Here is a 72,089-nt window from a genome sequence, read left to right as displayed (position 1 = left end):
GATTGACTTATTCCAAAATATAAAAATATGAGAAAGGGGTGTCATTTGAAGTGGGTGCCACCCATAATGGTAGATTTTGTAATTTTGTTGCGTGGGGATATCCCCACACCCCTTCTTACATCCCACATTCCTCTCAATTTTCGGTCGTCAGATCAAGTAAATTAAAGAAGATCAAATGACATAAATCAACATGGGTGGCCAATTAGTACTACGGTCTAGTGGTATTCCTTTTCACTTGTAAGTGATAGGTCTTAGGTTTGATTCTTGCGAAAGGTGAATTTGAACCACATTATTGGACACTTGTTTGTAATTCCCAAAAGTAATAATTTCCCTGCTTTGTTCACTACTTTTATAACGACCCGTCCCCAATTATCAAGGCTTTTATAATTTTATAGCGTGAATTTACAAAAATACCCTTATGTTCAAAAATTCATACAAGCTTCGTTTTAACTCCGAATTTGATTCCGATCTCACCTATGTGTTCGCATCGACGAATGCTACGGGAATAAAATATAAGAAAAATTCTAACATGTGTCCGGACAAAAGTCAACACTTATGTTGTTAGGGTTATTTTCGTAATTTTAATTAATCACAATGTAAATTTTTTATACGGGTCGTTACAACCTACCCCCTATTAAGAAAAATTTCGTCCTCGAAATTTCATTACCTTAGATATTTTATTTTTGTAAATTCACACTATAAAATTATAAAAACCTTAATAATTATGGACAGATCGTTGCAACTTCCCTCACAACTCAGCAATTAGAATATGTCTATCATTGAATGAACTACTTGAGTTGTGGGCAAGAGTTTAGTATCTAAGGACATTGTGACTGAAATAATTCGTCCAAAATTTTTTCCACTTAAGGAGACCAACATCATATCTATCGTTTGACTATATTCAGTAGAATTTCCAGATTCATGCATTCAAGGATAAAGAATTTTCGGAGCAACCATATACCTGAATTTGGAGCCTCCACCCTTATCCTGAATACCCTTGCAGTCGTCACGATTGAGAACAACAAATCAACCTGAGTACCACATTTTATAAAACGGATTGTAAGTAAGAAAAGTCGTGCCATCAAGAAACCTAAAGGGCTTTATGTCTCCAAATCACCAGTTTCAAATATGGAGAGGGTTAACTTTCTTTCATTTTTTCTGTTCTTGTTCATACAAGCTTCCAAATGATGCAATCCCAAATTACGAGCATAATCCCCCCCATCAATGATCATGGAATGATCAAAACCCACTTCATAGTTGACCACCTTGGAATACTCAGAACCCAAAACACAATCTTTATTCTTGGACTTTGAACTTAAAAGCATAATTATTTGTTGAGTGCAACAATTCGAACACGTGGCCCATGTGAACACCAACATTTCTCTCGGAATTAACATCTGTTTTACATCAAGAATGAAACTCACGTTGAAACGGACCGGAAAATCTATAACAATTCCATCAGAGAGAGAAAAACCAGAAGACTTGAATCTTTCGTTCATAGAATTAACCATTTTGTACCCATGATCTGTGAAATTTGACTTTTGCACATTTGATACAAGCAATTCAGAAGCCAGACTGCAAGTAGAATCAAGAAGTGGCCTTGTTGCTAGTAGTAATGATTGAAAGCCAAGAATTGGTACAGAGGCTTGGCGTTGCTTGTCGTCGTGGTGTTTGTTGCGAACCTTCTTGAATTTCTTCAATTTGGGTCGCAAACCAGGGCGACTCTTGCACTTGTATCTCTGATGAAACTGAGAGAAGAACTGATCTGCTCTCTTTCGGACTTGAATCTTTTCCTTGTGGAAGGATTGAAGCTTGAGACCGACTATATTTCATAAGAGAGATAGGAGATATCATTTTAATGAACGGTTGACGCACCAATGTAGCTGCAGAAGATTCACAACTATATTTCGCCATAAGCAACTGCAAATTGAAGAAGAATTAAATCATGGGTATTGAATTCGTTTCAGATTTTGTCCTAAGAAGTCTTGAATTCATCGAACTTGGTTTTCAGATTGGAAACTCTAGATTCCATGGTCTTGCGTGACATTTGTCACGTTCTACAACGGAGGAGGATTTTAGCTAATACAATGTTAGAACCTAGCTCCACATCTTCAATGGTTGTACAGAGAGAAGGTATAACACAACCACAAGATTTTAGCTGAAGTTAGAACCTAGCTCCACATCTTCAATGATTGCACAGAGAGAATGTATAACACAACAACAATATAATTCATTAACTGTTTTGCCTTCCTTTACAAGCTACTATTTATCTTCTAACAACCCATCTTCAAACAACCAACTAATAACGAGCTTTGTAAACTTGTCACTATCTTATTGTGCCATCTGTTATGGTATCCTAACACGTGTGTGTGAGAGGTGTAAAATGGTGTCGCACCATCTTTTTTTTTTCATTTTTTGAACAAACGATATTATCTGTGAGAAGTGTAAAATGGTATGACAACATCTTTTTTTTTTTTTTTTTTTTTTGAACAACCGATATTATCTACATTAAAAGAGATGGGGTAGGCTTAGCCTCACAATGAGCTAGCAATAATGTGGTTCAAAGTCGTCTTTGGCAAAAATCAAACCTAAGATCTCTCACTTACAAGTAAAGATGAATACCACTAGACCATAGTACTGAGTGGTAGCACCATCCTTTTCGTTTATCTTAAATGCATTTAAGTATCACAATATATGACTAAACTATTTATAACTAATATAAATATTATTGATGTATTGTTAATATTATAATTTTGGGTAAATTACACAAAACTACCTCAACTGTTGGTCTCACGACAATTTCATACCTAATCTTTTTAAAATGATAATGTCATACCTCATCTTACGAATTTGTGCCAATGTAATACCTGCGTCAGTTTTTTTGTTAAGTGCTGACGTGGCTACATATGAGATCCACTCACTAATCCAACTGGATTAAAAAATTATTAAATATATTTTTAATAATTAAAAAAATAATTTTTTTATATTAAATCTCTCTCTCTCTCGTCCCTTCCACCCTCCCCTCCCTATCTCTCTCTTTTCTCCCCCATCTTCATCTTCTTCCCCCTACCTGCAACTTAGAAAAAAAAAAAAAAAAAAAGGCCCCAAACTTCCCCTTCCCCTTTCCCCTTCCCCTCATCCTCTCTGCTCTTCTCCCCCATCTTCATCTTCTTCCCAATTTGTCTTCTCCCCGCACCCACCCTCTTCCCTCCTCTACACACCCCACTCCTTAAATCCACACCCATTCCCCCCATTTTCTCCACCCCTAGGTTCTCCACCGGTGAAATCGGCTTTTGTCGGGGTAGACGGGATTTGAGTTTTTTTTTCTTCTGGGTTGTAGGTAGTGGGTGTGGAGGGTTTAGGGAAGATTGGAGGGGGGAAGAAAGGGGTGGGTTGCAGGGAAGGGGGGGTCAAGGAAGATGAAGATGGTTTTTCTTTTTTGTTTTTTGTTTTTTGTTTTTGTTTTTTTTTTTTTTTTGTGGGTTGCAGGTTGGCTCAGGTGGGGGAGAAGATGAGGTGGGGAGGGGGAAGACAAATTGGTCTTTTTTTTTTTTTCTTTTCTTTTCTGGGTTGCAGGGAAGAAGATGAAGATGGGGGAGAAGAGAGAGAAAGAGGGGAGGGGGAAGAGGGATGAATTGAGCTTTTGTTTTGTTTTGTTTTTTTACTTTTCTTTATTATTTTAATATTTAAAAAATATTAAATGATTTTTTTTTAGTTTTTTTAATTTTTTTAATAGAAAGTGGGTTCTGGATTAAGCTACGTCAGCACTTAACTGATAAATTTAAGGCCAAACTAACGGAAGGTATAACATTGGACCAAATTCGTAACATGAGGTAAGACATTGTCATTTTAAAAAGATGAGGTATGAAAGTGTCGTGAGATTAATAATTGAGGTAGTTTTGTGTAATTTACCCTATAATTTTTATTGATTTTATACAAAATCACTCTAAAAATAATGAACAAAATATATCCAAAACTAAAAATAAAATATAAAAAATACATAATTTGAGTATACAGCTATAAAACATTTCAATATTTTAGAATTGAATTGTTATTAACACTTCAAAAATCTTATTCTACACTCTAAATTTTCTATATTAAGAAAGAAAATTACAGTTGTGTGGACTAAGAATGTGATTTTTAAAATGGTAATAATACTTTGATTTCGGAAAGTAATTCTTATAGGACCCTAAACAGGCTAAAGCTGAACTGAATCTGGAGCTCAGTCTCTCAGTTACCAGAGTTCACCGGTTGTTATGCCATCTTACAATCCCCGCCAATTTTTCTCTCTCACCCTCTTCCTCTTCAAACCAAACCCTAACCTCCATCTTCTATATCGCTCGCGGCGATTCTTCTCCAACCAATCATGGCTCTCCGTACGCGGCAATCCCATCATCAAGTGGCCCGCACCACCCGACGTACCCTGCTCCCTCCCGCACCCAAACCCCGCTCCAAACACAAACCCTAACCCTAGCTCCGGCCCCAGTTTTTCACCGATGGACTTCTCCATCATCGCTAACTTGCTCACCGACCCAACCATTTCCCCCGGTTCATCGCTCCAGAGCGCATTGGACCGGACCGGAATCGAGCCGGGTCCGGGTCTGGTACAAGCTGTGTTCGACCACTTCGATTCGTCGCCCAAATTGCTGCACACTCTGTTTCTTTGGGCGGAGAAGCAGCCCGGGTTTCGATCCTCCGCGAAGCTCTTCGGGTCCATGATCAATGTGCTGGCAAAGTCGAGGGAGTTCGACTCCGCCTGGTCTCTGATTCTCAATCGGGTCGGAGGAGATGAGGAGCCCGGTTTGGTTTCGGCTGATACGTTTGTGATCATGATTAGACGGTATACTCGCGCAGGTACATTGCTATGTGATTTTATACTTGTACTTAATTGAATTATGTAATTTAAATTTTGAGTTTAGTTATTGAATTTACTCGTTCAATTGGACATGGGAAATTTTGAAATGGATTGTATTTGGTAAAGATTTAGTTCAATTTTTTATTTTACGTGTTGGTAATCTCTGCGTAATTTTGGCCCCGCACAATGTGAAACAGATTAAAAATATGAACTTGCACCTGCTGGTTAAGTGGGGTAGCCTGAAGTTACTGAATCATATTTGTGTTTACGGCATTGATGCAGGCATGCGTAATTTAAAATCATATTTTGTGTTTATGGCATTGATATCGGGATAAGTTCATTTGATTTTAAATCCATCATCTTTTTCTCTGTGGTGGTACATTTATGCAGGCATGCCCGAATCTGCAATTCGGACTTTTGAGTTTGCGAGTAATTTAGACTCATTTCTCAACTCTGAAGCAGAAATGAGTTTGTTTGAAGTATTATTGGATTCCCTTTCTAAGGAAGGCCTCATTAGGGTGGCTTCAGAATACTTCGATAGGAAAAGGAAGTTGCATCCGAATTGGATTCCATCAGTTCGTGTTTATAATATACTGCTGAATGGATGGTTCCGATCAAGGAAGCTGAAACAGGCAGAGCGGCTTTGGGTGGAAATGAGGAGGGAGAATGTGAAACCTAGTGTTGTAACGTATGGTACACTTGTGGAAGGATACTGCCGGATGCGTCGCGCTGAAATTGCAATTGAGTTGGTGAGCGAGATGAGGAGGGAAGGAGTTGAGCCCAATGCTATTGTGTATAATCCAATAATTGATGCGTTGGGGGAAGCTGGGAGGTTAAAAGAGGCGCTGGGGATGATGGAGCGCTTTTTGGTCCTGGAATCAGGCCCCACTATTTCAACATACAATTCTCTGGTAAAGGGCTATTGCAAGGCTGGAGACCTTGTAGGGGCTAGTAAGATCCTTAAGATGATGATAAGTCGGGGTACTGCCCCTACTCCAACAACCTATAACTACTTCTTTAGGTACTTTTCAAAGCATGGGAAAATTGAGGATGGAATGAACCTTTATACCAAAATGATTGAATCTGGATATACCCCAGATCGGCTTACTTTCCAACTTTTGTTGAAGATGTTGTGCGAGGAGGAGAGATTGGATTTGGCAATTCAAGTTAGCAAGGAAATGAGATCTAGGGGATTGGATATGGATTTAGCTACGAGCACCATGTTGATTCATTTGCTTTGCAATATGCATAAACTCAAAGAGGCTTTTGAAGAGTTTGAGGACATGATACGGAGGGGTTTAGTTCCTCAGTATATTACTTTCCAAAGAATGGATGATGTGTTGAGGAAACAAGGAATGAATCAAATGGCTCGGAAGCTGTGCAAAATGATGTCTTCTGTTCCCCATTCAACAAACTTGCCGGATACATATGTCAGAGATGCAGATGCATCTCGCGCAAGGAGAAAGTCTATAGTTCAGAAGGCCGAAGCAATGTCTGATTTGTTAAAAACTTGTTCAGATCCAAGAGAACTTGTCAAGTTTAGAAGATCGCCTGAAAATCTTGTATCAATAGCGAACCAGTTGATAGAGGATATTAAGAGAAAAGCTAACATCCAGTGATATTGACTTTCTTTTCTTTGGTACTAGACATGAAGTTTTGGATTCTGTTGGCATTCTTCGCGAGGAAGGTGAGTTAACTGCAGGTGCAGTAGAAAGGCAGTTTGAGAGTTATTTCAGGCAGAAGTAACAAAACAATCTTTATTCATGTGCCGATTGGTAAAACTTTGATATTTATATGGGAAAACCTGTGGGGCAGCTACTTTTGGAGGATTCCTTTCATGAATTGAGATTGTTAGTAATGTTAAACTTCTTGCAATTTAGATGTGAGTTCTGAATCCTAATGGGCTTCTGTTATGAAGTCAAGTGGTTTGAATACAGGTTCACTACACGTACAAGCTAAATTGTACGGGTGCAAGTAAAAGAGAGACCGAAACATAAGTTGAATGTGTGTTCAAGCTTTGGTGGGATAAAATTTCCAGATGTATCTAAGAAGTGAAGTGGACTAGTGGCGAGGGGGCAACCAACAATGCTTCTTTTGTTAAAGTTAGTGGAAGCTGGATTTTGGAGTCTTTTGGGTTCCGGCATAGCCCGAAAGGATGGTGAGGTCAGTGTTTCTGGTAATTATGCGGCAGTCAACCACTGAAACACACACTGTATGCAGGTAAATGTCCAACTGTTGACATTTTAATCAAGAATATATTATTTTCGGTGTAATCAAGTCAAACTGCTTTAGTTGGATTATGCTAAACCTAAATTAAGAATATAGTATTTTTAACACATTGGTAAACATGTTATTTTTAACTTGCAGTGGCTAATAACGTAACTTGAAGGATGGGGTGCGACATATAATAGTACAACTGATATATTTCTTAGACTTTTTCTTTGAACCAGGCCTTGTTTGCATGTGCATTGGATTTTTTCATTTAGAGTTTGTCGAAGGGCTTCAAAGAACACACATTAACGGGGTATGGGTTGAATTGAAGACAAGTTGAAGTTTTTTCTCGTATTTGTAAGTGGAAATTGAAGAAGCTGAAGAACCCTAAAAACGTAGCTACCTGCCGTTCTATGTTTTTGTGGGAGTGTTGTATTTTACTGGCAGCTTTTCTTTACAATTTCTTTTGTTATGGACAAGGCATTTTCATCATTTGATAAGTTTGGTGTTTAGAGGATTGTACAGTGTATACTAGATGCTAGATGAAGTCTTAGCCCGGAATATATCACCACCACGGTGTCTCGTGCCATGTAAGTTGCTCTCCTCATCCCAAAGAAATTTGGATGACTAGGTGATTTTCAATTCGAATAATTTTCTGTATGGACGATCTTTAAGTGAAGATTAAGAAGTTGAACGGTTTTTATTATGAAATTTTTATAGTGAATATATATGTTATTCAAAAACATGGTGGAACGCAAGTTTTAGTATTGTGAACAGGAAAGTGATTTTCATACATCCTTTTTAGCAACTCACACTTCTTTATTAATGCCCATCGGGTGAATAAATCAAACTAAATCAATGGCCAAGATTAAACAGTGTAACAAGCTAAAATGGTATGTGAAAATCACTTTTCTTGCAAAAAATTTAGGATGCTACGATGTATAAGAGGGAGTTTTTGAGAGTATTTGTCGTTAGATCTGTCATTAGACTTTGATTAAAAATCTAACAGGGAAAATTTTTGGCATATAGATACACCGAAGCATAATAGATAGTCTCAAGAGGATTGTACATTTGTGTTACATGTTAGATAATGTATCATCCCTGTGGAAGTTGGGGTCAAGTTGGATGAATCTCACAGTGGTTTTTGCACTTATTTTGATCGTGCTAGTCAATCATGCTTGAAGAGACCCTGTATGAACAATTGGATTGGATAATGTATGTCTGAGGACCAAATTTACGGACAAGTCTCAAGAGATCTGATCTGATTTGGATTGTCAAGCGATTTGTTTTCAGCCAACCCCAACATACTAAATGAGTGCGTCCAATGACAAAACACTGACTAGCACCTCTTTTCCTAATAACAATAAAGATAAACGTATGATGCAACGACTATTTTAGTGTGACAATAACAGCTCCGTGCCCTTATTTTCGAGACACGATTGTATTTCTTCTTGACTCTCTGTTGTATGCATAGCAGCATCGAAGCCAACGAGCAAAACTTTGCCATTGCCATCACAAACGACTGAGAGAGAGAGTTAAACTACTAAATGCATGTGGAATTCAACGATGTTTGAACAACTCGATTGAGTCAGTTAAAATTTAATCATACAAATCTAATCATTTAATACGTTAATGCATTTCATATATAGGAGTTTTGTAAAATTTTATGGAGATAATTTGAAAGATGGATCTTTTGAATGATGGAGTTGGGGTGGAGGGTTCGGCACGGTGCCCTAAGTCGGAAAACGACGGCATCGGGCTTTTTGGTTTGATAGGCCTACAGTCAACAAAATAATTGAGATATTCTTCCCCCACTCCACTCGTCGTGTTTTGCTTTTTTTCCACCACATTTTAGACCAAACCAATTCCATTCTCTCTCTCTCTCTCTCTCTCTCTCTCTCTCTCCCTCCTCATCTTTTTGTGTTTTGATTGAATAATGACATCAGGTTCACCCAAAAAATAATAGTTATATTAAACTCAAATATAGTTTAGAGCAGAAAAGATGAGTTTTGATATATCTTTTTGTAAAATACACATTATACTTCCTAATATGATTGAGACATGCATTGTTTTTTAATGAACACTACTTAGCTGCATCTCAATGCGAATCTCTTTATCCATTTAGTTGTAATTTTTTATGGATGTGCTATCCACACACCTTATTTTACTTCTCACACACTTCTTGATAATTTCTGTTTGTTGATCTTCTTCAATTTATCCAATCCGACTGCAGAAAATTCAAAAAGTGTGTGAGAAGTAAAATGGGGTGTGTGGATATCACATCCCATTTTTTATGTTACACATTTTATAATCGGTATTATTAGCACTTGGCGAAATTATTTTTCTATGATTTACTTGCATTTTTATTAATGATTAATTCTAAAAATATTTTTTTTCAATCATTTTAAAAGTACTTCTCAAACGAGCCATTAGATATCATTTAATCATTCGTACGTACCTAATAAATCGATTGTTCATTTATTTGGTACATGTGGACACGCACCAGTGTAGAGGCGGAAATCATCTAAAAGGCAGTCAAACACCGGTCTCGACTCAATTGAGGTTTCTCTAATTTTGTTCTATTGTGCGCATATTCATATATTTTATTATTTATAGAAATTTAACACCTAGGTGCCCTTGGGGTCTAAACCTATGTGTTTTACTTTTTTAATGAATAATCTTGTCTTCTTTTGTAGCATCACATATCTTAGTGGTTTTACCATTCGATTTCATTTCATGAGTGATACAATGCACAAAATGGTGTGAATTATGAAGTAGTATTCTCTTTCTTTTTTTCTCTCTTTCTCTCTCTTCCTATTTGAAGGGTCACGAATAAATCACGTCAACATCTTACATTAATTTTTTTTTTTTATAGAGAGAAACAAAATAAAAAGTGTGAGAGGAGAGGAGAGGAAAGAAGGGGAGGAGAAAGGATTATATGCATGTCAAACCATTTTAGGATTTATAGGTTCACATTTTTATCCAAGAGCTAAAACCTAGTTTTCATCAATTTTTCTTCTTCCAATGCGTAGAAACAAAAAATTGATAACAAACCAAACAAATCCCAAATACATATTTATGTTACCTTAAGGACAACTCATATACCTATATTGATATAACTTTTAAATCTAAATGGTAGATAATATGTAATTACTCTTAAAATACTCTAAATTTCGACAAAAATAAAACTACGCTAATTTACAAAGGGAAAATTTAAACTTTAGTACAAGAAGACGAACACATGCCATAACAAACATGAATTGAACTTTCAAAGTTATAAAACATCAAAGAGTATATGGGTTTTTTTTGTTTTTTTTTTTTTTTGGTTGAAGAAGATATGTTGTTAAATGTAAGAACATAAATTTATGAAAAACAGAAGGATGCTTCGTGAAAAAGCTCGAGTGGGAATGAGCCACGTTAGTGCATACACACAGAAACACAGCCTCTCTCCGCACCTATCCATCTTAGCTCTCCATTGCTTCTTTCGTCAGACTTGATAATTTCTTATACGACGTGTTAACACGACACAAAAATAACGAGTTTCAGGTCAACACAATAACTAATCGGATCGTTATATGGTCATTCATTAAAAACCCGTTATTGATGAGTTTACACATGGATAACCCGTTGAGAAAAAGTTAATTTGATAATTTTAAACTACTAAAAAAAAATCTTACTAGTTAGTACATAAATAGCTATAGTACTTAATCTCACACATAAGTGTGATTAAAAATTTCCAAAGCACGTTAAAAATACAAAAGCCAGTCAAAATTTTCATAATAATACATTTAAAAGTGTGAAGAATATGAAAAAAAATATGTAAACACTCGTGATCGCATCTTTAACGCTTTGACGATGGTTACATCGTCATTCGAATTTATAAAACCCTACAAACCCTCATGAATAGTGTTTTTAGAGGGAATTCAAAATAAATAAAAAGTTATAATAATTAATGTACAAGTTGAAAAAATGAGAAAGAATATATAAAACTCGTGATTGCATCGTCTGCGCTTAGACAATGGTCGTCTGCGCTTAGACAATGGTCACATTGTTGATCTTTAAAACCCTCCAAACCCTCATGAATAGTTTTTTTGTTTGAGTGCAAAACTAATAAAAACTAATAATAATTAATGTATAAGTATGAAAAATGTAAAAAAAAATTAAAAAATAATATACAATCACACATAATGACAAGCTTTACAACTTCCGTAAAGGGCTTAACCTTGAAATCTGACACCATAATCCACAAACCTTAGATTTATATTTAACCGTTAATTGTCGTTTAATCTCTATTCTTCTCACCAGATTTCGTTTTTCAAATCTTCTTTTATGAAAATATGATCTTTTAGCGGATGTAGAAATATAACAGTTCAGATTGTTGATATCATGTTCCCATGTTTACAGTTAACTAAAATATGAGTCAATGTTATATAGTTTCTAGAGACTTTATAAACTTCGAAGAATAGTTTCACTAATCGTAAAAATCTGAATGTAATACCAATTATCCGAACCATTCATCTTTCAGCATGCGCTAAAAAATTATCTTTTAAATAAAGAAAATTCAAAAAAACAAAATTCATTGAAAAGAATGGAGCGTAAACGTAAAGGACAATCTACAGTTAATTTTAAATCTATGGTTTATGAGACTATAGTGGTGAATTTCGAAGTTGAACTTTTCATAAAAGTTGTAAAGCTTGTTATTACGAGCGTTTGTATATTTTTCACATTTCTACATTAATTAAAAAACTATTAAAATAAGATACTACACTAATAGCTATAGGATTTACTAGCAATGAATACCCGCACGATGCTGTGGGATTGAAAGAAGAATGCAATATCTTGACATAAAAGTAACTACAAAGGAAATTAACAGTTTGCACCATTGAATCGAACTAAAAACATAGTTATGCCACTAAATCTCTCCTCTCAAAATTACAAATCATTGTTTACATGGTTCGCTGTAAATAGTAGAATTCAACTAAATACTTTCAATAAGAACAACTGAAGACATCTAAATGGTAATATTGTTAATTACCAGTCAATATCCTCGCATTTATTATCAAATGCAGATGCATCATCATACCATCTATGCTGTTGCATATCATCATCACCAGCAAGTTGATCTCCTCCTAGAAGCAAAACCCCCCAAATCACTAAAACAAAATTTGCACAAAAAACCCATTTGGAAAATTTTCAATTCTAAAGACAAAATATTCAAACCAAAAAATGACCAACATGAAATCGGCCAAAAAACTCATCAAGAATCCAACCTTTTCTAGGATTAAGATTTTCTTTGAATGTGCACTAGATTTGTGGTTTTTAGAAGATGTTCTGTCACGCCCCGATCTTGACATTCATTCAGGATCAACACGTGACATCACCAAATACTCGTACCTCTAACTTACCCCACCTACGGAATATGGCAAAGCACAACTCGAGAATTGAATCGCATAGTAATTTTTCGTTTACTTTATGGCTGCATCTAATCTCCCCGTTAGATTGCCTATATACCCTAAACAGGGATCAAGTCATTCGTAGTTAGTCATTCGTCAAACTCTAATCTTTCCGTAAAATACTTCTAGCAGAAATCATAGAGTACCACCCTACACATCAACCACACGCCAAACAACAATTATCACCTTATCATGCACGCAGGTATGCAAACCCACACCTATGCTTTCCAACTCATCCATCATATTAATCACAATGTTTCACATAATACCACAATTCTTAGTATGCAACATCTCAAAGAACAATCAACGAAACACAATGTTATTCTCTAGTTATATTGGTCAACGAATCTATCATAATAATAACAATCATATCCAACGTCATTCTACAATCACTCCAATTAATCAGTCCCATGAAACACATATGCACAATATTAACATTTAACTACGTTAATCAATCATCAAAGATCACATATCATTTCACGAAATTAATAAAGGAATTCAACATAATTGCCTGCATGGATTCCAAGTAATAACATGGTAAATCCAATTTATAAACACTATGTCAACTGTGAACAATTTCTATTCACTTGAATCTAGGACCAGACTAACTTTATGGGAGTGAGTGAGAGTAAGGAGTCCGAACCACTCAACAGAATCCAACCACATCGGGTTTCGAACGACTCAACACAACCAAAATAACAAGCAGTTTTTGGTAATCTACCCAGACTTATTGCATATAAAATCAGTGCCTACATCATGGAAATGGTGCACCGGGCAAATCAGAACTTGGATAAGTTGCGAAGCTTGAGTGAGTGACAATAATACAAGTATGTGATAATCAATAAAAAGAAAGACCATCGATCATAGTTTTTAAACCTCAAATATAAGTTCGTAATTATGAAAACATAGTCAAGTCTCTAAAAACTCCGAAGGAGTCACCTAGACATCCAATGGCTTTTCCTTTTCAAACCACAAAGGTCTTCAAAAACTATCATTCATAAATATACTAAAATCTAGGGCTAGAATGACGCAGTTCGGCCGAAGCCTACATAAGTAACCAAACAGGAAGTGGCCCCCTATCGCTGATTAACCTAGCAAAACCACCCCTGCAGTAACCAATTAGGCAGTGATCTCCTATCGCGGATTAACCAAGTAGAGTCACTCATACGCATATGTTAGGCAGTGATCACTTATTGCGGATTAACCAAGCATGATGACCCTTAAGTATGTATGGCCATAAGGATTGCCCATTGCGGATTAACCAAGCACGATCCATAAATAATATGGTCCCCCATCACAGATTAACCAAGCAGGACCACTAGTGACCCTCCATCACGGATTAACCAAGCAAGGTCAAGATAACCAAGTAGGTAGTGACCCCCCCTCCATCGTGGATTAACCAAGTAGAGTCACACCTACAAAACTGTTAGACAGTCATCACCTATCGCGGATTAACCAAGCATGATCATTTCTAAGTATAAATGGCCATAAGGATTGCCCATTGTGGATTAACTAAGTGCGATCCATAAATATTATGATCCCCTATCACGGATTAACCAAGCAGGACTATCCATGTATCATTGCTACATGGTGCAGACTCGGTGTCACCTATCCCCATGACACTAAGGTAACGGTCCCCTACTAGCCCTCAGTTTAACAAACTGTTCAATAGGCTATTCAAATCACTTTTTCCACAAATATTTCCCATCCATGAATCAAATCACATTTAATAAAAATAGATCGATGGCCAATTATAAAAATCACATTTTTACAGAAAACACTTTTATAAAACCAAGTCCTATCCACAAAGGATACTAATATAAGAAAAACAAGGTAATAACCATATCACATATATTAAAGTCACTCACCGAGACAAGTCCACAAAGCCTCACTGAGTCTTTAGTAATATTAAATTTAGTAATTCAAATGGTTCAAGACCTATTAACCAAAGGTCAACTTTTAGTCAAAGGTGGGGTCCACACCCTATTAATTTAATTCGAAAGATCTGCACACAATATTTCTGACCCGTAACTTCCTAGGGTCACATTATGCTCCTAGAATAACATACTAAAATCTCGTCGCGATCTGACGGTCGGATCTCCGCCAATCTCAAATTCAAGTGGTAGTCAACAATTAGTTTTACAAACTTAAAAATCCATTTTAGGAAGATCCGTACGTCGGATTCCTGGTCCGTTAGTTCCTACTATCCCTAAATATTATGTACTATTATATATTTAAGTTTGGTGCTGATCCAATGGTCGGATCGTCAATTCATATAATAACGCCGTAGCAGCCAACTAGGTGGTCAACTAAGAAACTATATTACAACATCAGAATTTCACTAAACAAATGTCAAATATGGAAAAATTAGCCTAGGATGGTGCGGGGGGTCTCAGCCCACGCTCTGTTGCCACGCAGCGGCTGGCTGTCCCAAGTCACCGAAAAATTCAACTATTTCTAAAATTTCTCAAAATTTATATAAATGAAGATCTTAATGAGTAGAGCAAACTTGATACATTTGGCCAAGTCTAATTTGGCTGGAAAAGGCTCCAAATGCACTTAAACCCGTCAGAAACCCTAGAATAGGTGAGCTTCAATTTTCCTTCCTTGGTGCTTTGACGCCCTTACAACTAGTTGGGTCTTGTTCCTGGGTCCAAGGGGAGTTGATTAAGGGTGGTGGAACTCCCTGGAACGACAGAATTGCAGTCGAAACCCTACGGGTGACCCGTACGGTTTTACACAGTTTTGGGCTTAAAAATCCCCAAATTTGGGTGGAGATAGTAGAGGGGAGGTTGTGGAAGAGGTTGTAAATGTTGGATGGTGATGGTTCGACGGAAAAAATGATGAAAATCGTTGGAATTGGTTGGGTGGGGTGTGCTGGTGCACGGGTCGTCGGGAAGAAAAACTTTCTTTCTTTTTTTTCTTTTTTTCTTTTTTTTCTTTTTCTCTTCTTCCTCATTTCTAATTGGATGCTCACTTTCCCCTAAATTCTGATTGCTTGGTTCCTTCCCTTTAGCTTGAATGGCCTCTTTCCCATAAGGTGGGAGTTTATATTCCTTTAAATCTATAGTTTAGTGAAACGACTTCAAATATCCGTAACTATACCGTTATAATTTGAACTCGCAAACGGTTATCGCCTATGCGTTCATGGCTTCAAGATCTATTTGAAAACATTACTTGTAACCTCAAAAGGTCAACGAAGATTAATTACGAAAATTCAAACCCAATAGCTAAACGATTTAATTCCTAAAATTAACGGAATTAAAAATAACTAATGGAAATAACGTAAACGTGAAATATGAAATTTAAATAACGAGATACATAATGAATAATGAAATTCCAGGAATGGGATTTCACATGTTCTTTTTAGTAGTTTTTGAGAGAACTGAGCAGTGGTTCAACTAAAGATTGCAATTCGAAATGGAGGTTGTTTTGAGGGAAATGGAAGGTGAGGTTTCTGTTTTTGTCATGGCCATCTCAATAGTTTGTGCAAAAGATGTAAGTCCTACAATAAGAAACAAAAAAGACACAGATTAACCCTTACAATGGCTAAAGGCCGTAGTACCTGCGAGTCAAAAGATGGGGAACAATGTCTCCATATCGTGTCAATACTTCTTCGAATCCATTACAATGTTGCTCGTCCTTATAGAAGTTGAAGACATCCTGATCATGTGTAGATGCTACAAAAATATACATGAAAGTTGTCATTCACTTGATCCAAATGGTAGTTCAACATAGACATAATGCAGAAGACAAAGCAGAAGGAAACAAATATTGTAGCGACATAAGTTCAATAATTGCAGCAAGCAAACAAACTCACTTTCAAAATCCAAATCAGAAAATGAAACACATTGAATTAACTATGAAGAAAATTTATTCACTGAATTAGAATCAAACTAATGAAATTGAATTGAACAAAACCCTTACTCAAATTTATTGAATGATGTGTATGAAATGTAAAGAGAGTGTTACTCACGGAAAATATTAAGCACACATCCATATGCTCCATCTTCTCTTCTCTGTCTCAAATCAAGTTCCTTTTTATACAGATTCTCAACAAATCAGACCTAAAAGCTCTCTTTTTTTACATAGACCAATCTCATCCATCAAAATTTTCATTAAAAATTTTTGCACAGCCCATGAAAATTAATCATTGACTCACTAAGAAGAATATGGACAAGGATAGGGGGGATGCAGGGTGGGTGAGATTAGAAGGAATAGACACGGATCAAAAATTATAAATTAAAAAAAATAATAATATATATATGAAGAGATCGTTTAACAACTACTGACAAAGGAGGGGAAGGGGTTAGGAGCATGTGACCTTTCCTTGGCATAAATTTGTACATGCAAGTTTAATTCCAATGAAACAAATATGTGAGTAAAGCAAAAGACATCAAGGCTCCATGTACTGTTTTACAATCATCTCAAGCTGCTGACACAAAGCCTAAGAAATCTCATTCAAAAAGATTTTCATATAAATACAACACCTCACCCAAACAATAATTGAGGTTGTGGTATTTGAATCAAGTAGCCAGATGCTTTGCAAGGTCTTCTTCAATACCATCTCATTTTCCCTTTCCATTTTCCCTTTATGATACAATAAATAAAATTAAGGACCTTTTTTTAGAGATTAGGAGAGAACAAATAGATATAATGGGACGTAAGAAAGCACCAACTTGTCAAAAATAATTTATTATTTTCAATTTGATTTAACTTTTCAAATGAAGCAAACACCCAAGATAACCAAGCAATTCAAACAATCCCTACACAATTGACAAAGACGGTTTGAAAAGGAAAAAAAAATCTATATTTAATCATACATACAGTTGAAAGCATGGTTAAGATGTATTCTATGTCAAAAAACCCTTACTTTAAAAATCTAAATCCAAAAAAGGGTCGCGAGGGTATCTAATAGCAATTAACCAGTTTGTTATAGTTCAGTAGAATACAAAAGGAAAATCCTTCTCTAGCCAAATAGGGCAACTACATTTGTATTAAATTCACAACAACAAATAAGTAAAATTGAGCAAAATTTACCTCCATCAAGCAAAATTTAGCATCTTCCATCTTCACCATAGCAGGTGGACTCATCTAAATCTTAGCTGAACCAAACCAAAATCAAGATTACCAAAGTTAATTCTAACCTTTAATTTCTATAAAATCATACCTCAAAAGGTAAAACAAAACGAAATTGAAGGATTTTACATGGATTTGTGCATGCAAGAATTTGAATTTCCGAAAAAACCCACTCCAAAAAAGAAAGAAAATTTCCAAAACATGAAACCCTAAAAACTAAAAACCCACAAATCTGCCCTCCCTGAGGAACCATCCGAGATTCAAATCGAAGAAATCACATAGAAGGGATTGGAGATTATCACATACCAAATTGGAAGAAGCAATCTTCGGGTGAGAAACTCGTGATCTGACAATCATATCTATGGATGCAAATTTCCGCCTTCTCCTTCTTGGACAAAATTGCACCTACAAAACAATTAACAAATTAGGTCAAGGCCAAGAGCCTCACGCGCCCATAATGAATAATTGGGGGGGGGGGGGGGGGGGGAAGAGGACCAACCACTTGGATGGTTTTGGAGAAAATGAGGGTATTTATATAGGGGTGTTGTCGGCCCCTTTGGGAGGAGGAGGATTGACCACTTGGATGGTTTTTTGGGTGAGAGTCATGATTTGTTAGCTAATTAATATAATTAGAAATGAATGATTTGGGGGTTACCTTGTGGAGAAGTTGATGAGGATGGATGAAATAGGTTTTGAATAAATACCTATTTTGGGTACTTTTGACTTGATTGAGGGATGATTGCCCACTGCTTGCGCGTAGAAATCCCGGTATGCCTTGAGGGTAATCTTTTCGTTTTTACCCAAAAATCCATATGCCTCCATATTTTTCTTGATTATTTTTGGCTCCACAAATGCCCCATGCTTGCTGGGCTGCTCGCAGGAAAGGGCAGCATGTGCAAAGATCTCCAGCTTTGATGCAAATTCTCACTTAGACTTGGATTTAGATTCTTCTAGGAAAGGGAAATAAGTCGCCTCCAAAGCCTATTTAAGCCTACCTTAAGTAAGGTATTAAATCAACTTCAGAGGGCAATTATTTGTCGTTACAAGAAAGAGAGAAAACTAGAGGATATTTGTTCCTCCTCCTCTAGCACTCTTCTTTACTTGCCCGTGCAAAGAATCGTCTTTCGTTGATTTCTTTGTCTTCTCCGCGTCGCACAGATGTCAGAAAAACTTAATTCTCATTGTCTTTTTCTTGGATGGTGCTACCGCGGGGCAGTCGTCGGGGTGGTACGGCACATCGGCTGGTAGAGGCCAAGAGTAGGCTTGGCATGAGCCAATGAGGTGGTGTGGCAGGGGTCGTTACTTGTGCTGCTCGGTTTGACTGAAGCCAAAGACTAGCTTGATATGGGCCGAGGAAGTGGCGTGGCATGGGCCACGATTTAGGCTGCCTCGTCTAGGCTGCTTGCCAAAAATAAGGAAACTTCTTGAGTTTGATTTCTCAGTTGCCGTAGATGGAGTAGTCAAGGATAGAACTGCCAAGATTGGAGCTGTTAAAGATGAAGTGTCAGATAAGCGAACAGTTGAGTGCAAAGTGGCCGTTGCCCCCTGACCATTTGATGCCTAGTTTATCTTTAACCATTCGATCTTTTGAACAATGTGGCCTTTTGCACTGAAGAGCTTACCCAGATGAGTGTCAGGGAATTAGTTTACCCTCTCGTACTGAAGAGCAATTAGTTTACCTTCTTGCATTGGAAAACAATTAGTCTACCCTCTCGCATTAGAGAGCTTACCCATATGGGTGTCGAGGAATTGGTTTACCTTCTCACAATGGAGAGCAATTAGTTTACCCTCTTGCACTGGAGAGCAATTAGTTTAACCTCTAGCACTGGAGAGTAGAGTGATGTGGTAGAAACTAACACACACATTAAACCCTGTATATTATGCAATCGTAGTACGAGTAAGTAGGGATCGTTCTATTCTGGGGATTAGAAGGGATGTTAATCAATACAAATTAAACTTATAAAACTAAAAACTAAGTTAAGTTAACAACTTACCAATGAGGGGGAGAGATTTTGGACGAATTTAACTAAAACAAAATTAATTGGCAGTAAGTAAATTAAGTTGTGAATGAAATATGGATGAAAGGATAGCTAAAGGATTCTTCTCCACAAATGAATCATATGCATACAAATCGATTTCGAGTTATTCTTTCTATAAACCATGAATGACAATGCCTCAAATTAATTGTGAACATCACTAATTAACTCTCAGATTTTCCTAAGTTCATTGAATTGGACTCAGCGACGCAACCAAATTATTTTTCTCAAGTTCCCTAACTATGAAAAGCATGATAGAGATACGTCTAAAAGATCATTAAGTTCTGTGAAAATCATAAGCATTGACAAGACATTTGTAACTATCAAAAACATGATACTCCTGCCCATAATTTACTTAACTCAATCATGACTAGTGACTTTTACTACTTGCAAATATAAGTTCATAACGATTAGGTGAAATTCCTTTCATTCTAGCATCAAATCCTTGCATGCAAACTAAGTGTGCACCCTTAATAAACAAACAAGAATAAGTTCTCTATAAAGCAGATAAGTAAATCGCATTCATGTTTTATGAAACAATAACTGGATGTAATCAATTTATATAAAACATATGATCATGGCTTCAAATTCATCTCTAGCTAAAAAGAAACTTAGTTACACATGTTCATCATAACTGAAAAACAGTCTAAAATAAACATTGAAACTTAAAACAAGGGTAGAAAGAACTCTGAAAATTCCAGCAACTTCAATGGATGAATTGTAGGCGCGACACTCTCTAAATCACTACAGGAATTTCATATATATATATATATAGGGGAGACGGCTGAGTCCAAGTGGGAAAAGGTTTTGACATTTTAAATTATTTTAGGACTCTAAAAATCAGGTAGAGAGTGTTGGAATGTGATTAGGATTCCTCCTTGCAGCTGGAGATAAAATAAGATAAGATTGAATAAGATAAGATAAGATAGGATATGATAAGATAAGATAGGATAGGATAAGATAATGTTCTTCTCCAACTAGGATTCCTCTTTCTTGTGTAATTCCTTGCCATCCAAGCCTCAACTTTAATTTCTCCAGATTTTAGCACTTATCTAACACCATTTAAACACCAAAAACGTCCAGCCCATATGCTATCCAATCCAACTCCAAAACTGCTCCAAATTGCTCCATTTGGCTATTTATTGTTACCTTAAATTACCAACTGGACCTATAATAACTTAAATTACCAAAATAAATGGAAATTAACTAAGTAAATGCAAAGAAATAAGATAACAAAGTCGCATAAATATGCTCCTATCACAGACCCATATGGGTGTCGGGGAATTGGTTTACCCTCTCGCACTAGAGATCAATTAGTTTAACCTTTCACACCGGAGAGCAAACCCATATAGGTGTCGGGGAATTGATTTACCCTCTTGCACTTGAAAGTTTTCCCATATGGGTGTTGGGGAATTGGTTTACCCTCTCGCCCTGGAGAGCAATTAGTTTATCCTCTCGCATTAGAGAGCTTAACCAGATGGGTGTTGGGGGATTGGCTTACATTCTCGCACTGAAGAGCATGGAAGTCGTTGTTATGAGTGCATCTGAGGAAAACTGGATTGCTGGACAACTGAAATAATCTTCAGCCTGGGAGGTCTTGTTTGGCGAACAGCTTGTGGAACACATGTAAGGGTGTAAACGTAGTGAGTTATTCTTAGAATTATTGCGCCATCATTAGGTGTTTCATCGTGTGCCCTTTTGAGGCTTGGTTGGCGCGAGCCACATGGCAAGATCGGCACGACTAGGAGCCGTGGAGCAAGATTGGCACAGTTATGAGCCATGATGATAGATTAATGGCTGTCGGGAGCTGTGGAGCAGGTAGACACGTCTATGAAAGCAGAGTTGGGGCTGGCTTGGGCTAGGTTGTGCACAAAAGGAGGAATTGGACCACTAGGTCCATGATGCTCGACTACTGATTATGTGCTATTTTAGAATCGAATCGTCTGGAGTGTTGAGAACAAGGCCTACCCCTGGTTCTTGGTAGTTGGGCTGGTGTGTGATTCTAGTACTTATTTGCCCCAGGCGCACCATTAGGCTGAGCTGCTACCTTTGTCGGAACATAAGTAATCTTTGTATTCGACAATCTATGTAGGATTGTCTTGTCTGCTTGATCTTGTCATTGAAAGATGACCCGCTTATGTTGGTCATGTCTCATCGGAATGCCTTGTCAGTAATTTCATTGTGCTGGAAATCGCGTAATCGCTCGGTCGAGAGCCTCCCCACTTCTTATTGAATTTGCTTTTGTTGGGGGTGGCGGAGCTCTTGGCCGCCCCCGGTCATGACCTGTTAGTCTAGGCTGCAATTCCATGTGTTCAACTCGTCTATATTGCAGATGTGGTACATGTGGTATGCTCATAGCAAGCGAGCGGGTAACTCGCAAGTTGCTGGTTGAACTTAAGCCGGATTGAGTGACTGTTTCTCTTCATCCCCTGTGCTGTCTACTCCGATGTGAGGTGGATGGTGCACGTTGCAAGCCTTGCCACGAATGAGCTTCGCTTAAAAGGTTACTTATGTTGATTATCGGAGTGTGGCCGCAATTGTGATTGTATGTTCGTCTATGGGCCTAACTGAAAGTGCATTCTCCCCCCCCCCCCCCCCCGTGCTAAGACGAAAGTATACGCTATCTCGGGGGCCCAGTCGGGAGTGTACTCCTTCAGAATGCTCGGTTCGTGACTAGTCAAGTGGCTGTTTGTTAGGACGCTGCTAGAGAGGTTCATCGTTTGCTCTTGTCCTACTTTGGGACACCTCTTCTGGGGGCGTTGCATCTCGGTGCATTGCAAGAGTTAATTCACCAAGGTTATTTGTTGTGCGAAGGTGCTTATCAACTCTATTACTTGTTGAGACAAGTGTTGTTTGCCATTTTGATTGGAAGAGCTTGGACGAAATACATTTCCTTAAGTAATGGAAGTGTAATGGACTCCGGGCACAAGATTTGAGTTGGGATGTCAAATCTGTGTAGAAATATGGTGAAAATACCCCCAATTCAATCTTCGGTCCAGAAATCTAAAGGTGGGATGGTTAAACTTATCTTGGACTAGTTAGGATTGCTTGGTGGGACACCAAAGTAGGTTGGGACTCAGATTGGACAGTGAGAGCGGGTCAGATCGCCAATGCGAGTTGGGCAGCTGGCGTGGATAGCCCCACGTGCGATGTGAGTGAGCACTGGCCTTAGGTCCGTGAGCGCTAGGCTGCTTGGGATTATGCTGCTGAGGTAGTGGCTTGGGCTGGCTCGCGTTGGGGTTGGCTCGGCTGCCTTGCAGTGTGGGCTGTAGATTGGACTGTGTGCCAACTGGATGAGGTTTGGGCCTGTGCTGTTGGGGTAGTGGCGTAGGCCGGCTCGTGATTGGCATGGCTTGGCTGCCTTGCAGTATGGGTTTCAAATTGGGTCGTGCGCCAAATAGACAAGGTTTAGGCCTGTACTGCTCGGGCAGCAGCTTGGGCTGCTTCTAGCACCTGGCTTGCAGTTGCAAAATGGCGTGGGCCTAGACTTGTGGTTACCTTGCTGCTTGCTGCCATATAGTTGGCCCACTTTCCATTTCCACAGTGGTCTCCGTGGCTGCCATGGTGGTGGTAAAGTTAATCCTTTTGCCATCGCTTTGAGCCTCATGGATCGTCGTGATAGGGCTATGTCTCGTCCTCTATCATTTGATCCGGATCTTTGAACGTAGGAAGTTTTGTTCGTCGTGGTTTTTGAATTTCTCGTCATTGAATTTTTTTCCTCACCTCTATTCAAAGAATTAAAAAATTCTAGGAATAAGAAAATATGAAAAATTTCCGAACGAATGAGAAAAGAGAATCTTTGAATGTGAGAGTCTTCTTCGAGCTTGTGAATCAAGCTCTCCATGAAAGCACCAATTTGTGGATGGAAATTTCCACTTTCTCCTTTTTGGACAAACTTGCACCTACAAAAGAATTAACACCTTAGGTCAAGGCCAAGAGCGTCACGCTCCCATGATGAATGAGGGGGCTTTGGCAGAAGAACCTCCGATGCCAAAGTTAGAATTTTAGGGAAAAGTGTTTGGAGAATTTAGAGAATTTAGCAAGAGTGTAGAACTTAGGTTTTGGAGAACATGAGGGTGTTTATATAGGGGTGTGGCCGGCCTCTTTGGGAGGAGGAGGATTGGCCACTTGGATGGTTTTTTTGGGTGAGATTCATGATTTGTTAGTTAATTAATAAATTAATTAGGTAATAAATCAATTAATTAGCTAATTAATATAATTAGAAAGGAATGATTTGGGGGGTTACCTTGTGGAGAAGATTTGATGATGATGGATGAAATAGTTTTTGAATAGATACCTAATTTGGGCACTTTTGACTTGATTGAGAGATGATTGCCCATTGCTTTCCCGTAGAAATCTTGGTGTGCCTCGAGGGTAATCTTGTCTTTTTCACCCAAAAATCCGTGTGTCACCTCCATATTTTTCTTGATTATTTTTGGCTCCACAGTATCCGTCTCATCTTCCTCGGCTCATGATTTGAATGCTTCGATTTCTGAGCTTCTTCTCCTTCTCTAGATTTTAGGGTTCCTTCGAAGTGGTGTATCAGACTTCTAAGCTTCTTCTTCTATCATCGTGATTTTGCAAGCCGCAAGCTCTCTCTCTCCCTTCTTCTCTGCAAGCCGAAGGCTCTTTGTCGTAACTTATCCCCTCACCAAATCCCACACAGCCGTTGATACCACCGTATGCAAACCCCATCTGATAGTTGGCCCAACACATGCATAAGAGGCACCCAAACCCTACGGACAAATTTACGATCCTATGTTTTAATAATTACCTTCCAATCCAGATGGCTTTGTGGTAAATAACATGAAATTGAGTGGCAAAAGTTTGACTGTAACTAAGTTACAGTCAAATCCCTCCTCAACTTTAGAATAGATAATATGATTATTTTTGATAAGACTGATATCTGATAAGGTTCCACAACCTTTTAAAAAAAAACTCCCTTCATTTTCCGTATCCTTGAACATATGATATTTTAAAGTAATTTACTAATGATTTTTCATTTAGGCTATTATTTTGAACTATGTAATACTTGAAAGACAAATGTGTTACTATATTTTGAAGTAATGTATAAATGACAATGTGGTATGTACATACTAATTTAGTATTATGTTTTTCATTTGATTACTTATTGGTTTAAAATATATATTCTTTAATGGGTCGAGTTATATTATCTGATAATATTAACGGGTCAATTTTAGATTATGTTATATTATCCGTTTATTTTAACGAGTGTTATACGACACGACCTGTTACGGTATCAGGTATGTCACGAAAACAACATGAACACGAGAAACACGACATGAATACCAGGTATTTCTCTCCCTATGATATGTTGCTAAATTTATTTTTTAACTAAATAATTTTCTTGCTTCAAGAGAGTTGGTAAACTTATTTTTCACCTGTAGGAGTTACACTACGCTCTTTAGGTTTGGAGAATTTCTAACCAAGTCTTTAAACATTCTTTTTTATTGTGTTTTTGTCTCACTATCTACATCAATTAATTAAAAAAAGGCGAATGGCTTGTTTCATATTAGATAGTACATAATACAATATTAAAATCTATAGAGTCTGCTGGTAAACAAAATTGTGTAGTAACAAATTTTACTTTTTAAATTGTCATTGAATCAACCAACTTGTATTTAAAGAGATATTTAAAAATGGTTAATTTTAGTGTACTACCTTGAAATTTCGTTTTCAACATTTTGTACATCAAGTTTTTTTCATCCCGATTTAGTACCTAAAGTTATAATTTTTGAATAATTTTGTACTTCTGTGAGTTTGACTGTTAACTTTTCTGTTAACCGATGATGTGGTGCTAATGTAGATATTGACTGGACGTCACGCTATTGTAAAAATCTCCGTCTAGTGCTGCCCAGGCGATTGACCACCACCTCAATTAGTCCCTAGGTGTGTGAAAATTAAGAAAGTGCACCTAGACCCGCTTAGGCGTCCGCCTAGTCTGCCAAACCCGCCTAGGTCACTATTCTCATTTAGACAGAAAATCGTTAACTTTCATTTTGTATTTTATTTTGTCAATAAAATGTAAGACACTTGTTAGATACTTGGATGAACACTCAATATATACTTCTTTCCCATATTTTCATTATGTTCTAGTACTTTATAATTTATATGTCAGTTTATTTGGTAATTGATGTATAACAATACAATTATGTGTTTTTTTGGTATAAATGGCCACTTATTTACACAATATATAATAAATTTATTTAAATCCAGCTAGGCCCTGCCTAGGCCCCGTTTAGCCATCTAGGCCTTAGACCCCAACACATTGCCCGACTAGTGCCTATCGCCTTTTAGAACCTTATTTAGCCCCACGTGGACATTAAAAAAAATTAATTTAAAAAATTAAAAATTTTAAAAACTAAAAATTTGAAAACTAAAAAACTAAACCCCAAAAGCTCAAGCTTGCTACAAACATTCAAGCAGCTCAAACTGTGGAGCTTAAAATAATCTCAAAAATTCTAGAGGCAACGTGTGGATTTTGCTCAAGAAAGACGAGATTGCTCTCATTAAATGGGTAGGCTAGCTCCTTAAATACTCCTATGCGTAGCTCAATACCCGTAAAGGTCCATGCAACTGAATGCAATTGCCCACAACTCACATGCCATTGGCAAGGAAAAGTCAAAGTATTAAATATAAGGATTAATTTATTCAAGTAAGCAATTCATATTTAAATCAATTAGGGATATTTATTTCTTTATCTCAAGATATTATTTCCTATTTAATATCTTGAGAATATTCTCTTCATAAACATTGGCCAATAGGATGTTGCCATGTGTAGGGTAAAACCCTACACCATGGCCGGCCTTCTCCCCATATATGGTAAATTACATAATACCCCCTCAAGTTTGAGGTATATTACAACCTTATACAACTTTTTAAAAACATTTCACTTTCATACCTCACGTACTATTTTATTTCAAAATAATACCTCCGTTAGATTTTTCATCAATTGGTCTGTTAAATGCTGACGTGGCTGCCACATTTGTGCTGATGTGGCTGCCGTGTGGCAAAAAAATAATTTTTTTATACATTAAACATATTATAATATTAACCCTATTAAAAAAAATAAAAAAAACTAGAAAAACCCAAACCCAGAAATCCTTCCTCGTAACCCCACATCTCACCCCCATCCCCTTACCCATCTCTTCCTTCCCGTCCGTCCGTCCCCTTCACCCTTCCATCCATCCTCTTTACCCGAGCACCCCTCAACGCGGGTCCCACCTAGACCTCTCTCTCTTTTCGAGCCTTCCAACCTCGACCTCTTCTGCCTCGCCTCCCCTAACCTTCTGCCATGTTTCTCGAGTCCGACGACTCCTCGATGGGCCAACTACCCAACCCTTTCTCCTCGTCCCTTTCGCTGGGCAGATATGGGACTTCAACATTTTGAATTTCTGGGTTTTTAATTCTAATACCCAAAATCTTAGTTGTAGAAGCAGAAGAATTTCCAGATACAGAAGCACCTAATTTCAAACCCTAATCCTCAAATTGGTCATCTACACAAATTAATTTTAGACCCTAATCCCCAAATTGCTGCTCTACTGAAATCAATTTGAAACCTTAATACCTGGAGAATTAAGCATGTTGCAGATGGTCTGAGAGACCATGGCAGCCTTTTTGTGGATCACGAACTCGAATCACATCCAAAACTACGAGGTCCGATTCCTCCCCGAGTTCTTTGACTCTCGCGCAAATTGGACGGATTTTCGAGTGGAACTGTTCACCATGGCCTATAGCAACTCCACGACCAAGTTGCTTAGGGAGGCTAAGATGGACGCATAATAAAAGAGAAAGAAAGATAGGAGGCTGAGTTGGCGACAACGTCATTGTCAAATCCAGCAAATGAGGGATTGGTGTTCAAGAAAATCACGGCCAACAACTTGAAAAATCGTATGCCTTTGCCTCCCGTCAATGACAAAGAAGAGAGCCAGCTCCGATTAGGGTGTTGGTGGTTGTGGCTTTTTGTAAATGGGAGTTGCAGATAGGTGAGGGGGAAGGAAGGGGATCTCGGTTCGGGTTTTTCTAGTTTTTTTTTTTTTTTTTTTTTTAATAGGGTTAATATTATAATATTTTTAATGTATAAAAATTTTTTTTTGCCACGTGGCATCCACATCAGCACAAATGTGGCAGCCACGTCAGCATTTAACAGACCAATGACCTAACCACATACTCTTTTTAGAGAAACTAACTTAGGCATCGGAGATCCATTGACCTAACTCCCACCTCATGGGCGTGTGAGGTTTAGGTATTTGATTAAAGGTGTAATTGTTTGCAGGTGCATTTTAGTCAAAGCAAAGAGACATGAGAAATTTGCATCGACACAAACTATCCTTCACGTCATTCTTCCCGAGCCCAACATGTCGAATCAAAGATGCAGACGCCTCATGCATGGAGATTCGCAATTGCTCAAATCCTCATTCATAGCATCCCTCAAATCTTTCAAATCCTCATCCATAGCCTTCTTAAATCTTTCTCCATACCCACCGCCTCATCGGCCACCTATACCACCACTACTATGTCCACCAGAGCCACCATTAAAACTGTAACCTTCTTTGCTGCCTCCGCGAGCTGGTATACCCTCTGGCTACCACTGCTACCCTAAACAGGACCCTCTGCTAGGCCAGTTATGTAAAAAACTATGGTTCGGCCACCGAAATCCTCCTTGATGGTGTACTCAATATTCTTGCCTTCTTCAAGAGTGCGGAAACCTTCGGATTGGATCAAGGATTAGATGAACAGATGTTCTCCGCTGTCGTTAGGGGTAATGAAAGGTTCGATCCGACATGCTTGAGTTGCTTGAATGTCTGCAGCAAGCTTGATATTTTAGGTTTAGTTTTTTAGTTTTTTTAATTTTTTTAGCTTTCATGTTGCAGTCATATTTAGAATAAGAATGTGATTATATAAATCTTAATGTATCTAGGATATCTTGGAATATTCCCTTTAGTAGTTAGTATCCTATTAGAGTAAGGATTTAACATATCCTACTACTATAAATAAAGGCATAATGGGGTGATACAACACACACCTCATAATTAAATCTGTTTTCTTTCTCTTGCCGCTGGCCCCTCTCCCTCTCTAGTCCTAAATACAATTCAGTCAAATAGGCCTACAACACGTTATCAACACACTTTTGCCAGAAGCTAAGGAACTGAAGGATCGTAGGAGGAGGTTTTCTTCAACAAAATTCAAAGGCTTTTATTTGTTTTTGGCCAATCAGGTACGCTTAAAATAAAGTAAGATATTTAAAACGTCCATGAAGCATGAAAACATTCCCCATAATGCATGAACCCCATATATTTATATTTTCCTTTTGCTATATTGTATATGATTCATATATTTATCAATATATATACACACACACACGTTTCATGCATTACTCAATTCTTTTGCTATGTGAAATTTGTGAGTCAAAGCATATAAATAATTTAGAAGGAATTTAGGGTTTTTCAAACCTTAGAGATGTCGAAAAAAAAAATCTAGGAATTTAATGCGGCATGGCCGCAGCTCGTCGCCGCACCATCACTAGCACCACCGTAGAGCACCGCGCTGGTTTGCAGCCCAACCGCGTTGAGCATGCCACCAGGACAACATCGTTGCGACGTTTGGACCATGGCAGTAGCCCTTTAAGCTTTACTGCGCCTACACGGACATGCCAGGCCTTCAGACTGGTACGGTTACACAAGCCTGCAGCTCAACCTAACTCATAAGAAGGCTTGTAGCTCTTCTTAGACCCATTTATGTGTCCCCGACCCAACTTGCCAGCAGCCTTATGCTGCTGGGCTTTGTCTCATGCCACAAGCCCGCCCGCAGCAAGCCCGTGTTGCTTGTTCGGCTTCGCCATCCCTTGGCTTATTTGCTCGTAGCTTATGATGTTGGGCTTGACCTGCACCGACCCAAACCCAGCCTCGGCTAGGCTTCCCCGCACCAACCCGCAAGCCAGCCTTAGGATGGGCTTGCCTCGTGCCTCGGTTTTAGGCCCAAACCAGCAACACCTGTTGTTGGGATTACCCAGATCACACGGCCCAGAGGCCTGCTGTAACATCCCACATCGCCCAAGGGAGTGGATCCTCTAAACCTTATATGTATATTCCCATCTCTACCTAGCACGAGGCCTTTTGGGAACTCACTGGCTTTGGGTTCCGTATGAACTTCGAAGTTAAGCGAGTTCGCGCGAGAGCAATCCTAGGGTGGGTGACCCACTGGGAAGTTGCTCGTGAGTTCCTAGAAACAAAACCGTGAGGGCGAGGTTGGGCCCCAAAGAGGACAATATCGTGCTACAGTGGAGTCGAGTCTGGGATGTGGTGGGGGCCCGGGCAGGGATGTGACACCTGCAATCCTTCTCGTGGCCCAATAGCATGTAGTTGTGTTGCATAGCCCATCTTCACATCGCAGCAAGCCCACTTTTGGCTGGGCCACGTTATTTTTTTGACCTAATGCCAATATTTGGCATCCCAGTGTTATAAATCATGCCTAAATGTTTTTTTTTTTGGGTACTTTGGTTTACGCTAATTAATTCTAATTTAATTATCACTTGGTTTATCACCAATTGAAGCTAATATGACCCGTCTTTCATTATTTTGATTCCATAATCGATCCCGTTTGGTCCTGATCTATTGAATTAATTAAAAGTGACATGCAATCCATTAATCTGATAATTAATAAAAAATTATTGACCTGAAGATCACTTTTGGACATTAACGATTCAATAATTTATTTTTCTACTTTGAACCATTAACAACCTTTTGTAGTCCTGAAGCTTTCACACTTGAGTTCCCGAAGCAATTAAAATCCACGACACTTAAATCAGCATATTGCATTTTGTGCTTTTGCAGGAAACTCTCCTTTATGAACGAATCGTTCATAAAACTAAATTGAACTTGTAGTTTCATGTTTAGTGCCTTCGAAACTTGAAGTTTTCATTCAAAACTTACCACATGAAACCTGTAGCTTTCATGTTTAAATTAAACCAATACATGTCTATAGAACCCGAATGTTCTATGATGTATGTCTATTGATTACCATATGACTAACTACGTTTTGTTGCACCCTCTGTTTTAGGGACATGTCGAACTTGAACAAGCTCGATTTTACCACTCTGGAAGTATCTGGAAGAAACTACTTGAAATGGGTTCAAGAAGTGAATCTTCATCTTACTGCAAAGGGTATTAGAGCCACCATCAAGGCACCTACCAACGCCATCTCGTCGATGAAGCTTAGAAGGCTACTGCAATGATCTTTCGAAGACACATCCATGATGCACTACTAACCAAGTACCTCACTGAATAAGACCCATGCATCCACGATGCGCCTGAAGTGCATGCAACCAATTCTAGTAGCCATAAACGACGAAAACATCATCATGGCCGTGGTAATGGGTGGAAAGCCCACCCATGAGCCCAAGGTCAACAGAGCCAAGGCCCACCCAAGGGAGGAAATTTGACCTAGAAGCGTCAACCCTTTTGCACCTAAGGCCCCAAACTTCAAGAACAAGGGAAAAACTACCCTTCAATCGGCTTCCATTAAAGTGGACATGTGCTACTGCTGTGGATCAAATAATCATTGGTCATGCGTATGCAAAGCTACCCCCAAGGCTATTGCCAAGTATCATTCCCGTCGTGAGTCTAACTTTGTCAATGTGGAATATCCCAAAGATGCTATTACATCCTTGTAAATATCAGATTTTAAGGAGGCATTAGCTCCTATGGATGAATAAGTTTTATTTTTCTAGACATTTTTTAGGTTGTTTTTACCCCTAGTGGCCGAACCCATTAGGAGTGGCCGAACCCCTCTAATTTTTTAGGTTTATGGTTTAATTTTTGGACAATTTTTCTAAGTATTTGGAATAATTTGTTTGGTTTTAGTTTGTTTTGAATTATGGATAATTATTTTATGGATATTATTTCTTGAATTGATTAATTTAATGAATGGAATTACATTTATGCATGTGACCAATTCAATCAATTTATTTCTAGGTATGTCTAGTGGGGAAGTTAGTTGTCAGGCTGATAGTGCTACTATGCATACCATATTGCACGAGTGACACGATTTTACTAACTTCGTACCTAAAAAAAAGCAATCTGACAACCCTCTCAGGCTCATCCAACCTGATTGAAAGATACAGAAAGACCCATATAATGTTGTTTAATGGTATTATCTTAACCATTAAAAAGGCCCTCTATTATCCACATTCTGGAAGAACATTGCTGAGTTTTAGAGATATTCGAGATAATCAATATCATGTTGAAACCACTAAAGAGAATGGTTCTGAATTTCTTTGTATCACTTCTTATGAGTATGGCTAGAAGCGTATTCACGAAAAGTTGGAACGTCTCTCGAGTGGGTTGTACTTCACAACCATTCGCGGCATAGAGACCCACCATGTGGCTGGCCTTGAGCCCGGGTTCCACAGCACTTTACTACTTTGGCATTATTGTATGGGACATCCCGGATGTGACATGATGCGTCGTATCCTCAAATCATCACATAGCATCATTTACATCCCTACGTTAGATTCCCGCCATGCAAAGCTTTTTCTTTGGGAAAGTTGAATACTCAACCCTCAATTACAAAGATTATTCACAACCCTTCTAAGTTTCTTCAGAGGATTCAAGGGGATATTTGTGGACCTATCCATTCAACATGCAGACCATTTCGATAGTTTGTGGTGTTGGTTGATGTATCGACACGTTGCTCACATGTCTGCTTATTGTCCACACACAACGCTACATTTGTGAAACTCTTAGCACAAATTATTAAGCTTAGGGCTCACCACCATGATTATCCAATCAAGTCGATTTAACTGATAACGCTGGAAAGTTTACGTCACAGACTTTTGACGACTATTGCATATCAGTTGGGATTGAAGTTGAACATCCTGTACCCCATGTTCACACCCAAAATGGCCTGGCAGAATCTTTCATAACGCACCTTCAATTGATAGCTCAGACTTTGGTTATGCGAACCAAACTGCCTGTATCTGCCTTGGGCTATGCAAGATTGCACGCATCTATGTTAGTCAGCCTGAGGCCCACCACTAGCCAACCTCATTCATCATTATAGTTGTTTACTGGATACTAGCCCGACATCTCGCATTTACGTGTGTTTTGGTGTGCAGTCTATGTGCCAATAGCACCGCCACTACGTACCAAAATGGGTTCTCAAAGAAGAATGAGAATCTATGTGGGTTATGATTCACCATCAATTATTCGCTATTTAAAGCCTTTGATAGGAGATCTCTTTACTACATGTTTTGTAGATTGTCACTTTGATGAGACAGTCTTCCCACCGTTAAGGGGAGATAAGCATGTTAGCGTTCCTGTAAAACACCGCGAATTGTCATGGTATGCTCTTACTATGTCTCATTTAGATCCCCACACTGTCCAATCTGAAACTGAAGTGCGATGTATTATAGATCTTCAGAGCATTGCTCAAAGCATGCCAGATGCTTTTATTGATCTAGCAAAGGTGATAAGATCATATATACCCGCTGCAAATGCAACTGTAAAGATAGACGTACCTAGTGTACACCGTAATATCACTTGAGGAGGCCAAACTGTCCCTAAGGTTTGGGCGGCCGCACCTTTCACGTGGCCCGGTACACTGGCGGCTAGTTAATCATCTGTCCCTACCCTGAAGCGTGGCAGATCCCCTGGTTTAAAGGATTCACAACCCCAGAAGAGGAAAACAACACAAATTAGTGACCCTAGTCTGAATCCAACCATCGCTCTTTTATCTGCACCAACGCATGAGGTTATTCTAGATTACGGTGATATCTTAGATGAGACAACCTTACCTTTCAAGAATCACGAAATTACGATCCACTATGTAGTATTGGATGTGGTTTGAAATCAGAATGAGATGATCGTTAACGATGCATTTGCTTACACATTAGCTACTGATATCATGCTTAGTGATTACATTGTACCACGTTTCGTTGATGAATGCCGTCCAATTAGAAACAAACAATCCAAGTCGAACTCGATTCGCTTACGAAATGTAAGGTGTTTGGGCCTATAGCTCCTACTCCACCACATGTGAAGTTCGTGGGCTACAAGTGGGTTTTCATAAGGAAATGTAATGAGAAGAATGAAATAGTGCGATACAAAGCATGCCTCATTGCTCAAGGTTTCTTTCAACGTCTTAGGATTGATTACAAGGAGACGTATTCCCTCGTAATGGATGCCATAACGTTCCGCTACCTTATCAGTTTGGTAGTTTTCTAAAAACTGAATATGCAGCTTATAGACGTGGTAACTGCGTGTCACTATGGGGATCTAGATATAGAAATCTACATAAAAGTTCCAAAAGGACTTCCATTGACTAGTTCAAATGGTTCTAAACCACGGAACACTCTCTCTATTAGATTGAGGAGATCACTTTATTGATTGAAACAATCCAGGTGGATGTGATATAATCGTATAAGTGAATATTTGACAAGTCAGGATTATGTGAACAATGAATTATGCCTATGCGTGTTCATAAAGAAGTCACATTCTGCATTTGCGATCGTTGCAGTTTATGTCGACGACATGAACCTTATTGGAACTCCCACAGAGCTTAAGGAAATTGTCGTTTACTTGAAATCGGAGTTTGAGATAAAAGATCTTGGAAAAACTCGATATTGTCTCGGCCTGAAGATCGAGCATTGTTCGGATGAAATCCTAGTACATTAATCGAACTACACCCGAAAGGTTTTACGACATTTTAATGAGGATAAAGCAAAGTCTTCAAGTACCCATATAGTTGTTCGGACTCTAGATGCTAAACAAGATCCCTTCCGTCCCAAGAAGGATAAGGAAGAAATTTTGGAGCTTGAAGTTCCATACCTAAGTGAAATTGGTGCTTTATTGTACTTGGCTCAATGCACTAGACCTGACATCTCATTCGCTCTGTTAATCTTTTGGCTAGATATAGCAATGTGCCTACACGCAGACACTGGAATAGTGTTAAAGACATTTTCCACTACCTCAGGGGTACGACAAATTTGGGTTTGTTTTACACCCACAAATCCTTGAGAGGAGCCGTCACCCTCCTCTATCCTCTGGTTGATTCCTACCTTGTTGGTTACGCAGATACTGGTTATGTGTCCGACCCACATATGGCATGTTCTCAAACGAGCTATATCTTTACCGTTGAAGACACCGCTATATCTTGGAGGTCTACCAAGCAAACGCTAGTTGCGACTTCTTCGAACCATGCTAAGGTCCTCGTCCTGCATGAAACATCACATGAGTGCTTTTGGTTGAGAGCAGTTATGAAACATATTCAAAGCACTAGTGGTCTTACTACCGTCGTTGACCTTCATATGATGATCATTGAAAATAATGCAGCATGTATCGAACAGTTAAAGAAGGGATACACCAAGGGAGACAACACTAAGCACATAACATCGAAGTTCTTTTATTCTCATCAGCAACAACAACATCATAACATTAAAGTCAAGCAAATTCATTCCCAGGAAAACAATGTTGATCTCTTTACCAAGTCATTGCCTAAGTCTACTTTTTAGAAACTCGTCCAAGGAATCGGTATGTGTAAATTATCTGAGTTGAATTGCTTGTAGTTCTCTTATTTGGAAGTTCTGTCTAACTCAGGGGGAGTATCCTGAAACATACTAACTTGATCTTTATGTACTCTTTTTCCTACGATTAGGAGCATTTTTCCCATTGGGTTTTTGCTACGTAACGAGGTTTTGATAAAGCACCCATTCTGGTATGATCATACTCCATTGAGTTCACTACTTTCGTCCTGTTTGACATTTGTTTTAGACATTATGCATACTTCTTACTTTTCTCCTTAGTCTATGGGTTTTCACCTGCCTTAGGTTTTACCATAGCGAGGTTTTGTGAGTTTTACTTCCTATGCAAACTTTCTTTATATTAGAGATTCACATAATTCGCCTGTTGTGCCACCAACTTCATCAACTATTCTACCTTATCTGCTGAAGATCTGATGCGATGTTTTGTTTGAGTATTTCCACACTCAAGGGGGAGTGTATCAATTATATTTAGAATAGAAATGTGATTGTGTAAATCCTAGTGTATCTAGGGATATCTTGGAATATTCACTTTAGTAGTTAGTATCTTATTAGAGTTGTAATCCTATTAGGATAAGGATTTAACCTATCCTACTACTATAAATAAAGGCATAATGAGATGATACAACACACACATCACAATTAAATCTCTTTCTTTTCTCTTTTGTCGCCGACCCCCTTATCCCTTTCTAGTCCTAAATACAATTCAATCAAATATGCCTACAACATTTTAAAATTTCTAGTATTTTTTTCTTTTGGGTAAAGTACAAAAAACTACCTCAACTATTAGCATCATGACACTTTCATACCTCATATTTTAAAATATACAATGTCACACCTCATCTTTAGAATTTGGTCCAATGTTATACCTCTGTTAGCTTGTATATGAATTGGTCAGTTAAATGCTGACATGGCTTGATCCGCCTAGATGGATTCCACGTGGCACCACACCCAATGTTTTCCCACCAAATGGCATCCAGCTAGATTCCTAATGCACGTGGCTTTTTCACAGGACGACACGTGGATATTCCATTAAAATTAAAAATTAAATTTAAATTTAAATTTAAAAAATTTAAAAAAGTAAGGGAACGTTGTAAGGTGTGCCTATCGAATTGGTTTTCCTCCCCCCGATACCCAAATCATGTCAATCTAATTCCCCATTCCCAATTCCAGAAAATCAAGAACCCTAACCTTAGTTCTCGCAGCTCCAAATCTCGATCAATTAGATCAGAAATTCAGCGAAAAACCCAAATCATCATGTCGACTCGCTTCCCTGACTTCGTTGGTGTTGGAATGGGCTTTCATCTGGGTTTCATTCGCTTCGATGGAAAATCGAAGGATTTGCCATGGGGTGGTATGCGAGTGATGATCCCGACGAAACGATGCCTACCTATTGTAAGTTTTTTGTACTTTTGATGATTCCAAATGTATAGTGGACTTATTTTTTTGTTTATTCTTGTTTGAAAATGTGGGTTCATGCTTTGTGAATTCGAAATGGTACCTGAGGTGTTGGAATGGGTTAAATGTGGGTTTTGTTTATTCTTGTAGCATTGTTTATTCTTGTTTGAAAAGGTGGATTTATGCTTTGTTAATTCGAAATGGTTCCTACGGTGTTGGAATGGGTTAAAAGTGGGTTTTGTTTATTCTTCTAGCATTGTTTATTCTTGTTTGAAAAGGTGGTTTATGCTTTCTTAATTCAAAATGGTTACTGAGTTGTTGGATAATGGGTTGGTTGCTTTGTTGCTTTGTTTATTGTTGTGAAGATAAGGTGGTTTGTTGCTTGGTTTGTTGTTGTTGAGAAATGGTTAATGTGCTTTGGCTGTTTGCATATAGTTGTGTTTTATTGCAATTGCATATAGTTGCATATAGAATGTTGTGCATTGTTTTTTGTTGTTGGCTTTTAAAATGCAATTAGTTGCATATAGAATATTGTGCATTAGTTGCATATAGAATGGTTTGTTAGGTTAAAATGCAATTGCTTATGTTTGTTGTTGGCTTTTAATTAGGGTTTGTTTTTGTGAATTTCATTTTTTCCAGAACTATTCTCTATTGAATTGCATCATGGTGAGGAGATAAGTTATGACATGTATGTTGGGGGAAAAATGACATATATAGATAACTGTGATAAAGACCTCATGTCACTGCCGGTGATAGATGACATGGTGGAGGCAGTTAAATACATTGAGCAGTTCATGAACTATTATTTCAAGACTCCTAACATGGACCTTTCCAATGGTTTAAAGTAGATTCAATGTGATTCCGATGTTCAGTCCATGTGCAATTTTGTTCCAAAAGATAAAGTGATTGAGATCTACATCGAAGAATTGACAATAGAAGAAGCCATAACCCAAGAGCAACAGTTTCTGAAGTCCATGGAAGTGACATGTCCAAGTAAAGTGGTTATTGAGGAGATAAGTAGTTCAGAGGAGGATGATGGGCCAACAGCACTTAAACTAAAAATAATATAAGGGCTTGCTGGCTATTGAAGGGCCAGAAGTAGATGATTGTTGCACATCTCAAGTAGTGCAAACATGTGTGACTGAGGTAGAAGAGATAAATGCTAAAGAAGGGAATGGTTAGGAAGAGAAAAATTGTGAATGGCCAGAGAAGAGTAAGGGGAAATCTATGGCTGAGGTAGGAGAAGAGGATACTGAGGGAGATGTAGGCGAAGGGGATACTGAAGTATTCTTTGATGTACCTATTAGTTTGGAGGGAAATGTTGAAGAAGAGAATGAAGAAGCTACTGAAGAAGATGATAGTGACCTTGAAGAGAGTGAATATGAGAGTGATGCTGATAACCCAATGTTTTCCAAGTTTGATGAAAGAAATTCTGAGCAAAGAAGTGCAAGGCAATCTAAGCAAAGCCGGGAAAGAGAAGAAAAGCAAAGGGAAGAAGAATTTGATATTGCAAATGTGGAACAAAATGTGGTTAATAATCCAGACTATAACTCTGATGCTCTTGAGAGTGTACACTCTTCGAATGATGAATGAGGCAAAAAACATGCGCGATTTCCAGAGTTCAATGAGAAAACAGACATGAAGAATCCCACTTTTACACTCGAGTTTATTTTCAGGGATCATGTCCAATTCAAGGGAGATGTCATCATGTCCTCCCTAGTGAATGGATATGGAGAAATCCATTTTCCTAGGGCTTACAAGGAGGAAGGCTTACAAGGATTTAGATAGGGCTTTAAAGATCATTGAGGGAAAACATGCAGAACAGTACACAAAGTTGTGGGACTTTGCTGAGGAAGTGAAGAAGACTAACCCTAGAAGCACAAGGAAGGTGAAGTTGGATAGGGGGAGGTTCCAAAGGATATATGTGTGCTTAGGGGCTTGTAAAGAAGGGTTTAAGTTACGGTGCAGACCATTGATAGGATTAGATGGGTGTCATTTAAAAAGTGAATATGGAGGTCAACTACTTTATGCTATTGGCATTAACCCAAATGATGGAACATGGGTTATAGCGTATGCAGTTGTAGAAATGGAGAATAAGTCTAGTTGGATTTAGTTCTTAGAGTTATTGGCCGTTGATGTTGGGATTGTCAATCAAAGGGGATAGACATTTATCAGTGATCAACAAAATGGGTTAATTCCGGCCTTTAAAAAAGTCATCCCTAATTCCCACCATAGATTTTGTATGAGACAGTTGTATACCAATTTCAGAAATCTATTCAAAGGGAAAACATTGAAGGATGCTTTGTGGTCAGTAGCCATAACAACAATTCCCTACTTCAAAAAAGCAATGGGTGAAGAAGCTCAATGAAAAAGCCTATGATTGGTTGGTGAAGTTGCCTGCACATCATTGGAGCAAGTCCCATTTTGAAACACATCCCAAATGTGACATGTTGCTGAACAATCTTTGTGAAAGTTTCAATGCTATCATACTTATACCAAGACAAAAGCCTATTGTCACCATGTTACTCCTTATTCACACACTCTTGATGAAGAGAATTCAGATGCGAAGGGATATAATGGTGAACAAAGTTGGAGATCTCTATCCTAAAATCAAGAAAAAGTTGGAGGAAGCCAAAATTGAAAGTGGCAGGTGCATTGCACAATGGTCAGGGGGCTCTAAATTTCAAGTTGATGCTGGAGGGGGGGACCAATATGTGGTTGACTTGGTTGAGAAGACCTGTTCTTGCAGAAAGTATGCCTTGACAGAAATCCCATGCAACCATGCAATATCGGCCATAAATTTCAAGAGAGAAAAACGGGAGAACTATGTCGATGCTTATTATTCAAAGGTGCAGTACTTGGAGTTATATTCTCATTTAGTAATGCCGATGAATGGGATGTCTTTGTGGGAGGAAACTGATAAACCACCAATATTGACTCCTACATATACAAGGCAACCTGGAAGGCCGAGGAAAAAGAGAAACAAGGAAGCTGCTAAGAGGGACAATGAGGGTGAACAAACTCCCACAAACCCAACCAATAATCCTCAAGGTCCTCCTCAACCACTTTAGCTAGGAAGGAAAGGGCAAGGCACTTTGGAATGTACCATATGCAAAAAGGAAGGTCATAATGCAAGAACCCATTATAGACATCTTCCTCCAAGGAACAAACAGGTAACATTTTCTACTTTATATGGTTTTTTAAATCCTTTAACATCATATTACACTCTTAATCCTTTAACATCATTTTCTACTTTGTAGGCATCCACATCTGGTCAATGATAAACTGCACCTAAAAAGAGGACAAGGAAAACAAAGGTAAAAACTTAACCATTTCCTTAGTTGTAAAACATTTGGATTTAGTTAAAAAGCTTGCTTGGTCTCTAAATGAACTTTGGATTTAGGCATCACAATCAGTAGCTGAATCACCTAGAAGCACCAAGCAGAGAAAGACCAAGCAATCCACTAACTGAATCATCCAAAGGCACCAAGCACAGAATACCAACCAACCCAGCCACAACCATGTTTTTTTGCACAGATGGTTGTTTTTTGTAAAGGAATTGTAAAGTTAGAACATGTTTTATGCATCTTATGGGTCTTTTGTGAATTGAATGGATGATGTAGCAGGTTTTTATGAATTCAGTAGGTTTTGTAATGTTGGTTGGAGATGCTAGATGAATTTTGTTAGTTTTTTGAACAAGTTTAACAATTTTTGGATAATTAAGCAGGTTTTATGCTTAATTTGGTCTATTCCATATTTTTCTTGCAAATGATGAGTAGTTTGTGCTTGAATACACTTGTTTTGTTGTTGTTGTTGTGGTTATATCATTATTTTTGGGTGAGATTTTTCAAATTTGAGGTCAATGATGATATAATTTGTGCTTAAGGATGATAATCTGTGCTTAAAATGGTATATCACAGGTTTTTTTTTTTTTTTTTGGCGGGAAAATTCAAATTACCAAAAAAAAAAAGAGAAACCAAATATATTTTCTGACCTGGATGCCATTTGGTAGGAAAACATTGGGTGTGGTGCCACGTGGAATCCATCTGGGCGAGGAACTGGGCCCCGGATTAAGCAATGTCAACATTTAACTGAATAATTCACGGACAAGCTAACGGAGGTATAACATTCGACCAAATTCTAAAGATGAGGTATGATATTGTCAATTTTAAAAGATGCGGTATGAAAGTGTCGTGACGCCAATAGTTGAGGTAGTTTTTTGTACTTTACCCTTTTATTTTTTATAATGTTCACGTGGTGCTAAATTGATAAGTGGTGTCCAGTCATTATCCATATTGGCGCCACGTCATTGGTTAACAGAAAAATTAACAATCAAACTCATAGAAGTATGAAAGTGTCACAGAATTATAACTTCAGGTTGGGATGAAAACAAAACTTGATGTACGAAATGTTTAAAAACCAACAAACTTTAGAGTAGTAAACTGAGATTAACCCTTATAAAAATTGTTGGAGACGCTCTTACTCAACAGAAAGAGACATCCTAAAGGAAACTCTCTCAAAGTGAGCATTTTCTTAGACTATTTGTCACCTTATAGTTTAACGTTAATTTTTGTGCCAACATTATAAAATATTATACAAAAAATATGAGGTGCTTGAGAATTTATAGAGAGTCTTACTTTAGAGATGATTTTCTTAACATTATCAAATAATTGCCAATAAAAAGAGAGTCTTAACAAAACACTCTTAATATTGTTCGCGTTTAACACATTTAAAAGTTATTCATAGTACTATTTACTTACAATATATTTTTATCATTTTAATTAAAACTAAAAAATATTCAAACCATTTTAATTAGTTTCCTAGAAAAAGACACTTCCAACCCCGACATATATTCCCCCACAACCAAAACAACCCAACACCCACACACTCAGACAAACACCCCATTTAATCTTTAGAGAGTGGAGACTCAGAAAAGACCAAGCACAAGCCACAACACTTGCACAAGAACCTTTTGCTTTTAATTGCTTCTGTCTCTCTCTCTCTTCCTCCTCGGTCTCTGCTCATGTAAGAGCCCCAAGATTCCCTCTTTTTCTTTTAAAGTCCTCATTCTTTTTCCTTTTCTGAAAATCGAGCTCTCCTTTTCTTCTCTTTTCACAAAAACACCATCTCTCTAGCTAGCAAATAAGCAGCAGCTATGCAGAGTGGTGGAATGGGGATGGAGATGGAATGGCTGTTCTGAAAATGGCCCAGCAAGGCATCCCCAACAACAATGCCACAACTCTTAGCGGCCAACAGCAAAAACAGCAGCCGGGGAAGCAGAAGCTAGAGGAGCAGCAGCTGGGGAAGCACACCATCTTCCATGACTTTCTGGGCATGAAGCCTGGAGATTCCCCTGTGCTTTTGCCAGCAAAAGCCTCCACCGATTGCAGGCTCTCTGAGCCTTCTCCCTCGGCCTCCGCTTCCCTTGGGGCTTCCTCCGGCGGCGGCCGGGGCCCCATTTCTACCACCTCTGATCTGGGTTCCGGTGAGTTTGTCACCATTTGGTAAAAAAAAAGCTGTTTTTTTTAACCGCTGTGCTTTTATTTGAGTTCAGAACAAAAACCCATCATTGTTTTTTTTTTTTTTTTTTTTTTGCTTAAAGATAATTGCTTTTATATCATTTTTGTAATCAGGTTGATAAAGTTCATTTCTTTACCATTTTTTTTTTTTTTTGAGGGGCTGTCTTTTTGTTGTTGTTTTGGATTGCTTGTGTAAATGAAAATGAGAAAGATGGGAGTGGGTTTATAACTTTATATGTTATGGATTAGTTACTGAAGTCAGTGAGGAGTTTGGTAGCTGTTGTGGGCTTTCTCTTTTTCCTCTATGCTTTTCATTTATTAAATTTGTATGGATAGGTTGAATCAAGGGCAAGTTTTTCACTTGATTTCCCCTCATTGCCTTTGTTAGCTCTCTTAATTTGTGTATTATTGGAGCATTTGAAATTAGGCTTGAGAAACTTGATGCTGAAATGGTTTTGTGTGTTTGTTACCATTTACAAATGTGGCAGGGCTTTTTCGGGTTTTGATGTGGTTATCGTGGGAGTGAAAAAGTTGAGTGTGTTTGTCAAAAGTTATCATTACAAAGTGAGACTTGTCGGATGAGCATATGTTTATGATGACGTTTATGTTATATTATTGACCTTTTCATCTAGGATTTCGGTGAATGAATGTTAACTACTGATCTTGAGCTTATCTGTTATGATTGTATAACTGAAATGTTAACACACATACAGTACTTGTCATTCTTATCTGGGTTGGATTAGATTTTGATTTGTTGTCTCATTAAATTTGGTAGAAAGGCACGCTGGAAACCATCTTGAGGGGGTTCCGTTCTATGGCCATAGGAGCGATGTATCTGGGCTTGAGATAAGTAACAGGGTACTAGGAAGTAAACGGAGTAATTCAGACTCGACTTTTATGGGTTCATCCAGAGATGGTGTCCCTCATACCGGTCCTGATCACCTTGAGAGCTCGCATTTGATGAAGGTGTTAGTGTGACATCATACAATACTTTTATCCTATACTTACATAAAGAAAACGCCCCACCTATGTTTTTCTCATCTGATGCGTTTTAGTTATCCTGAAATCAGATGCTTCGAAATGGACCAGGGGGAGAACGACCTAGAATGTCCAATGACGATGAAGCAGTCTTTGCTACACAGCCACCGAGGCCAACTTCTGGTTCTCTGATTTTTCAGCCTCCACTTGGTGGTAGAGTTGACACCAAATGGGAACGACCTAGTCCTATGAATATGGGTGCTGCAGTACAGTACCCTTCACGAGGGGGTCATTTTGTACCCATGGTGCATCAATTACCTTCAAACCGATTTAGGGATGCCAATGCCATTCCAAACAATATCTCTCAATCAGCAGCAGATGAGGGATCTAGAACTGGAATTAAAGGCCCGGGAATTTTGAGTTCCATTAATGCCAGCAGTGATGCTCCTGAAAGAAACTCGTCTGGGGTGCTACCAAGTGGCAGCAGGCAGAAATCTGGGACTCATAATTTAGAGTCAGAACCTTCTAATCCAAGGTAAATCTAATTATACAAGAAATAGTACATATCTGTTACTTTTGTTTGCTTTTGTTTTTTTTTTTTTTTTTTTTTTTTTTTTTTTTTTTCAAGAGAAAACTTGATGCCTTATCTTTTGTCTTCCATTGTGGCAGTCAACATGGATTTACTTCAGCTGGTCGGCAGATGACCATATTTTATGGTGGTCAAGCTCATGTTTTTGACAATGTCCATCCGAACAAGGTTTGCTTTCTTAAAGAATGTAGTTTATATATCCCTTGATTTATAGTATAGTGAGCTCCCTTGATTTATGAGTTTATACATCCTATTATAGCAAATATATGTGGACAATCTCTCTTAAAGAATATATACTACAGATATCAACATTGGCTAACTTATGTAGTCATTGCATACAGATAAGGAATCTGTAAATTGCAGAATTGCTGTGATCTGATCTTAACTTATAGGTATAGCGTAGTGTTCTAGAGAATGTAGTTTTGGCTTTGTGAATTCTTTTGTAGCCATATAAGTTTCTTGATATTATCATAAGCTCGACCTTTTAGATGTCTGTATTGAGTGAGTCATTAAAAAAGAGTAGGTTTTAGTTATTAGGCTATGTCCAGCGAGGATTAGCATGATACTGTTTGAAAATTGTGTGGAAGTTGCTTTCCCTGTCAGTCCTTGGTTGCGGGAGATTGACGAGTTAACGACTAGAAGTCCTTGAAATTGGGTATGAAGATAATTTTCAAGGCCGTAAAAGACTCTGTTGGTATGGGGCAGTTTAGAGTTACGCACTTTCTTGTTCATTATGGTCATGCATGACTCTACTAGTGCATGCCTGATATTTATCTGCTCTTTGGCCCTGAACTGGAGCTGTTTTGTGTATTTCTTCCTGATTAGTGCTGGTTTCACCTGTCAATGTGGTCAGCTTTGCTACTTCCATTAATTCTTCATTTTTGGTTGGATTAGCGGTCCTCATTATTGAGTGCTTTCGAAAGTCAAACAATCATTGTTGGTAATAAAAATGTGACATGGTCTTAAATTCCAAGTTATTATATCAAATTGGTGGAAAGTACGATGTAGACGGGTGTAACAAAGAAAAAGTACATCATAGTGAGTCTCCTATGGTACTTTTCATGATTGATGTGAGGAAGTTCATTTGTTAATCATTTTCATTTTGTGTGGGAAGGTTCTTCAGTTGCTGTCTCATTCCGGCAGTAGAGAGTAGCCATTGGTATTTTACACATGAAATCGAGTGCCAAATTAAGAAAGAGTCAGAAGGGATTGTTACATCTTTGGTTTGACTGAAGACTTGTATGCCTAAGCTTTGGGAGTGTTCTTTTGTGATTTTACCCAAGACTCGTAGCCTAAGGTCTCTCGTACGCTTGTTTATGTCATTTAGGCCATGGACGGTGTCGGGCAAACTGAGAGAAATTAGGGAAAACTTTGTTATTTCAACCAAACTTTGTTATTTCAACCAATCAACAAGTGCCCTTAAATGATTCTTGTAAAAAAAGGAGTTGGCTTGCGTCGTTAATCCCATTGGTGCAGCACCTACTTGTCCATCCAATTGTAATTGATATATTTTAACCGTACAAATCTCATAATTGTAACCGGTCGTTTTCTTAGTCATGTTTAAAGATCATCTCTGCAAAAGAAGTTCAATCAAATTGACAATCGCTTACTAATGGACAGTTGGTTGTGTGAATATTAGTTGTTAACAAAACCTTTGATTTGTTTTATACATATGGATGTATAATTTCCAATTTGATTGATTTTTTTATAGAGATGAAATTAAATGATGATAAAGAAAATGGATGGTGCGGATTTTGACTTAAGTCTAGTTTCCTAAGAACTCCCTAAATATTAATTACAAATCTAAACTTAAGTCTAGTTTCCATCCCGTAGCCTACTCCTATTTTCTTTCATATATTATTCATCAATGGCCCTGTGGACCTCTCCGGTTAGATGTATAAAAGCAGATTAAAAACCTAATGCACCTGCATTACACAAGTGCCTTACATTTGAGCCTGGAATTAGGAAATCAAGTTTGTTTTCGTAGAGGTGAAACGAGAATCATGAATGTTTCTTTGTCATTGATGTATTCAAAAAAATTATAATTCCCTTTTCTTCACCATCGTTTCTATTAGCAACATAGTACAAATTCAAATATCTTTTCACTCTCCGCTGTTAATTACGTGACATTGTTGTGGCCACCGTACTTACTCTTTTCAGGCAGATGTTATAATGGCTTTAGCTGGATCAAATGGAGGATCTTGGTCAACAACCTACTCACTAAAACCTAATGCAAAGCTGGGCAGTGAAAGTTGCATGCCTAGTGGAGAGGTTGAAACCGGTGCAGCAAGTAACAACGCACTGTTGCGAGAATACCATGGGAGGTTAAGTGTTCCTGGGAATTCTAGTCCAGCTGCGGGTTTTGCTGATCGAATATTGACACCAGCAGGTAATCTTCTAACTCCATTATGCTTACATGGATATCCAGTGTGGTGTTTGACACCGAGAGATCAATAAGAACATATGGCCACAACCGTGTATTCAATGGTTCTTTTGGTTTGTACTGTAGGTGGCCATCAAGGTAGCAATTTAGTCAGAGATACAAGAAACCTGATTCAAGCTGCGGAACCCAGTTCAAAAGAGAAAAATGAGCTGTGATGTTAGAGAGTTTCCATATTTCGAACCCAGGATACAGTAAAATCTTCACCATTGTAGTTTCCTTGATGTTTCAGTTTGGTCTCGACTTATATTTAATCCTATAATTTTGAATCTTTGTCGAATCCTTCGGCTGAACAACACCCCGCCATGAAAGCCAGCGATAGCAGCGCTTCTCCCACAAATGACCAAGAAACTTGACTTCCGCAAGTTTACTTACGGCAAAGGGAATGCTTGGGATTTGGGAATACCCTTAACAAAAATGTTTTTCAAGGATAAAGATTCATTTCTGTTAGCTTTTTATTAAAATCACCTTTTAGTGCTTATTCAGGAAGTGCTTTCAGATATAAAGCAGGTTGGGTCCTCGGTAGTTGGATTAATGGGCTGGTCACCACCATATCATCTGGTATGGGTTGGCCTTCAATGGAACATAATTGGGTTACAACTTAATCTGGTTGGTCGACATCGATGTGGTTAGGGGTCAAAATTTAGCAAATCTGCAAAATAGTGAACCAAAAACTCCCCCTTGGTGTTCTCGGAAAAATTAGTGCCGGTCGGACCTAGGTCAGACGACCGATCGGACCTAGACCAAAGATCGGCCGGTCGGTGATTTGAACTAGCTTTGATATGGAATATATTACAATGAAATAACTTGATAAACATGTTCTAAGTATTTGAATGACAAACCACTCAACAAGGATTATCATACGAAATGTCTGCAAATAGATCGAATACTATTAATGAAAATTAATCGTTAATGCTTCCATATGACTACGTGATAGTATTTTGTGGCTAAACATAGTTTTTACTCGATCAAATATTTACCAGCTTACATTGACAAATTGATTCTCCTTTCATTTGAACATCAAAAGCCAAATCACACATGGATCCCCAAACTTTAGCTTTACCATTACTAATCCTCTTGCTTGGGAAGTAAAAAAAAAAAAAAAAAAAAAAAAAAAATCATAAGCAAACATGATTCTTATTATATACCAACTCAGGATGTTATCTAAAAATCAATTGATACGAAGAGTAGAGCTATTAAAGACCTTCCAAATTTGATCAAGTGTTACAGAAGTAATATATTTTGTATGCAGAAATTCAAAGCACGCAGAGATCTCGAGTGAAAAACAGAGGTATCCATCCCCTTTTGTTCGATTTTTGCTTTGTTTTATCTCTGTTTTCATTTTTGGGTAGGATTTTGTGCTTTATAATTGGGTTTAATGTGAAATTTTTGAAGCAGCTAAATCTCATTCATTTCTGTTTGATTGATTGTTCATCTATGATTTGTTCTGTTATGCTTGGTAAGTTTAAATTGAATTGGATTTGTATTTTGATTTCGAGTTGATTAGTTTTTTATTTTTTATTTTAGTTGTAAATCATATTAGTTGCAGATCATGAAACAATTTCATGTTTGGTTTAAGAGAATAGGCTTGATCCAATGGGATTTGGATTCATGAGTTATAGCCATCTGAGATAGGCAAGAGTGTTTGCATTCTTTAGAAAAAATTTAGGAGCTACAAAACTATGCTTTAAATTTGAGTTTTGTGATTACTATTTTTGTTCTTTATCTTACTAAGATTTTGGTAAATTTTCAGCAACTCTTGCACAGCGAAATGACTCCCACCACCCAACAAATGCAACTGCTACAATTTCAATTCCAGTTCTTGAAGAAAGGTAAAGCCTATGTTCTGTACAAAGTCTTGGATTTTTTTATATGGGGTTTCATTTTTTTGTGCTTTTTTTTTTTTTTTTCCTCTCTTGAGAATATTAATATTGTTGAGTTATTAAATTCGACTATTGCATAGGTTAAATTTTACTTCGAATTGTAGTAATTGTCATACAAGTTTATATTTTTGTATAGAATTGTAGACAGTTTGAATTTTGGATGAGAGTTTAGATTATTATAAGTTGGTTCTGTAGCAAATTTATCCTACTTTGTATTTCAAAAATCGTAGGTTAGATTGTCTACTCTAGCTATACAATTCTTCCATGTTTTTAGATCATGGAATGAGTTTCTCATGCTGAGATTGTAACCCAATCAATAAGTAAGTGAAACACAGAAGTTCTATATTGCATGTTAGTTTTGATCCATTTCTAAAAAACCTATGCATGGTACAAGAAAAACATTTCTTTGCTGCAAAGAAGAGTGAAGTACTGAACAACAATGTGAAAAGTTGGGACCTAGAAAACAAGATATTTTTAATGTGTATTATAACTACATAGATGTAAATAAGATAATTTTTACATATCAATTGTTCTTTATAGAACAAAGGGATGTAAATAGATTTTGAGATTTTTATAGAACATATGGAACTGGAAAGAAGAATACCAAATGAAGTACTGATTTGTTGAGATATTTATTTTTGCTTGGAAAAAAATTGAGATATTGTGGATTATTACTGATATATATAAAACTATAAGCTTTTGAGATTGGGAGACAAAACCCACAAATTCAAATCAGACAAAAAATAAATAAAAAATTTAACAGACTTAAAGATCAAACTCCAAAAGGGTATTGAAAACAAGGCTTATTTGATCCATTTAGTGTGAAAGTTTTGAGCTTTGAAGAAGCAGAGGAGGAGAGTTTCCAGTCCATCTTCAAGTAAGCTTGGCAGCCACAGATCAGGGTGTGGAGAGGATGGAGAAAGTTATCCTGCTGATTAACAAGAGTCGCAACAGTAGCAGAATCCACCTCCACCTCAACAGATCTAAAACCTCCCATCCAAGCCAAGCGTAATCCAAAAAAAGGGCATACGGACTCGGATGGATTCCGCAGAGCTGGAGAAAGATACTGCCTCTAGAGATGAGTGGTTACTGATGTGTAGAAAGCAAATTGTTTTCTCGCAGATGATATTAATCAAAGATGACATTCATTATGGTCAAGTAAACTCAGGTTGGTTGAATAAATCACTCATGGAGTTTGTTTTACAAAAACTCTATTAATTTTGTTTTGACTGCAAATTTAATAGTTTTCTTAACATACAGTGTTATCAAATTCAATTTGCTCTTTTTCAGATTTTCCGCAGACCACATTTTTTCCCTTTGCAGCATTTTTGGTCTTTGAAAAGGGTATGTCATGTTTTTAACGTTTTGGGTTTTACATGTTACTTCGACTTTTATTGTCTGCCTCCTTGAGCATTACTTACATTCATTTTCCAGTGCTGGCTGATAAAAATTTATAAAATACTTAAGAATTTAATTAGAAAGTTAAAAATTTTAGCCATATTTTTAGTCATATGTTCTGTGTCATTCCAATTCAAAGATTGGAAAATGACTGAAATAATATTTTCTTCCTTCTGTTTTTTCAAATTTCTTTTTGGTCCAATTTTATATTTCATTTCTTTGTGACTTTTTGCAGAACTTGGAATCAGCTTTTTAGATAACATGGATGATGAATGTAAGAAACTCATACACAGAACAACTCCACCAAGGTATATGCGAATTAAAATCATAACTTGCGTCAATATAGAAGTATAAATTATTTTTTATCACACAACTTTGACAGAATAATTTGTCTCATAATTTAAAATATTGTACAGATTTTAGCTACCTGGCAATCAGTGACTAATATCACTTCCAAGAAGGCAAGATCAACATATGGCATGTCACAATAGTATATTTTTCACAAACAGATAGTAAAATTGTACACATCACATTAGGTAAGTTTCAATCCTTTTTACTTCCATTTTAACACATTTCTAATTAACATTTTGTTCTAAATTTTGATTAAACTTTATTTAAATGTTTGATTTGAGAATTCACAAGTCGAATTACCACCTCTCTCTCCACTCTCTCCCAAAACTCAATTTTGAACTTTTTATGCATCTTTTTTTTTTTTTTTTTTTTTTTTTTTTGAATCATTGCCTAACTGTCTTTATTACCTTTTGCAGTTGTATTCACAACTGTCCAAGACACCCTCTGGAATTTATCACAACACAAGGTCAATTTTTCCTTCTTTGGAAACACCTCAAGCTAGGAACAAGTCTGGTATCCAAGCTTTACATTCAACATTGTTTAGCATGTAGCAAACTTTGTTTGACTGGTATACTCTCAATACTGCATTTGTAAGTTATGCAGTTCTCATTAGTCCAACTTTTTGAATGAACAATTATCTTCTTCTTTGCACTTTGTAAGAATAGATTTTTCTCTTGGTATCCAAATTTGTCACATTCATAATAATACGTATAAATTGCATTGCCATTCGTAATTCTCTGTTTTCACTCAACATTATTTATGAAAATTGAAGCTATAAAATATCTCATTTAATTTTTAATCCCACAGCACCGCGCATGTATAAATTTCTAGTATATTTCTATTTCTTAAATAAATGGCAAAAAATCTTTAACGTGTTAGAAAAGGGTCGAGATTTCCAAATTTTCTTAAATTCAGGACATTTTTATATTTAAGTTTTTTTTTTTTTCAATCCGATTAAGAGAAAATTTGAACTCAATACATCTTTCAATATTGAAAAGATAATTATTACTAGACAAAGAAGTAGTTGGTTGATTAAAATTTGTATTATGTGTATCTTGTGATTCACATATATAATGATCATATATATGTTGAGAGTGTCAATCCCACGTTAAGAAAAGGAAGGATCTTGCATGTGGGATCTACCGTCCTTCTGTTCTTATTCAATTGAATTGGCTCCAATAAGATAATTCTGAACAGAAGAAATGGTATATATACATATACACATACATATACACATATACATATACATATATACATATACACATACATATACATACATACATACATACATATATATATATATATAGGGATAGGATCAAGGGAAAAATACATACACATACATATAATGATTCTTATTTATTCATTAAATGACATATATGCTTATATGGATTTTAACTAAATTAAAGATAAAATAAAACTGAAAAAAAAAAACATAAAATCTGGAAAATTAAAAAAGGAAGAAACTTTAATTGAAATTGGTTCTCCCATTTCCACTTCGATCAAGACTTGGATTCAGACTTTGAACCCTAATAAAAAAACCATTTTTTTTTTTTAAGACTTGGATTCATACTTCCTTTCTATATTTTGGCTCTCAGCAAATATTTTCTTCGTTCTGTCGGTAATTTTAAAAGAACAAATTGAATGGGAATACACAATATTATAGAAGTGATATTGGTATCACATAACATAAGAGAAAATACATCTTACATCTTTGTGTTTTAAGACGAGAGATTCCATATTCTGTGATCTTTTGAGAAATTTTGTTAGCAGTTCCCAGATGTAGTAATTTTGAAGAACCGAATTCAATTTTCTCAAATCATCAAAAGCAGGTGCACAAAAAGGCTTGGAATTAGGTCAAATGAAATAACATGAACAAGGGTAATATATTCAACTTCATGTAATTGCCATACAAATTAAAAACTTGAGTATTATCTCGGTCGTGATAGAAAATTAGCATCATTCTTCATGGTTGTCATTCTCCAAATCCTTTGATCATCAACATTCTTCATCATTGTGTAAAGAAACTATAACATATCAAAAAAAGATAATATGAGTTGGACGAAAACATGAAAAGTATTAAAAATGGTGTATCCAATAAACTAAAACTAATTCAAAGTAAATAAGTTCACTTGCCTTGATTTAATTTGCTGAATCAATCTTTTTTTCTCTTTGGACAATTTCTTGTATCATGTCCACTCCCAATCATCTTACATGTTTGACATTGCCTGCCCTTTTTCTCTTTGGATAACTCAAGACTACTTTTTATTCTTTTGGAACTACTAGATTTTCCTCGACTATTATCATCCTTTTTTCCTTGGTCTTTGAGACATTTGGATCCAAAAGCAATGTTTGAGAAGTGTTGTCAATGGACTGATCGGGCAAATCACCAGAATTTTGTAAATCATTGGTTTGAATCTCAGAAGCTTCTTCATTCAACGTAATATTGACTTCAACTTGAGATATTTTTTTTTTTTGACAATTCATCTAAAATCTTCCATGCAAATTGTATATGCCTCATTTGAAGATGCTACACAACAAGCTAATTTAGTAGCTCTAAGGCACATATGGATGAGTCTCAATGCCTCTGCTTGTTCTTGACTATCATTTCTTACCAGTTCTTCTGAATCCATAACCCTAAACTTGTTTGCTCCTTGCTTCCATCTTTCCATAATGAAGTGGGATGGTATGACATGAATGTCTAGACGAACAAGAACTTTAATAATATGTCGACAAAGCATTCCAATGAACTCAAAATTTTGGCATTTGTAGGTTCCCTCGTACGTTTGTAGATTGAACTTAACCAAAAATTCTTCAGCTTCACCAATTTTTTTCCTGACCACATACATATGGAACCAATTGACACTTCCCATATCTTCAACTTCGAGTCGATTGACATTTATTTGCTCTTCCTTGAACTTTTCAAACATTTTTCGAATATAAACTTTAGTTGTATGCTTCAAAAGGAATTCATCATCATCCACAATACGGTACTTATTCTTCGAAACAAAATCTTCAACACTTTCATTTGTCACAATCTTATTAATAGCTTGCTCACACTTGACAACAAATTCTTTAAGATTTGTCGTTGATGTAACAAAATCATCGAAAAATGCATTGATACACTACGTCCAATTGTATTCATCCTAGCAAAAAATGTGCCACGATTAAAAACTTGCACTCACGACTCATGTATTAGAGTTGGATGAGCCATTCATTTTCTTCCAATTCGTACTCCTTGTTTTTCCATTGTTGTTCAAATTCCTCTATTCTGTATGTCAACCTAATACACATTTTCATTGCAATCTTAAAACTTGATTTTTTTTATAATATATATGTGAAAATTTTTAAGCAATTTTTTTTTCTTAATATGCCAAAGGCAAAGGCGATGGCAAGCATTAGGAAATACCTGTGAAATTGCTGCTCCCATTACCAAATCTTGATCTGTGAGTATAGATATGGGATGACGACCTCCCATAGCTTCCAACCATGTCTCAAATAACCATAAAAATGTTTTCTCTGTCTCATATTGTAAAAGGGCACATCCAAATTGTATTGACTGAAAATGCTGACTTACTCCGGTAAACGGTGCAAATGGTATTTCATATTTGTTTGTTCTATATTTTGTTTCAAAATTGACTATATCTCCAAAATAATGATATGCCATTCGTGACCTAGAATCCACCCAAAAAAAAATTGGTGGCCCTTCCATTTTCATACATTGGATTGCATAAAAGAATTGTGGGTTTTTTGCTTGCTTTTTTCTAAAGTAATTGAGAATTGATTGCACATCTCTTCTTTCTAGTTTTCTGTGCTTGACATTTCTTAAATGGTTGTAACAATTTCTATTATCGAAATCGAAATTTTGAGCTCCCCAAAAAATTGATGGAACTTTACCAATATGTAAATTTCTCTATGAAATGCTTCTGTCAACTTCTTAACTGCATCAAGCATATGTCGATTGGACTTCATCATTATCCTTCGAGAAGGGGTAACTGGTTTGTGATTGTGAATGTCACTAAAAACTGACACTTTCCACTTGTTAGTCCATTTATCATGAACAACATGCATATTAGCCTCACACCCACATTTAAGTGTTGAACAACTTCTCTATCTTTTCCTCCCTTTCTTTCATTTCACATACCTCTTGTTCATCATTATCATTCATGTCATCTTCATTTTCAGACTGTATGTTGTATTTTCCTTGAGGTGGACAAACAAATTGTGCATTTGTCACCTCATTTGAACGTCGTCTAAACTTTGATGAAGTTTGAATACGAATCCAAAACCCTTCTTGTCAGCCATAATCTTCATAATAATTTCTTGCCACTTCCATTGTTTCAAAAATCATACCCACATATGGCATTTCTAATTCTTGATCAATTCTCCTTGGAGTGTGACAATTGCCTGTGTCACTTATTTCTTGAACTGGTGCTAACTCGACATCCTCAAGTTGAGGAATTTAAGGCTAGAAAAATAAATCTAAAAATACTACCATCCTGTTACTTAAAAATAAAATAACAACCATTATGTCTTAATCAATTACTCTGAACTAGTTTCACTCACCTTGTGAAGTGTAAAGCTTGGTGCTCCTATTTCCACAGTAAGCTCGCTAGAAAGATTAGAGATTGGTCTGACGTATGTCTTGTAGTCCTGCGCGAGTTCACGAACAAGGCGTTGAAACGGCAGCTTGCAGATCAAAAGCTTAGTGCGCTTTTGGTACTTTCGAATTTCACTATAAATTATCATAAAATTGAATTAGGGAACAATTCAAATAACAGAGTTGACTAGTGTAGTCAAAGATGACAAGTAATAAAAGAGAATGATACAACAAATATTTTAGAATGCAGGAAATGATAGAATTTTGGGTAGTAAGTAAATCACGTCAGCATTGTAGATTTGGCTGCATGATTTGTGTCCGTTTTATTCTCTTTAATAACGAGAATACATAGTTCAGATAACGAAATTCAAAGAACATAAGTTATATAACAAAATTCAAGAACACGATTCAGATGATGAAATTCAAATCAGACGATTAATACAACAAAATTCAAGAAGACAATTCAGAGGATATGAATTGAACATAATTGAGAACATCTGAAGAACGACAGTTCCAGGGTGGTAACGGTGAGCCACTTGAAACGTGGGTTGCAAGCCTTCGACAACACCTAGGTTTTGGAGGGGGATTTCTTTTGCACGACTAATATTAGTTAAAAGTCTATTTAGGGTTTCTTTTGCACGGTTACAATAGTTTCATGATTTTTTTTTGTTAGTGTTCAAAGTCTGAATCCAAGTCTTGATCGAAATGTGAATGGGAGAACCAATTTAAGTTAAATTATCTTCCCTTTTTAATTATATTTTCATTTTTCCAGATTTTATGTTTTTTTTTTTTTTTTCAGTTTTATTTTATCTTTAATATTAGTTAAAATCCACATAAGTATCCATGTCATTTAATGAATAAATAAGAACCCTTGGATGTCATGTAATCAAAGGGCTTGAAAAGAGTGTGAAAGTATTTGTCCCTTGATCCTATCCCATATATATTAATTAGGATCAAGGGACAAATATTTTTACACATATTTTTACACTTCTTTGTAGCATTGAGATTTTATAACATCTAAGGGTGCTTATTTATTCATTAAATGAAATGGATGCTTATGCTCACCATGTTTCAAAAATCCTTCAAGATTGATCCTTAATCTTACACTTTGTGATATGGCCAATTATTGCCTTAAAGCTATGTCTTTTTTTGGAGTAGTACAATGCATATATACATTGTTCTCATCCTCTACCAAGTGATGGAAAGTTTTTACAGATCATGTGCAAGGAAGTCACACCCTAAAACCATTGTCACAAATTCGTTGGGAAAGTCATATTGAAAGTGTTAAACCCATAAGAGAAAGCACTAAACAGATAAAAGATGCTTTAATTCACTTGGCATATACTAGTGAAGATCCTAAGTCCAGGAGTGAAGTCGAGTCCCTAGCAATTCCTGAGTTGGAGAATTTTGAATTCTTTAGGTATGGTTATATATGGCATAAATTATTGTTTGCTATTAATAATTTTGGCAAAGCTCTTCAAAAAGAAGACATGCATATTGATCAGTTAAAATGACCTATAACCGTTCTTGATCAGTATAGAGAACATGGATTTGAGAAGGCAATGAATGAAGCTAAGAAAATAGCAAGTGAGATAGGGATTGAACCTATTTTTCATGAGAAACACATCATTTGAAGAAAGAAACAGTTTGATGAGGGTGCTAGTGAAGCGGTGACACAATCAACTATTGAAACTTTTAGAGTCAATTACTTCCTTTATACAGTTGATCAAGCCCGTACTTCACTTGATATCAGATGTGAACAATTTCAAAAATATGAAGAAACTTTTGGGCTTTTGTTTAACTTGAAGAAGTTAAAAGCTGCAAAGAATGATAGTTTGAGGAGTTTTTGACATCCACATGGAGTGTAGAATGCTCTAGGATTTATTTTAAGTACTCTGCTTTGCACACCTTTATTTTTCCCTTTCATATTAGAACCATTGTCATAACCTTGTCTTCTTATGTCATCAACATCAAGTTTAAGAATGCTCAATGCACCTAAAAGCACATCAAAAAGTGTACTCCCTGTTGAGTCATGTATATTCAGAAATTCTAAAAAGAATTCTTCAACCTCTTTTTCGTAACATCCACACCGGATTATAAGAGACATTTGGTCTTCATGACTTGTATCTGGAGTGCAATCAAGTATTACCGAAATATATTTAGCCTCTTTGATTCTTGCTATGATTGCACTTTTGACCTCACTTGCCAACAGCTGTATCAATTCATTTTGAATCTTATGACCAAGATAATGATAATGAGTTTTACATGTATCAATACGTTGAATGTGCTCTTGCATAATAAGATCAAATTCAGCAACCATTTCAATAAAATTTAAAAAGTTTCCATTATTTTCTTCATACAACTTCTCATTGTCTAAACGACATGCTAAAGTAACTTTTGCAAGTCTTTTCACCACATCAATTATCCTCCATAACACTTGTCTCCAATGTTCTTTTTCTTTGTTGATTAGTTGTTGCACACTTTCATCAATTGTTTTACACTTTTGTAATCTTCTTTCCAACTCAATTTATATACTCATGTGATGAATGTGTTCCTTGCTAGTTTCATGAGTTGCAAGCTTATGAGCAATATTCTTCCAATCTTTGAAACCCTCATTATCCAGGTAAGTCTTGATTCCAGTTTTCTTGAATAACTTAAAACAAAAACAAAATACTTTATCCAAAAAAACTAAATATACTAGTCATTTCCTATCTTGCTTCTCCTCGTTAGCTCTTTTAGGGCATCTTTCCACTAACATATCTCTAAGATTTTGACCAATTGTATCCCAATTCCCTGGATCATCAATATTTAAAGGAAAAACTACTTCTTCACTTAAATCTTCAATGTGAGCATCCACGGACATATTCTCAATATCTTTCCCATTATGATTAGCTTCCACAACTCCATTTTCTTCTACATTCTCATTAGCTTGATCATGTTCTTCAATACCGGTCTCAATCAGAGATTCACCTTCTAGCTCTCCACTAACATAGTCAAATATAGGCTCATCTTGTTCCTCATTCACTGAACTGTCAGCTTGTTTTTTGAAATACCTACCAAGAGATCCAACTTGAGATCTTATTAATACTTCTTCCCTTTTCCTATTTTTTCTTTTTTGAGACCCAGAGAGATACTTTATAATAAGAGGCATGATAACTAATTCATTTTCAATCAAGAAACCACAACGCAACAATCAACTTTCAACTCAATATTAAGTCGATAAAGTCTTACAGAATAATAAAACCTAATTGACGAATAGAAGAAATTCTCTTATGCTTTTCCAAAATTCAGCATCACAAATTCACAATTCCCAAATATACCTAAATAAAACCAAGTAACAAAAACAATAACAATATCAAACCATTATCCATTGCCATACCATAGAAAAAAAAGTACCAATTACTCTAAAAGAAGAAAAAAAAAACTACATAACAGAAAGATTGATTACCTTGAATCACAATCTTCTAGATTTGTTACACTTGAATTCCATGTCCAATAGAATAAGGGAGGTTGAAATTTGAAGGAAAATAGAGAATTGCAAGAGACTCAAGGTTTATATAGTGTAGAGGAGGCAAAATATATGTGTTCTGTTTTTTGTGTTTGTTGTGGTTCTTTTTATATTGTGTATTTTCTTTATTGTTATTGGAGATTTAAAAGGGAAATATATATATATATATATATATAATTGCTATTAGATTAGGTTTCCTAATTACATTTGGATATGCTTTGGTTGGGGAGTTCGTGAAGGTTGTTTGGATATATGCTTGATTGGGTCTTCAACATGGCTTGTTTAGACTTTAATTTTATGAAATTAATTAAAAAAAAAAAACACCTCCATTGTGTTTCGAACCGGAGATGTGAGGCAACATCATTCAGTTTTCGCTACACCAGTAGGCTTTTTGTGTCTACCATCTTACTTTTACAGTATTTATATATCAATAGCTATATAAAAAAAAATTTGTGGCCCCAAAATCAGGGGCCTTAGGTGGCGCATTACCAGGCTACCATTAGGGTTGGCCCTGTGTCTAAGGACACGACTTCTATCTTCATCAACATCAATGAGCCCCCTACAACTACACTTCTAGTTGACTATTTCCCACAGAGATTTGGAATTAACGTTAATGTCGATGATCTTATTGAAATTCTAATTTGAGCTTACATTTTCACAAAGTCTTGCAATCACAAAGATGAAAAATCTAAGAGGAAACAAGCATTGCAGGAGAAGGAAGAAGAAGATGAAGCTATCAGAGGAGAGAGAAGTTTGTGATTGCTGCACTAAACATAGCAGTACACGCACATAGTCATTCCAACGGAAACATTCCTTTTACATGTTTAGATATGGCATCACAGCCTTACAATGTAGTTAGCAATATAAGCCTGACACTTGTCATCTATCAAAGACATACAAGACCTATAAATATTGATCTCATCAAGACCTTACACTTATCCCACTTAATTCAAAACAAACTATAGCTGTTAAGAATTAAATTGGATCAGGGAAGAATTTACATTTCAACATTCCCTTCTAAATTGTTAACTGGTTTAACTCCCAACAACCCTCTCAAGTAGTAAAACTGATCTTTAGACAATGCTTTTGTAAAAATATCAGCTACTTGCTCTTCAGACTTGCAATATCTCAAATCTACCACACCTTCTTGCAAAGCATCATGAATGAAATGATACTAGCGATTGATGTGTTTTGCATTCTGATGAAGAACATGATTTTTGGTTATTTGTAATGACATAAGTATTTTCCACCATCAGTAGTGTTGCTTATGTTTGCAATTCTCTAAAGTCCTCTAGTACAAACCTTAACCATATGACCTGAGTAGTAGCTTCATTTGCATTGACATACTCAGCTTTAGCTGTAAAAATGTTGTTTGATTAATGCACAAGAAAACACACCACTGCCAAAGGAAAAACTATAGGTGCTTTTCATGTCATCTTGACTCCCACTCCAATCACTATCATAATACCCTGTTAGCACAGCTTTTTTTCCCTTCTGATACTCAATGCCATAATTGATTATCATTGTATGTACCTCAAGACCATATTGTGAAATTGGATACTAGGCGGCATATTTTGCAAATAAAAGTTTAACTTTGCACAATAGACTATTCAAATGAGCTGGTCAACTAGTTATAAGTTAGTCAGTGATATGAAGTACAGTTGCAAGAACAAATCCTAACTGACCAATACGTTCAACTAATCAGTTTGCCCAGATTAGTTTCACAACAATAATTCCTAGACTTGAACACATTTACATATAAGTTCATTATGCAAACAATAATGACAAAGAATTTATGAATTAAAGTATGCTGGATTGACTAGTCAAGGTCACCAGTCAACTAAGTACAGATTTGTCAGTTAATTAAATGCAAATCTACAAATCAAACTTAGTTCATTATAGGTTATCCTAGTCAACAACAATCCAGTTCATTGCTCATAATATGCAGTGTAAACTTTGCCTCTAACACATCAAATAACAATTCACAGGAAACATGAAACATATGCAAATAAATAAGATATGTGGACAAGTTTAAAAGACAGAGCACAAGAAGTTTTTGGACGGAAAAACCCACGTCTGGGTTAAAAAACTGGAGACTCTACTAAGGCCAATCGAATTGTGTAAAAAGTATCACACAAAACTCGATTCCTAAATCTAGTCTAAGGAACAACTTTACCTTTGTGCAACCTTACCTTACACGAGAAGGATTCATTCGGTCTTTACGAAATGGTAGCTCCTTCTGAACTCTTCACCTTGTGGCACTTATATGAAAATGATGATAATGTGCTATCTAGATTCAATGACTAGTCAGTTTAGAGTTGAATGAAGAAATTGACGTGAATCTGAAAATGGGGTCTGTGTAAAGATTTGAAACGTGAAGAACTTGACCCCCAAATTAAAATAAAACCATGAAGACAATGCTACCCTAATATGCAATGATTGGATGTTTGATGCATGAACATGGTTTTGTGGCTAGGGTTTCAATGAACAATACAAGAGATAGCTCAAAGCTAAAAACCCTATACCTATGTATCCTCCTGAACTTTTATAGCTTTGTATCCTTTATTTCTTCTATCACCTCTGTAATAGAATCATATTCTTTAGACAAACTAATCAAGGGTTTTTGTATTCTTATTCATAGGATTTCATTCGATTTACCAGCTCAAGCAATTTTGTTATATAATATACCTAGACAAGGATTCATCATCTTGTATATGTGTATATTCAAATTCCCTACTAAGTGCTTCCAATTTTCTAGATCGTACCTTCTTATCTCCTCAAAATTCTTGTTGCAAAATCTCCTAAGCATCCTTTGTAGATCCTTGCAATGCGATTCTGAGAAAAATGTCATTGGAGACTGCATTTTGAATTAGTCCCAATGCCTTAGCATCCTTGGCAACAATTTCCTCCAATTCAAGCTTCTAAGCTGCCGTCAGAGTACTACCTTCCTCGTTCACTGGGCTTTCATACCTATGTTCAACCATATCCAAGATCTTGTGCGATTTAAAAATCGTACTCATCTTAATTCTCCAGAAATCATAAATCCATTGAAAATGGAAGCTCGAAGCTCACTCACTCTAGATCCAGTCATGTAAGACCAACTCAACAAGATAGAGGTTATCTTTGTTGGATTTTCCAATTTCTTTTTGGATTTCATGACGCCCAGATTTAGGTTCGAACCCGAGTTCTAGATACCATGTTGAAATTCTAATATGAGCTTATATACAGAGTCTTGCAATCACAAAGATGAAAAATCTAAGAGAAAACACGCATTGCAAAAGGAAGAGGAAGATGAAGCTAATCAGAGGAGAGAGAAGTTTGTTAGTGTTATACTAAACATTAGGGCTGGGAATGGGCCGGGCCGAGAGATTTTTGAGTTTGGGAACCGGACCTAACCTGGCCAGTTTGAAACGGGTTGGTTCGAGACGGGTCCATGGGTCCAATTACCTTTTTTTTTTTTTCGGTATTTTTTTGTTGGGTCTGACAATGGGCTGCTTTTTTTTTTATTACTAACAACACATTTACATTTACAAGAGAGGCCCACAGACAATACAAACCAACGAAACCAAGCCCAACATAAAAAACCCTAACAGCCTGTACTGCATCCTTTTCCACTGCTTCCTCCGCCGTTGCTGCCATCAGATAGACCACCAAACTCAAACCAGTGGCCTGAAATCAAACCAAATCGAGCCCCCAAAGTGGATAAAAAGAAGACTTCAACAAGTCTAGCCAGATCCTTTACAGCATGATTTTGCAAAGCTAAACTAAAATCAAAACCAAAACCAATTAAATCCAGAAAATTTAGAAATTATATCCCTAATTTCAGTAATCCAGAAATTTCAAAAATCCTAATTCGTAAGTCCTAAATCCCTGAACTCAAAAACCAAATAATTCAAAAACCCTAATTTAGAAATTACCTTAATTTGAGAGAAGATGATATGATATTTCGAATCACATGATGATGGTGGTGTTTTCGACGGCGGCGATGGGTGGTCACGTTTGGGAAGAGACAATGGCAATGGTGGTGTTCAGATGAGGATTCGACTCAAGTGGGAGAGGGGACTGAGAATCGAGAGGGATAAGAGTCAGTCTGGACTATGGGAAAAAAGAGATCGAGAAAAAGGACTCTAGGAGAGAGAGATCGAGAGGGAGGACTCTGGGAGAGTCTTCGAGAAAGATGTGATGTGTGTGAGGTTTATTAGATACGGTTTGGGCCGGGGGCCCATGAGTTTAGAAGATTGGATCCAGCCTGCTCCTCTGTTTGCTTGGACCCTACCCGACCCACCCCGTTTTGTGTATAAAATAATATGGACCCGCTCCGTACCCACCCCGAACCGCTAATACTCGCCCCTACCCGCAGGCCTAGGGCCTATTTGCTCACCCCTACTAAACATAGTAGTGCACGCACACATTCGTTCCAACAGAAACAATTCCTTTTACATGTTTAGAGATGACATCACAACCTTACAATGTAGTCAGCAATATGAGCTTGACACTTGTCATCTATCAAAGACATATAAGTCTTACAAATACATCAAGACCTTACACGTCCAACTTAATTCAAAACGAACTATAACTGTGAAGAATTAAATTAAAGGAAAACTAATGAAAATGGTTTAAAAACTTCGAGTTTTAACGATAATGACAAAATAAAGAGTAAAGTGAATAGTACCAGGATTGACTTTTTAGTATAAAAATGTGGTTTTTTTTGTTAAAGTGAACAGTACCATGAGTTTTTCGTTAAAGTCCCCTTAAATTAAACTAATGAAGAATTTACATTTCAACACTTCTCAAACAAGAAACATTTCTAGTTGGCGAACAAAGAATGTGTGGCATAGAAATTGATCTGTACTATTTTTAGTCTGTAAAGGATCATGAATTTTTTTATTTTCGATTTGAAGAAGCAATTATCATATATATATTAAAAGAACAAGGCTCACAGTGTTTACGGAAGAGCCATGAAGGCTGTAGAATTTCAAAAGATGCAATCAAGCAATTGTTTTTGTATCTTTATGCATACAGTGTTTATGGACAACACAATTAGTTTTTGTATTTTTGTATCTGAATGTTGATATCAATTCCAACTGACACAATATTTGCACGCAGACTATTAACAATAATTTAACCACAACCTAATTTCATGGTGTTAATCATTTGATTTTTAGTATCTAAAGTACTTTTGTTCAATATTCTCTGCTTGGATTTTGGGAAAAATCAGAAAAGGGCACAAAATATTAAAATAGTTATTTGAAGCTATGCATGCAGCATGCATGTTCCTTGTTAAGTTTAAAATTTTCTATTTACATTTTTCTTTCGATATATTCAAGATTACGAGTTTTCTCTTGCCATTTTATTATATTTTTTTTACATGTAAAACTAACATTAAATCTTAAATTACATTCTCAACTGCATATCTATAAGAACAACACGTACATAAATTATTAGATAACCCTATTTCCCTTTAACTCTGGAGAATAAAAATTGATAGAAAAATAAAACACAAAAAAGGTTGAGCTTAGGATCAAAGATTCGACCCCTCCGTTGAGACAAAAAAAAAAAAAGATAAAAAAAAGATAAAAATGATAAAAAAATAAAAAATAAAAAATTTGATTGCTATAGTGATCAGAACCCTTATAAATCATCATATCACCCTTATAGATCCGTCATTTTATTGAGATTAGTTAGTTTAGTACTTGAAAGTTGTATTAGAGCAGTTGCATAAAAATGTATGTTTTTTTTAACTTATTCGAATTTTGAAATGCAAATAATTCCATTTCTTTAACTTTTGGTGCTAGGTATATAGTATAGTAGTTATCTCTACCTAATGAACTGTTTTAGAGCAATGGACTAAAATGATAAGAAACTAAGTTTTGATTGCCAAATTGATCCGACGTTTTTTTTTATTATTATTATTATTTTTAAAATTTGTTAGTTCAACAATCAATTTCTAATTTTTTTTTTATTTTTTTTTTATGGATACCCCATCATGGAAAGCATGTATAGTGTGGGATCCCATCTCTCCTTACTCATTTGTATTTTTCCTACTTGTGACAAGGCATGATTACATTTATTCACAAAAGCAAAAAAGGGCGTCCTCCTTATCATGGGACAATGGAACCGTTCTTTTTTATAATCTTTGGAGATGTTACACATTGTTGAATTGTCGTTCCTTCTTTTGTCCCATTCAACCATAAATATATCCCATAATATCTCCAAAACCACAGCGGACATACTTTGTGAACAACAGCCGCCCTTACCCAACTGTACATCATTTGGACTTACTCCCCTCGAAATCCAAATTTGGATTCTAGTATTATTAGTTCATGTCATTGAACCGTTAATACGACAAAAGCTTGTGGCAAGTGATTAGAGTAATGTTAAGCTGACTGCATATTTGTATTACGTTGACATGGCATTCAATAAGATAATTAAACATGTTAATTAATATGAAAGTATATATCAAGAAAATTGTTATTGACACTTCAAAATCTCACTTTACATTCCAAAGTTTTTATAATTCGAAAGAAAAATACATTTATGAGAACTGTAAAATAAAATTTTTGAAACGCTAATAACAATTCCTTATATCAATTGCCACGTAAGATATACATATACATTGAACATGCATCGAATGTGATCCAGACACATTATATTTCATCTATATCAGACGACTAAAAGCTTTTCAAGTAAAAACCTAAGCAATCATCTGTATGTAGAATGTCATATATCCCTATTGGATATCCCATCCATGTGGGGTTTTCAGATTTCATAATAATTAACATGCATGTACATGATACATGCATATGTTTATATCTATAGAAGGTAATATATATATATATATATATATATATATATATATATATATATATATATAAGATTATCTTCCATAAAAGATCAGATACCCTTCCATGTTAGATTCTTAGTCATACATATTTCTCTCTTATCTTCATGTATATATATAAATCTGTGTGTATAAATCCAATCAACAAATGCCAACAAATTGATCTCACTAAACCTTGATTTTTTTCATCTTGTTTCTCCTAATATTTCCAATGGGTGCTATATCAGATCCCTATGAAGCCCATCTCCATCATATCATCCCCATCGACTTTAACACAATCCAGACATTGCCTGAATCGCATGTATGGCATGATCACTCCGATGAGTCTTCATCTAGGGTACCCTCCGCCGACCCGTTATTTGTACCCGTCATTGACCTCATGGACCCGGAGGCTCCAAGTCTCATGATCCAGGCATGTGAGGAATGGGGTATCTTTCAGGTGATAGGTCATGGCCTTACAAAACTCATGGACGATGTGGAGTCTAAAGCTGAAAAATTGTTTGGTCTTCCTGTTGACCAAAAACTGAAAGCCCTACGATCTCCAGGTGGGGCTACTGGGTATGGTCGTCCTCATATATCGCCATTTTTTGACAAACATATGTGGCACGAAGGGTTTACTATCATGGGGTCTCCAGTCGATCATGCTAAGCAACTTTGGCCCCAAGACTATCAAGGCTTTTGGTAAGTCCTCCATGCATTTCCATGCACGTACGCAAAATGACAAAATTAATTATACTCTCATTATAAAGTTTGTCATGCTTTCTGTTTGGGATATGTTTGGAGCAACTTTGAGTAAAATTTTGTTTTGAGGGGCATATAGGTTTCTATCCAGAAACGAAACATATCTACTTAATGGGTTCAATAATTTACATAAGAATAGACAGTCACTTACCCTTCTGCCTTGCTCTTATCAGTGTTTTAAAAGACTTGCCTTGGGGTGTGCCTAGGCGGCCTTGAAGGCGGGGCTACACCATTTTTGCCTCTGTTTTAAGGGAGTCGACGAAATACATGCCTAGGCTTCTTGAGGCGTGCCTGAGGCGTCGATTTGGCGTCCCTTTTTCTTTTTTTAAGTTTCAAGAATCTAGAAATTTTTGAGAGTTGCAGAGTTGTTTTGAGTTGCAGGCCATGAACACCAACGAAGGAGATGAAGAAGATGAAGAAGACAACTAGGTTTTTTAGGCTGTGTTGGTGTTTTTAATTTTTTTTTAATGCTTAAACTGACCCCACTTTGCCACATTTATTATCCCATTGTCTTCACTTTTTTAAAAACTAATCCCCTTTTAAAAACATTTATTACCCCACTATCTCTTTTCTCTTCACTTTTTATTTCTAATATTTATTTTCTCATATACTAGATATATATTAGATGAGCATTGATATGTTTTTGCTTTTATTATTTTCGTGAATATTCTCATGATTGGATGTAGAAAAGAAAACACCTTTTTATTTGGATTATTATTTTCTTAATGTTATATTATTCTTTTTAAAAATGTTCTTTATAGTTTTTCCTTATTTCTCTTTTTTTTAAGACTACCTATCCCACCCAAATATTATCCAAAACTCTCATATAATAGGCACTTACTTAAAGTAGATGTTAGAAATTGATTAATTTGATTGTTTGATTAAACTTGGTTATATGAGTTAAACTTGTTTGTGACTATTATATTTTTATATGTATAAAATATGTATTAAAAAGTTAGGTCTCAGCCTTATGCCTTAAGGCTTTTGCTTAGGCGGGGCTATCCATCAAACGCCTCGCCCATGCCTTCGCCTTTTAAAACATTGGCTCTTATAAAGGAAAACATAAAAAAAAATTGAAAGATATGTTACGTACTATATACCATATAAGTGTTACATTTAATCAAACTTCAAGTTACATTAAGTTTTCTAATTTATTTTTGCAGTGACACAATGGACGATTATCAGAACCAAATGAAGGCATTAGCACAGAAACTAATCCACATTTTCTTCAAATCTTTGGACATTAATTTTGAAGAATTTGATTGGCTTAATGACAGTGGGTTAAGTAGTCCGAGCACTGCTTTGCAACTAAACTCCTACCCGCCCTGCCCTGATCCTACTCGAGCCCTGGGCATGGCAACACACACAGACACATCCCTGGTCACCATTGTCCAACAATCCAAAACCAGCGGTCTCCAAGTCTTCAAAGACGGAGCCGGGTGGGTTCTGGTACAACCCATACCCGGTGCCCTAACTGTTAACCTTGGTGACTATCTCCACATTCTCTCCAATGGGATGTTTACAAGTGTCCGTCATCGTGTTGTGGTGAACCAGCAGATCCAGCGATTTTCCATGGCCTACTTTTATTCTCCACCAAGGGATTTTACAGTCTCCCCGGTTCTCTCTAGGGTTCTGGAAAAAGTGCCTAAGTACCGTTCACTCACAGTGAAGGAATATGTCGATATCAAGGGGAAGCATCTTGAAAAGGCATTTTCTTTGATTCAAAATTAGTGCAGCTGATTAATCTTTATATTTTAGAACAAATTTGAGGGAGATTATTAATTTATTGTTAGTTTTTCCTCTTCTCTCTAGCATACACAGATTGCTTACTTCCTGTAGTTCTTTTAGGAATCCGATTGGTCAGAGCTGGATTATATTACAATGCATTATATGGTTACATTGCAATGTTTATTTTGATTACTAGTCTAATAACGTAGATACTATTATGTCATTTTCAACTAAAAAACAAATGATACCGAGGACAGAAAAAATCAAACACATAATTTCGGGTGCAAAATATTCAAAATCCTTTGAGCTAATGGATAATCATTCTCATATAGTGTTAATCAATGTCAATTTAGCTACATGATGAGAATGCTAAACAAACATGTCAAAAAAAAAAAAGATATCGTGCGTGCATGTTATTTCTTTTAACTTCCGGAAGATTTATACCTATGATTGGACCGCATGAACATATAGATGAATTGATCGAGGGCGACATCCTTACGAACTCTATTGGAAAAGACAAAATCTAGCCATGTTCTCATGCAAAGGTATAATACCGAATTTGACTCATTGTCTAACTTTTCGGTCGAAATTTCAATTAAAAAGCCTAGTGTAATTGGTTAACTATATATTATTAATTTAGTGACAACTAACACAAACGGTTATTCAAATGTTACATATTAATACGTTAAATTTAGAAAGAAAAAAAAATTGTTCAAGCAAAGGACAAGTTGTCTTCATGCGGAGACATGCAAGTTTGCGGAGGGAACCACATCATATATAGGTAAACTTGAAGACTCATTTGGAAGTGTATTTGAAATGACTAAAAATATTTTTAGAAAAATGTTTTGAGTTTCAAAAGCACTTGTAGGAAGCACTTCAAGTGTTTTTTTTTTTTTTTTATGATTATTGACTTTTTTTACTAAATATTGGTTGAAAAACTTTTATACCAAAATTATTTTCAGCTATTTTAAAAATAATTCCAAACGAGCCATTTTCAAAGTATAAGATCCTATTTATTTTGTTGTATTATGTTGTATTTTATTTCTCTGATGTTCTGAAATTATGAAAATGCCCCTAAAAGGGCTAAATGGAAATTATAAAAGCTTAATTTCCACCAAAAGACTCACCGTCACTTGTAGACTATGAGTCAAGCCTTTCGTGCTCGAATCTACCTCGAAGTGAGAAGATTTGAAACCTTGATTTTCAAGCCTAGACTTTCCGGCCGAAATCGGCAACTTTAGTGAAATTCAGTTTAGTTTTGGACGCTAACCGATTTCTGAAATTTTTTTGGCCAAAAACCTAGATTCTGGCGAAGATCTGGCCGACAGACAGCGGCGAGCAGAGGCTTCGACGATCGGCATGAGGTAGGAGACGACTGGATAATCTGTAATGACGATGGAATATTATCTAACGGTGTCAACACATTACGTTAACTGAAGGTATATTCCTTCCCTGAATATTCTTTCACACAGACAAAATATTCTTTCCGAACAAAGGCGACGAAAAATTCCACCGATGGCGCTTAACGACTAACGACTAGTACGTGAACCTAGTTTTAAGTACTTCAATCCCCGTGATGAGCAAACAAACGGAATTTCAAGACTTTTTCTTAGTATCTACGAGAAGTAGTATAGTGGCTTCACATATAGAAGAGACTTATCCAGAGGAGTTTGGAGGCCAAGCAAGACAAGTGGGGTACAACCCGACGACGTATCAATGAGTGAGCTTTGTTTTTAAACATATATTATATAATTAAATTTCCATAATGACTTTTTATGTAGTGTTTTACAACATGCTATGCTTTTACTTATAAATACAAGTGCTAGTGATGATGTTGAGGTTTATGAAATAATGATGGATCATACCTATTTTATATGCTCATCATTCATGCTTACGCCGAAGTTTATAGTTCTCGTTCGGGTCAGGACTAACTTCACGTGTATATTCACATTGCACTATTACGTTTTCATTGTGTCCTTCGTAAGTGCCCACTTGTACTAGTTGCTTTTGCATCTAGAACTCGTATGGGACGTGCTTAGCGCCAATTTCACGTGAATGTAGTACTTCAACATAGATTATTACACCTGGATTTGGATCCTCTCCAGATCCCCTCCCTAGGGATCCTGGGGATCAAGGCACAAGGACCGGTCATCAAAGATCGTGCGGCCACAATTAAATGTTTTTTACGCAAAACGAGATTGCTTTACTTTTAAAGATATAAAAAGCATTTAATTTTGACCGCACGATCTTTGATGAACGGTCCTTGTGCCTTGATCCCCGAGATCCTCAGGGAGGAGATCCAAATCCATTACACTCAGCCTACTTTCTACACGGACTTCTGTGTCTGCATTTTTTATGAGCATATTGAGTTATTTTTTATTTACCTGTATCATTATCACAATTGCTTTTATGCATTCACTTTGATTTTCATACTTATTTGCGGTATTCTTTTGGAAACTATACATATTTTACAGTAAGGGGTAACTATGTTATGAAAAGTAAAGAATTTAATAAATTCTTATTTTTGCTCACTCACACTTTCTGTTTTGCGTCCCTCTATGACTTAGTAGTAGGATTATGTAAAGAGCAAGGGATCATTAGCAGGTTTTGACATTCACTTTTGATAATGTAAAAATTATATTTCTTGTTAGTTGTGTAATATCCATCCTACGAGAAATTTTTCTGGGTTCAGAGCACGTGGTCACCACTAATATCATCCAACATCTGGCAAAAAAATTACCTGAGTTAAATGCGTTTCGGCTTCCCAAAAATATAATCAAATCCATTTTGGATCAACTTCCTTTATTATTCCTAGTATTCATTATTTCATTTCTCAGATAAGAATTTATTTGATCAAAGAAATAAAAAACCAGAGTTCTATCCACAGTCCACCACCTCCGCCGCCACAACAGCCCCTGGACAAAAGTGAACGCCGGTGAATGCACCAGCTCTTGAGTTGCGGCCGACCATTTTTGTCGAAGTAAGAGTGGGATAAAGAGAGGGAAGAGGAGAAAGATTAGTAAGATAAAGTTGCCGATAAAATCCACGACCAGCGATGGAGGTGGTGGTTGCTTTGTGATGGGAGCTTGGGGTCAATGGTATGGAATATTGTTGAATACACTTCACATACTTAATACACCTCATATTTTCTTTTTTAATTAAAATGTATCTTAATATACCCCACATCCTTTCCTATAGTACCCTCACAGCCCAACTCTCAACATACATCTTAAATTTCCTACCTACACCTCACATTTTCTACCTACACCCTACCCTACACTCTTCACATTTTAGATGCAAATACATAAGGTCAACCAAAGATCTTATTTGTTTCTTCGAATAGGTGGTTTCTAAGTTGTTTCTCCTCCCTGTCAAATAATAAAGATAAAGATTTGAGAATCAGCATTAATGGAAAGAAAGAAAGAAAAAAAATTAAGAATCCATCGGCAAAAAGGGATTTAGAAATGCATAGCATAATGGTTTTGCATTAACTTGATGAACACTATTTTTGGATTGCTTCAAACTTTTCCAGAAGCTAGCCTACTCTTTGATAATGAAAAAACCATGAAATTCGGCAAAAAGCTAAATAAAACTACCATGATATTCAGCATGAGCTTGCCTAAACCTTTAAAATTTGCTACTTCCCTCCATTGCTTCACAAAATTCTAACCACATCAGAAGAAATAAAACATTAATATTAGTTTCCTCCCGTCTCATTAGAACTTAATTACCGTAAAAACCACTAATAAAATAAAGCATGTATAAAAGATTGTTGTTGTATGAAACATTTTGTGGTGCTTAAAAGGTCTGAAAGAAAGTAAGCCCAAACTAACCTTAAAAATCTGCAAATTGACAATTGTATGCTATTTGTCTAAGTCTAATAAGAAAGATTTTTTTTGGTATGACAATTCTTGTCACAAAGCTTCGGGTTTCTGGCGAATAAGCTAGCATGTCTCATTGCCAAACTTGAGACAGCAATTTAACATGGTAAATTGTTACATGTAACGGGCAGAAGGTGAGAGTTGTTTTGAGAGTTGAAGAAGATAAATAATCTTAGATACACATGCTAAAAGTGATTTGAGGTTTATGTAGAGTTTATTTATTTAATTTTAAAATCTTATAAGATCGAAATTGTCATTCCATATTAAGGTATATAATTCATTTAATATTAAATTTTAAAGTGGAATGTATTCAACATATTGTTGAGTGCTAATAAAATAGTTGGCATTTTTTTACCTAAAAATATAAAAAGAACATATTTCAAGCCTTCATTTGTGGGGAACACCAGCTCACCTGGTGCTCCCGTAACCTAGAAAAATTTCTCCCATCCTACCTAGGATGTAAATATTCTTAGTTTTACTGCACTTTTATCTATGCTTTTGACACTACATGCATGTGTAAAAAGGATTCTTGTACTGCATCCCATACTGCATACTCTCACTTCTAGATTACATTAGTTCTAGACTTCGGTTTTAATTTATTCGTATTTTTACATATCATTTGCATATTATGGATTTGTCACTTTTTAGGTGTCTGCCATCATGCCTTGATTTTAATGGTCACTTGGATATCTAGGTCGAGGTGTGTCAATACCTATGTTTTGGGTTTGAAGAATTTAGCAAATTTTTTATGGTACATTTATTTTTTGGTTAATTTTGATGTATCCATGTTTATATATATGTGTGTGTGCGCGCGCGCATTCTTTTTATGACAAAACATAATTTTTTATTTTGAATTTTCTTTTAGGCCACAACAATATTTACACCAGTGGTGAAAAAATAAATTGATATTTGTTATTCACGAGATTAAAACCTAAAACTATCACTTATAAATATATAAGGATAAGTCGAACCATATACTCTTAACAGTAATCTAACTCATTGGTCTCATATTAATCAATTTAAAATGTGTATGGCAATGATACTCTC

General features: G+C 36.5%; 3 protein-coding genes, 1 long non-coding RNA gene and 2 pseudogenes across 6 annotated transcripts; 5 read left to right on the top strand and 1 right to left on the bottom strand.

Annotated features, from left to right (window-relative positions):
- Positions 1 to 4,167: 4,167 nt before the first annotated feature.
- On the top strand, positions 4,168 to 7,777 carry LOC137718168 (Pentatricopeptide repeat (PPR) superfamily protein). 3 transcript variants are annotated; one of them, XM_068457668.2, is made up of 3 exons: positions 4,168 to 4,854; positions 5,246 to 7,075; positions 7,223 to 7,627. In XM_068457668.2, exons 1-2 carry the CDS (start codon positions 4,257 to 4,259, stop codon positions 6,472 to 6,474), a joined length of 1,827 nt encoding a protein of 608 aa, XP_068313769.2. In that variant the 5' UTR covers positions 4,168 to 4,256; the 3' UTR covers positions 6,475 to 7,075; positions 7,223 to 7,627. The 3 variants fall into 3 exon arrangements, with proteins under 3 accessions (XP_068313769.2, XP_068313770.2, XP_068313771.2); XM_068457669.2 differs by having other exon boundaries at positions 4,174 to 4,854; positions 7,306 to 7,777; XM_068457670.2 differs by having other exon boundaries at positions 4,174 to 4,854; positions 7,288 to 7,777.
- A 29,497-nt stretch (positions 7,778 to 37,274) lies between these two features.
- LOC148695141 (uncharacterized) lies at positions 37,275 to 39,869 on the top strand (annotated as a pseudogene).
- A 1,595-nt stretch (positions 39,870 to 41,464) lies between these two features.
- On the top strand, positions 41,465 to 46,394 carry LOC137718322 (protein TIFY 8). Its single transcript, XM_068457846.2, has 6 exons — positions 41,465 to 42,073; positions 42,883 to 43,073; positions 43,178 to 43,620; positions 43,755 to 43,842; positions 45,835 to 46,063; positions 46,184 to 46,394. Exons 1-6 carry the CDS (start codon positions 41,776 to 41,778, stop codon positions 46,270 to 46,272), a joined length of 1,338 nt encoding a protein of 445 aa, XP_068313947.2. The 5' UTR covers positions 41,465 to 41,775; the 3' UTR covers positions 46,273 to 46,394.
- Positions 46,395 to 48,817: 2,423 nt separating this feature from the next.
- LOC148695140 (uncharacterized) lies at positions 48,818 to 50,432 on the top strand. The gene is made up of 5 exons (XR_015965733.1): positions 48,818 to 49,165; positions 49,288 to 49,341; positions 49,631 to 49,703; positions 49,812 to 49,931; positions 50,163 to 50,432. It is a non-coding gene; the product is annotated as an uncharacterized LOC148695140 (long non-coding RNA).
- Positions 50,433 to 51,898: 1,466 nt separating this feature from the next.
- LOC148695139 (protein FAR1-RELATED SEQUENCE 5-like) lies at positions 51,899 to 57,494 on the bottom strand (annotated as a pseudogene).
- Positions 57,495 to 64,903: 7,409 nt separating this feature from the next.
- On the top strand, positions 64,904 to 67,164 carry LOC137717288 (gibberellin 3-beta-dioxygenase 1-like). Its single transcript, XM_068456595.2, has 2 exons — positions 64,904 to 65,373; positions 66,597 to 67,164. The coding sequence occupies exons 1-2, from the start codon at positions 64,904 to 64,906 to the stop codon at positions 67,162 to 67,164; spliced, it is 1,038 nt and encodes a 345-aa protein (XP_068312696.2).
- The last annotated feature ends 4,925 nt before the right edge of the window (positions 67,165 to 72,089 follow it).

The sequence above is a fragment of the Pyrus communis genome, chromosome 8 (genome assembly GCF_041283825.1).
Source record: "Pyrus communis isolate YQ-2024b chromosome 8, ASM4128382v1, whole genome shotgun sequence".
In the NCBI taxonomy this organism is placed as follows: Eukaryota; Viridiplantae; Streptophyta; class Magnoliopsida; order Rosales; family Rosaceae; genus Pyrus; species Pyrus communis.
This window is presented reverse-complemented; position numbering and strand designations above follow the sequence as displayed.

What these genes read in the sequence shown, in the direction of transcription:
- LOC137718322 (XM_068457846.2), top strand. Translation starts at nt 41,776, where the DNA reads ATGGCTGTTCTGAAAATGGCCCAGCAAGGCATCCCCAACAACAATGCC. An exon ending in AGAGCTCGCATTTGATGAAG is followed by an intron (nt 43,074 to 43,177) that starts GTGTTAGTGTGA and finishes TCCTGAAATCAG; the next exon opens with ATGCTTCGAAATGGACCAGG. An exon ending in TCGAATATTGACACCAGCAG is followed by an intron (nt 46,064 to 46,183) that starts GTAATCTTCTAA and finishes TTTGTACTGTAG; the next exon opens with GTGGCCATCAAGGTAGCAAT.
- LOC137718168 (XM_068457669.2), top strand. Translation starts at nt 4,257, where the DNA reads ATGCCATCTTACAATCCCCGCCAATTTTTCTCTCTCACCCTCTTCCTC. An exon ending in TAGACGGTATACTCGCGCAG is followed by an intron (nt 4,855 to 5,245) that starts GTACATTGCTAT and finishes ACATTTATGCAG; the next exon opens with GCATGCCCGAATCTGCAATT.
- LOC137717288 (XM_068456595.2), top strand. Translation starts at nt 64,904, where the DNA reads ATGGGTGCTATATCAGATCCCTATGAAGCCCATCTCCATCATATCATC. An exon ending in CAAGACTATCAAGGCTTTTG is followed by an intron (nt 65,374 to 66,596) that starts GTAAGTCCTCCA and finishes TTATTTTTGCAG; the next exon opens with TGACACAATGGACGATTATC.